This window comes from Salvelinus alpinus, chromosome 11 (genome assembly GCF_045679555.1).
Source record: "Salvelinus alpinus chromosome 11, SLU_Salpinus.1, whole genome shotgun sequence".
In the NCBI taxonomy this organism is placed as follows: domain Eukaryota; kingdom Metazoa; phylum Chordata; class Actinopteri; order Salmoniformes; family Salmonidae; genus Salvelinus; species Salvelinus alpinus.
Genome location: NC_092096.1, coordinates 37,912,322 through 37,984,410, shown reverse-complemented (window position 1 = coordinate 37,984,410; position 72,089 = coordinate 37,912,322). Strand labels below are relative to the sequence as shown.

At 42.2% G+C, this 72,089-nt stretch overlaps 1 pseudogene; it reads right to left on the bottom strand.

Moving 5' to 3' along the window:
* Positions 1-28,818: 28,818 nt before the first annotated feature.
* LOC139534112 (bromodomain-containing protein 1-like) lies at positions 28,819-62,782 on the bottom strand (annotated as a pseudogene).
* Between the last annotated feature and the right edge of the window lie 9,307 nt (positions 62,783-72,089).

Genomic DNA, 72,089 nt, shown 5'->3' with positions numbered 1-72,089 from the left:
AGATATGACTGACACACACACACAAGCATTAAGTCTAGTATTGAGATGAAATTCTGATAAAGTATGTCAAACTCCATCTATGGGGGGGAGCAATTCCCAGGGAAAGTAAAACCATAAGTTTAATTGAGAGAAAATCTGATGAAATCAATCCCCAACTCCACATGTTCAGCGACATTTGTTTTTGCATATTTCATTAACGTTTTCATACCTACATTTCCTCATTCTCTTTCAGAAGGGTTAAGTCAGAAAGATAGTGTTTCTGTGAGTTATATATATTTTTTTATCTGCTGAATGAAGAAGCAGAGAAGAGTGATGTAAGGAGGAGACACCAGCAGGGGTTAGTTATCAACAGGAGCGCGAGAGAGGCAGAGAGATAGACAGATAGAAGAGAGAGACAGGAACCTTCCCCAGTTTCTTTCCTGCATAATGATGATGATGGAGTAGCATTACTATTTCAGGATCTCAGATGGTATTTTGGGGGGGCTGGTGTGTAAAATGTGATGTTGCTGTGTTTCGCATAGTACCGCCCTAGCAACATGACCATATCAGTTGGCGGGGTAAAATGTCCATAGGGGGAGCAGAGGGAGGTAGGGATAGGAAGTACGGGGGGCAGGAGGGAGACAGGGGGAGCAGGTAGCTGACTAGTTGTGGCTATTCAGCAGCCTGGTGGTCTGGGGGTAGAAGCTATTCGCCAGTCTGTCAGTTTTTGCCATGAGGCCCCTATACTGCCAGCGTCTGAGTGATGAAAGCGCAGAGAACAGGCCGTGGCTCGGGTGGCAGAGGTCCCTGATGATGTTTTTGGCCTTCCTGCGACACCTGGTGTCGTAGGTGTCCTGGAGGGCAGGTAGTGTGCACCCGGTGGTGCGTTCTGTAGAGCCTTGTGGTGGAGTTGCCGTACCAGGCTGTGATGCCCAACAGTATGCTCTCGACGGTGCTCCTGTAGAACACTGTGAGAGCCCTTGGGGACAGAACAAATTTATTCAGCCCCCTGAGAATGATGAGGATGGTGCATGGTTCCTCCTGAAGTCCACAATGAGCTCCTTTGTTTTGTTGATGTTGAGGGAGTGGCTGTTTACGTGGCATCATGCCATCAGAGTGCCTATCTCCTCTCTGTAGGTCGTCTTGTCGTTGTTGGTAATCAGGCTTACTACTGTCATGTTGTCAGCAAACCTGATGATGGAGTTGGAACTGTGTGAGGCCGCGGAGTCGTAGGTATACAGGGAGTACAGGAGGGGACTGAGGATGCACCCTTGTGGGGCCCCTGTGTTGAGGATAAGTGTGGAAGAGGTGATGTTGCCTACCTTCACCACCAGGGGGAGGCTCATCAGAAAGTCCAGGACCCAGTTGCATAGGGAGCAGTTCAGTCCCAGGGCCAAGAGATTTGTGGTGAGCTTAGACGGCACTATGATATTGAAGGGCGACCTGTTGTCGATGAACAGAATTCTCACATATGCATTCCTTTTGACCAGGTACTCACAGTCCACCCGACCTTCCCAAATTGCCCAACTGAAGCTGGTTAGCTTTAGAAAACCCTGAGAAGATCTAGCTTGCTTCGTAGAATACCCCTCAGCAGGTGTCAACAGGAGAGAGAGAGAGCGACAGAGAGAGACAGAGAGAAGATCGAGAGAAAGGAACTTTCCCCCCTTTCTTTCCTGCATAATGATGGAGTGCTATTTCAGGAACCTTAGGTGTGTTAAATGTGATATTGCTATTCACAGTTATGTGTTTTGAATCATAATGCCCCAGCAACAAGAGCACTGAGAATACAACATGAATATGATACAAGTCTAATTCAAAGTTACAAAGCAGAGCTTGTTTGTGATATGACAGTCTTTTCAACTGCATTGCAGACACACACATTGCAAACACACATTGCAAACACACTATAATAGCGAGGATCCACAGCTGCATAAGATTTGTTGAAGGAGAAAAGTCAAAGTCAAAACAAATGCCTTTTCTATCACTTTAGGTTACTGCCAGACTGCCAATAAAGCAAGTGAAATAGCTTTGTGCCCGGGGACATTTTAACTCTAAAAGAATACGGAGGCAATATCCTCAGGAGGTTCTAAAACAGAGGAATGGAGGGGAGGAAGGTCTTGTTATAGGGCTCTACTGTGATTCAGTGTGTTTCAGACACTACCTCTTCTGTCTCTTTTCTCTCTCTTTCTCAGCACATGCTGGCAAACCCAAGATCTCCCCAAATAAATAACATAATTGTAACTCGTTTTAGGAAACTAGGCGTATGTCGCGCGTCACTACTTCACAAAAGCTCTATTTGATTTTTTTTTTATCAAAATGCGTTTTTTTGTCAGAAATACCTTCTGGAACATGTGAACTTTCATATGCCTTAATAACAAATGTTTATGCTGTCTGTAAATAAAAATTAAATTGTAAAAGTAGGAGCCTAGTTGGTTTAGCCACAGATGAAGTAGCAACCATCCCGCCAGCCATGATTGGCTGAGATAATGAGTGGGCTGGACATGCCAGGAGATGAGTTCGGATTGGTCTGCCATGTAGCAATCTTCTGTCTATAACATGAGCTGGTCAGCAGCTTTTTTGAAAGCTATCATATAGTAGAACTGCATAAGTGTGGCTCTCCACTTTCTGGAGGACCGAGTTTTGAAATCAGTGGAATTAGATAGATAGTGGAATTAGATATGATAGTTAAGGAGATGGAGAAAATTCTGGCGTTTGATTGCAAATATGCAGATAGAATCGAAAAGAGAACACACAGAAATGTGTTGTATAAAACACCTGTCTCCGGATTACATCTTCAAACTAAGGGCAACCATGGCATCCGTGACAGAGAGGGAGAAGGTTCCATCCATGTATACGGGTAATATAGTGTAGCTAGCTACACTTTCAAATATCACACGTTTCTAATTTGGTCAGAATGTCATTTTCATTTCAAGTTAAAGTGTACTGTCAGCTAGCTAGCTAATGTTAGCTGGCTGGCTAGCTAGCTAACGTTACGTCTATGATCTGTGTAGTAATATTATTCATATCTCAGAGCCATTTCCATTGCTAGTTAAAGCCTAATGTTAGCTAGCTAACATTGAACCTGATTGGTTTGCTACCTGCAGATTCATGCAGGGTAGTACCGTTATGAGTTGGGATTATGGTTCATTGTTTTGCTAGCTAGCTAGCTAGCTACATGTCTAAACAAATGACCCCATTATGCAAGTAACTATTTCAATAGAATGTTTATGATGTACAGTATGTCACTGTGACAACTGTCGACAGACTTAGCTGGTAAATTTAGCTCTGGCTATCTACTCCGGTTTCAGAGCACTCTCGTTTGAGTGTGCCAGAGCGCAGAATAACTGACGAATTTACGAACGCTCAACACCCGTTGAATATGGCCAGTGTCAGTAAACGTTGTCAAAAAAGCGTAATTAAATTGTTGCCAGCAGCACAATTGCAGTCACCAATGCTCTGGATAACATAAAATCAGCCTAACCAGCTCTGCTAGGGCGAGTAAAATGGTCAGTGTGCTTTGCCCTCAGTGTCCAGTGTGCTCTCTGAACGCTCCGAGAGCCAAGCTCTCTAAATTTACGAATGGACAATCTCACAACGCTCTGAGTTTACAAACGCCCAGAGCATACTCTGGCACTCCAGATTAAATTTACGAACACACCCGTAGTATAAACCAGCGTTTAGTCTTGAAATCTTTGGTTGTTTAGTACATAGCCTCACATGTGAATCCTTAAAGAGATGAGTGGGCCTAAAGCTTAAGACGGTGTGAACGATGCTGAATGGGTGTAGACAAAGAATAACTCTCCAGTAGATACCAAAAAATTCAAGGGCCATTTTCTCAAAAGTGAGGTTTATAAGTTTATCAACTTTCAAAGCATAATTACTTTCCCTTTGTTCCTCAACTGTAGTGTATGATATACTATTTTGTAGCTCTGAATCTCTATTTTTATCCAATGTAAAAACAAGATTTAAAAGTTTGCTACATAAGACCGAATCAAGCCGGTCGGTCACAATTGTGCTGCTCTCTTGTTTGTATGGATTTGGATAATAATTTTTTTAAGCACCATTCAAATACATTCAACCAACAATACTGAATATGATGATGGTATTTATTTGGAGAGACCTTGGGTTTGAATGAATGACATTTATGAAATATTTAATTACATGATTTGTGCTCAAGTTTTTGTATGCACAAATGTTTTGGAAGAACTGTCTACTTCAGTCTCAGCTGACCTTCCTCAAAGCTCCCACAATGAACTGCATTCCTTCCTATATGACAAACAGTCAATTGAAAACCACAGGGACACAACTCTTCATCTCTCTTTACAAATCTTTAAAATCCTTAAATATCCTCTGAGGTATCACAGACGGTACATTTCAAAACGTGATCATATGTGACCCGATTCAGTAAACTAGGTATTTGTCACAAGTCACGACTTCACAGGAGAGCCGTTTGAACGTAAAAAAAATATTTTTATCAAAATGCGTTTTTTGGATTGGTCTGCCATTAACAAGGCTTTTGTCTATTTGAGCTCGTCAGTCTGTGTTCATAATCCTGCTGAATGCAAAAAAAAAATTATGTGTTGTGTAGTGGAGCTGCATACGTGTTGCTCTCCACCTTCTGGAGGATCAAGTTTTGAAATCAGTGGAATTACAATATGATAGCTAAAGCGATGGAGAAAACACCTGTCTCCAAATTACATCTTCAAACTAAGAGCAACCGTGGGATGGCATTCCTGACAGGGAGACGCGTCCATCACGCATGATGATGTATACAGGTAAGATAGTCTAGCATTAGCTAGCTACAATTTCAGATATTACACGTTTCTATTATTGACAAATTGATTTCATTTCAAGCTAAAGTATACTGTTAGCTAGCTGGCTCCCTAGCTGACGTTATTATTCATTTCCCAGAGCCGTTTGCTTTTCTAGTTAGTGTCACGTATGTTTCCATCCTATATTTTGGAATAGAAAACTTCAAAGACCAAATCAACAAAACGAACAAACAAAACGTGAAGCTATAATAATGCTCACAGGCAACTATACATAGACAAGATCCCACAAAGCACAATGGGAAAATGGCTACCTAAATATGATCCCCAATCAGAGACTCTGACTCTGATTGGGAACCATACTAGGCCAACATAGAAATATAATTCACCTAGATAACACACCCTTAATCACACCCCGACCTAAACAACAGAGAGAATAAAAGCTCTCTATGGTCAGGGCGCGACAGTTAGAGCCTAATGTTAACAGCTTCTACCCCCAATCCATAAGAATGCTGAACAATTAATTAAATGGCTATCCGGACTATTTACATTGCCCCCCCCCCCTTGTTTTTACACTGCTGCTACTCGCTGTTTATTATTTATGCATAGTCACTTTACAAATTACCTCAACTAACCTCTACCCCCGCACATTGACTCGGTACCGTTACCCCCTGTATATAGCCTCGTTATTGTTATGTAATTTTTTTGTTACTTATTTTATTCTTTTACTTTAGTTTATTTTGTAAATATTTTCTTAACTCTATTTATTGAACTGCATTGTTGGTTAAGAGCTTGTAAGTAAGCATTTCATGATATGGTCTACACCTGTTGTATTCGGCGCATGTGACAAATAACATTTGATTTCATTTAACTTCTTATGGCTGCAGGGCGGTGCCGGTACACTTATGACAACAGCCCGTCCAAGTGCAGGGTGCGAAATTCAAAATATATTTTTTACACATATTTAACTTTCACACATTAACAAGTCCAATACAGAAAATGAAAGATACACATCTTGTGAATCCAGCCAACATGTCCGATTTTTAAAAAGTTTTACAGCGAAAACACCACATATATTTATGTTAGCTCACCACCAAATACAAAAAAGCACAGACATTTTTCACAGCACAGGTAGCTTGCACAAAACCAACCTAACTAACCAAGAACCAACCAAACTAACCAAGAAACAACTTCATCAGATGACAGTCTTATAACAAGTTATACAATAAATCTATGTTTTGTTCGAAAAATGTGCATATTTGAGGTATAAATCATAGTTTTACATTGCAGCTACAATCGGAAATAGCACCGAAGCAGCTAGAACAATTACAGAGACAAAATTGAAATACCTAAATACTCATCATAAAACATTTATGAAAAATACATGGTGTACAGCAAATTAAAGACAAACATCTTGTGAATCCAGCCAATATTTCCGATTCTTTAAGTGTTTTACAGCGAAAACACAATATAGCATTATATTAGCTTACCACAATAGCCAAAAACACAACAGCATTGATTCAAGCCAACAGTAGCGATAACGAATAAACCAGCAAAATATATTAATTTTTTCACTAACCTTCTCAAAATTCATCAGATGACAGTCCTGTAACATCATATTACACAATACATATATTGTTTGTTCGAAAATGTGCATATTTAGCGGCACAAATCGTGGTTATACAATGTGAATACTAGGCAAAATGCAATAACAATGTCCGGAGAAATCTTGGAGAGGCACCTAATCTAATCAAATAACTACTCATAAACGTTACTAAAAAATACATGTTGGAAAGCAAATTAAAGATAGCTTAGTTCTTAATGCAATCGCCGTGTTAGAATTCTAAAAATAACTTCATTACGACATGCAGCTTACGTTATGGCGAGAGAGCGCCCAAGATCTGGGCGCAAACTAATAGTACACATGTTTGACAGATATATGAAATAACATCATAAATGGGTCCTACTTTTGATGATCTTCCATCAGAATGTTGTAGAAGGGGTCCTTTGTCGGGAACAATCGTTGTTTGGTTTTAGAATGGCATTTTTCCCTCTTGAATTAGCAAGCACACTAGCCAAGTGGCGCGAAGCTCTCCTTCCTGAACAAACGCAGAGAACGCAACACGCCTAACCTCCCGAAAAAAATTCAATAATATGATAAAACTATATTGAAAAAACATACTTTACGATGATATTGTCACATTTATCAAATAAAATCAAAGCCGGAGATAGTAGCCGTCTATAACGACAGCTTTTCAGAAGGCAATACCCGGTTCCTTCTCGCGCCTTCCAGAAAACAGGAAATTGGTGTCACGTCATGCCAAGAGCTCTTATTCGACCTCAGATCAAGATATACACACCATTTCTTCTCTCACTGCCTGTTGACATCTAGTGGAAGGCGTATGAAGTGCATGAATACTAATACATATCAAGCAAATTAATAGGGATGCCCTGGAACAGAGTATCGATTTCAGATTTTCCACTTCCTGTCAGGAAGTTTGCTGCAAAATGAGTTCTGTTTTACTCACAGATATAATTCAAACGGTTTTAGAAACTAGAGAGTGTTTTCTATCCAATAGTAATAATAATATGCATATTGTACGAGCAAGAATTGAGTACGAGGCCGTTTGAAATGGGCACCTTTCATCCAAGCTACTCAATACTGCCCCTGCAGCCCAAAGAAGTTAAATGAGTTTGATACCTATGGTGTAGGCAATGATTTATCTGCCATTTATACTGCTGAGAACTGAGGCACTGGGCTCTACTCTCATGTCTTCTCCTCCCCTCCCTTCCTCTCCACCATCATCCTCTCCTATCCTCCTCTCCTTAGACCAACCACTCCTGTCCTCCTTCCACCCCTTTCCTCTCCTTAGACAGACCCACCACTCCCCTCTCTTCATGTGAGAATGTGTGACACATTCTCTCACCCTCTCCAGTAATCGGTCTGGTAAACGGGTTGGATCCCAGCCAATGTCGACAGCCCAGAGATTGATGTATGCTGGCCGTCTGCAGGGAGCTGATAGGAGAAGCCAGGAGAGCCAAGCAGGTCGTGACAAAACCACTCCTAGGCAGGAAGGGTCCTGGACCGAACCCCAGTGTGGGTGGGTGGGTGGGGGCATGTGTGCGTGCGTTTGTGTGGATAGGACCACAGACAGGGGTAGAATACAAAATGGTTGGCCTGGAGAATCTGATCTAACTCTCTCACCCGATCGCTCCCTCCCTACCATTCAAAGGACTCCGATATCTTCGCCTCCCATTGGAATCCATTCTAGGCACTCTCTCCCCCACCTATGCTGCTGGCCATTTCGCCAAGGCCACAGGTTCAGAGTCCAGAATCTGTTGTAGGCGTTGTCATGCCTTTGGCATCATTAAACTGAAGATTAATTATTGTCAATAGGGGGGCGCTGTTTTCACTTTGGAAAAAATCGTGCCCAAATTAAACTGCCTCGTACTCTATTCTAGATCATACAATATGCATATTATTATTACTATTGGATAGAAAACACTCTCAAGTTTCTAAAACTGTTTGAATTATATCTGTGAGTAAAACAGAACTCATTTTGCAGAAAACTTCCATACAGGAAGTGAAAAATCTGAAAACGATGCTCTGTTCCAGGGCCTGCCTATTCTATTGCCTTATATTTATCGATATGCATGCACTTCATACGCCTTCCACTAGATGTCAACAGGCAGTGAAAGGTGGAATGGGGTGTCTAGCTTGATCTGAGGCCGAACAAGAGCTTTTGGAGTGACAGGTCTGGAAATTTATTTGTCTTCTCTGGCGCGCGAAGTACGTCGACATTGTCTTCTGATAAGCGTTCGGTATACACGGCGGATATCTCCGGCTCTGATTTTATTTGATACATGTAATAATAACATCATAAAGTAGTTTTTTTCAACCGAGTTTTATCAGTTTATTCAACTTTTCTTGGGACTTTTGGAATTTTCCGTTCTTTGCGTCAACAGAAGATGAGCATGTTCGCGCCACATGGCTAGCTAAGGTTGCTAATTCGACAGGAGAAAAGGACATTCTAAAACCAAACAACGATTTATTCTGGACCAAGGACTCCTTGTACAAGATTCTGATGGAAGCTCAGCAAAATTAAGAACAATTTATGATGTTATTTCGTATTTCTGTGGAAAATGTTGAGTCTTATTCTCCACCGTTTTGGCGGGCGCTGTCTCGCAATAACGCAAGCTGTTTGTTATGGTAAAGTTCTTTTAAAAAATCTAACATGGCGGTTGCATTAAGAACCAGTGTATCTTTCATTTGCTGTACAACATGTATTTTTTAGTAAAGTTTATGATGAGTTCTTTGGTCAGATTAGGTGAGTGTCCAAAATAGCTCCTGACATTCTGGGGAAATGTTGCTACATTTTCACAATGTATAAGCACGGTTTGCAGCTCTAAATATGCACATTTTCGAACAAAACATAAGTGTATTGTATAACCTGATGTTATAAGACTGTCATCTGATGAAGTTGTTCAAGGTTAGTAATTAATTTTATATCTTTTGCTGGTTTTTGCGAATGCTATCTATGCGGTGAATAAATGCGTTTGTGTGTTTGGCTATTGTGGTAAGCTAATATAATTCTACATTGTGTTTTCGCTGTAAAACACTTAAAAAAATCGGAAATATTGGCTGGATTCACAAGATGTTTATCTTTCATTTGCTGTATACCATGTATTTTTCATAAATGTTTTATGATGAGTATTTAGGTATTTCACATTGCTCTCTGTAATTATTCTGGCTGCTTTGGTGATATTTTTGATGGTAGCTGCAATGTAAAACTATGATTTATACCTCAAATATGCACATTTTCGAACAAAACATAAATTTATTGTATAACATGTTATAAGACTGTCATCTGATGAAGTTGTTTCTTGGTTTCTTGACTAATTATATCTCTATTTGGTCGGTTTTGTGATAGCTACCTATGCGGTAGAAACATGGTGAAAATATAGTCTTTGGCTATTGTGGTTAGCTAACAGAAATACATATTGTGTTTTCGCTGTAAAACATTTTAAAAATCGGAAATTATGGCTGGATTCACAAGATGTTTATCTTTCATTTGCTGTATTGGACTTGTGATTTCATGAAAATTATATTATATGATATCCCTGTCCCGTTAGGCTAGGCTATGCTAGTCAGCTTTTTTGATGAGGAGGATCCCGGATGGATATTAAGTAAAGGTTCATCTTTATCAACAATTCTCTGTAATTATTATTACGTGATTAAACTACTTAATCATGTAACTGTAATTAACAAGGAAGTCGGGGCACCAAGGAAAATATTCAGATTACAAAGTTAAACATTTCCTAATATAACTTTCAGATATTAATATCTGATCACTTCGTCTTCTGATTAATGAATTCTTCTTTACCTCACGTTAGTCTCATTCCAAACGTCGTAAATTGTTGGTTATCTGCACGAACCCAGTCTTCACTATGAGTCATCCATACATCAATTGTCTTAAATCATTTATTTACAGTAATTCACAGAAATGCATTAACAAACAGTAGATAGTTACAAGGAAATGATAACGGAGTTTCCCTAGTGGGATAAACCGGTATCACGGCTTGGTGGACAAAAAGGGAAGTGGGGGTCAACTGAGCTGAGACACTACAAAGTTGATAATTATAACAATTGAAATGCTAATCCTTTGCACATGAACGCTCACTCATTCAGGAATAATTGCAATCAATATATATATTTACGCTCAGTGTGTCGTCGGGATCTCTGTTGAAAAGTTTGTTTCTGTTTCTGTCTGTCCGTCCTCTCTCTCTTTCTGTCGTGGTTAGAATGGATAGTTCAGAATGACATTCATTCATGTTGTTATAGATAGATGTTTCGGCGGTTGTCGGTCTTCGCGTTCAATGATACCGAATTCCTAAGTGCAGACTAGTAATTAAGAAATCCAATTGAGTTATGAATGATGTTGTACTGCCTAGGGGTTCCACTGGATGTCAACCATCAATAGAAATTCCAATGAGACTTCTATGATGTTGTGGGAGAGAATGAGAGCAGAGTCAGTCAGGTTTTCATCAAGCAGCCATTTCCTGAACATGCGTTTTCTTCATGCAAGACACTGACGTTCCATTGCTCACGCAGACAAGAAAGAATACTCCGGTTGGAACTTTATTGAAGCTATATGTTAAAAACATCCCAATGATTGATTCAGTACTTAGTTTGAAATGTTTCTTCGACCGGTAATATCACATTTTGAAGTTTTTGTCCGATATAACGCTGACCAGAATTAGCGTTTGGATATGTAAACCAGACGCGCTAACAAAAGAAGGTATTTGGACATAAATAACAGATTTTTTCGAACAAAACAAACATTTATTGTGGACCTGGGATTCCTGGTGTGCTTTCTGATCTACATCATCAAAGGTAATGGAATATTTATCATGTATTTTATTGTTTATAGTGACGCCATCTTTGCACCTGTGGTATGCTACTATTGAGCGCCTTCTCAGATTATAGTGTGCAATTGTTTTTCCGTAAGTTTTTTTTTAAATCTGACATAGCGGTTGCATTAAGGAGAGGTATATCTATAATTCAATGTGTATAACTTGTATTATCATCAATATTTATGATGAGTATTCATGTTGAAACGATGGGCTATGCAAAGTCACTTGATGTCTTTGCATTTAGTGAATCTTGTAGCCTCAATGTAAACTCAGATTTTTTTATATAAATATGAATTTAATCAAACAAAACATGCATGTATTGTGTAACATGAAGTCCTATGAGTGTCATCTGATGAAAATAATCGAAGGTTAGTGATTCATTTTATCTCTATTCTGGTTTTTGTGAAGCTATCTTTAGCTGGGAAAATAGGCTGTGATTATTTTTGGTTTTGTGGTGACCTAACATAATCGTTTGTAGTGCTTTCGCTGAAAAGCCTATTTGAAATCGGACACTGTGGTGGGACTAACAACAAGATTACCTTTAAAATGGTATAAAATACTTGTATGTTTGAGGAATTTTAATTATTAGATTTCTGTTGTTTTGGCGCCCTGCACTTTCACTGGCTGTTGTCATATCCCGTTAACGGGATTTCAGCCCTAAGAAGTTTTAAGAATGTAGAATAAGGGTAGAGTGATTTATTTCAGCTTGTATTTCTTTCATCACATTCCCAGTGGGTCAGAAGTTAACATACACTCAATTAGTATTTTGTAGCATTGCCTTTCAATTGTTTAACTTGGGTCAAACATGTCGGGTAGCCTTCCACAAGCTTCTCACAATAAGTTGGGTGAATTTTGGCCCATTCCTCCTGACAGAGCTGGTGTAACTGAGTCAGGTTTGTAGGCCTCCTTGCTCGCACACACCTTTTCAGTTCTGCCCACAAATGTTCTATAGGATTGAGGTCAGGGCTTTGTGATGGCCACTCCAATACCTTCACTTTGTTGTCCTTAAGCCATTTTGCCACAACTTTGGAAGTATGCTTGGGGTCATTGTCAATTTGGAAGACTCATTAGTAAACCAAACTTTAACTTCCTGACTGATGTCTTGAGATGTTGCTTCAATATATCCACATAATTTTCCTCCCTCATTATGCACTTTTATGTTTACATACCCTACATTACTCATCTCATATGTATATAATGTACTCGATACCATCTACTGCATCTTGCCGTTCTGAACCATCACTCATTCATATATGTCAATTATTTTTCTGAGGTCTTGACTCAAATGATGTCAATTAGCCTTTCAGAAGCTTCTAAACCATGACATAATTTTCTGGAATTTCCCAAGCTTTTGAAAGGCGCAGTTAACTTAGTGTATGTAAACTTCTGACCCACTGGAATTGTGATACAGTGAATTATAAGTGAAATAATCTGTCTGCAAACAATTGTTGGGAAAAAAAAGTTCTGTCATGCACAAAGTAGCTGTCCTAACCGACTTGCCAAAACTATAGTTTGTTATCAAGAAATTTGTGGAGTGGTTGAAAAAAAGAGTTTTAATGACTCCAACCTAAGTATATGTAAACTTCCGACTTCAACTGTACCTGGGTGATGCCACGGCTGCTGAAATGCGCACAAAAAAGAACAGTCCCTGAGCCACCTCTGGAGAGCATCTCTGGACAGCATGCAGTACTTGTGATTCTTCGACAGAAGAAACAATAAAATGGCGTTGCAATATTTGAATCCAAAACAGGCCTATTAGGCCTATTCCAGAGCAACAAAAAACACAATTATAAAATTATGTTCAATAATAACATTATGTACAATATTCCCTGATTGGAGACAAGAATACAATCTTTGACATGCTCTTCTATACAGAGCATACTGCTGCTTGGTATTCTGCCGTATTCAGGCACTTTGACCATGCCAGAAAGAGAGGAATTACTAATGGTCGACAGATCTTGGTATTTGATGAACAGGAGCCTGATAATGGACCCTTAACACCTACAACAATGGCACCATAATGATTCATGGCCTATAAGATGCACGTATCCTCTATATACATGAGTTTACGTCACTGAAAGAGCTAGCAGACACCTTGAAAGAGAATGAAGTGTAACAGAGTGCCAATCAGAAGACTGACCTGATAAGAAATCAGTTAATTTCAAAAGTCCCCCCCACCCTCATATCCAACCAAGCCACCATAGCAGACATGGAGAGTGACAACCTGCACCAGCTGTCCCAGGCCTTTGGCATCATCTCCCTACTGGAGGTAAAGGTGAATGAGCTTCGTGGTGAGGTGACTGTTCTGAGGCAGGATAAGGAGGAGCTCAGAGAGGATCATCATTAGTAGAGAGATAGCTGACACCAGGGAGGAGCTACAAAGAGCGTTACCTACAACAACCCTCACTACCACACCCTCACATCCCCTCATCGGCAGGACCACTGCCGGCGGAGCCATGCTGGGACCCTCACGAGAGAGGAAGACAACAAAAAGCCACCTGTGGTCCCCAGCCCACTCCATCCAAAGAACATAACTTATGACACCACAACCCACAACTGCAGCACACAGGCAAAGCACACCATGTTCTTTCATATGACTCCAATGGGACATTTCTCAGAGAGAAACTGCTAATCCATGACATGTCAGTCAGAAAGCTATTATGCCCAACAGCAAGTGCCTTGAATTCTGTGAAGCAAAAAATGTAATGGGGCCAACCATATTATAATTCACAAATCTGGCATACATCCTCCAAGATCACAACCACTAGCCCCCAACCAGAGTGACCAGCACCATCGGGCCCCATCCAGAACAGCCAACACCACCCTGCACCATCGGGCCCCTTCCAGAGAGGCCAGTACTTGGCGGTCCCATTCTGTTAGCTTGTGTGGCCTACCACTTTGCGGCTGAGACGTTTCCACTTCACAATAACAACACTTACAATTGACTGGGGAAGCTCTACTAGGGAAGAAATTTGACAAACTGACTTGTTGGAAAGGTGCAATTCTATGACGGTGCCATGTTGAAAGTCACTGAGCTCTTCAGTAAGGCCATTCTACTGCCAATGTTTGTCTATGAAGATTGCATGGCTATGTGCTCGATTTTATACACCTGTGGCTGAAAAAGTCCAATCCCCTAATTTGAAGGGGTGTCCAGAAATTATTTTTGATGTATAGTGTATATTGGTGACCTGAACATTGACTGATTATAATTTAGTTGTCCTATCAAGAGGAAGGTTTTTACTGTGACTAATTCCTGCAACATGACCCAGGTTATCACTCAACCAACTAGAGTGTATACCAATAGTGTTGGATCTGTGATATCCACTTGTGTTGATCATATCTTCACTAATGCTGCAGAGCTTTGCTCCTACGCAATATCAGTTCCCATTGGCTGTAGTGACCATAACATTATGGCAATAACAAGGAAATCCAAAGTACCACAGTACTACAGTTGTTTATAAGAGATCATACGAAATGCTCTCATATTAATCTTTTGTTGAAGACGTACAGTTTTTAATGTTGGTCGGTGAAGGAGGAGGAGAATCCAGATGCAGCAGTTGGAGTATTTGTATAATAAGTATTGCCAATTGTTGACAAACATGCACCTGTTTAGCTAATTTTAATTTTAAATTTTAATTTTAATGTTTAACTAATTGTGAGAACTGCTAGAGCCCCCTGGATCGATGATGAATTGAAAAATTGTATGGTTCAAAGAAATGATTGGCTGAGATACTGTTAATTGAGAAATTGTGAATAAACATAACAAAATAAAATAAGAAATTGCATTACGAAAACAAGATAAATGACAAACTATGGAAAAAGACTTGAGCCCTTTAAATGATATTATGGGCAGAAAACCCAATTAATCTCCTTCGTTCATTGAAGTTGATGGGTAATTTATAACAAAACCTTTTGATATATCCATTAATTTCAATCACAGCTAAAGTAAACAAATTGACAAGTGAAATGACAACATTTGTTTATTGAAGATCTAATAACGAAAGAGAAGGCTGTTTTGAATTTTTTTGTTTGTGTGGAAGAAGTGGAAAAACAATTGTTATCCATCAATAATGATAAGCCACCTGGTATAAGCCTAGACGGGAAACTATTGAGAATGGTAGCAGACTGTATTGCCACCCCTATTTGCCATGTCTTTAACCAAAGCCTAAAGGATTGTTTGGGTCCACAGGCATAGAAGGAAGCTTAAGTAATTCCACTACCTAAAAATAATAAAGCACCCTTTGCTGGCTCCAACAGCTGCCCAAACAGTTTGCTGCCAGTTCTTAGTAAACTAATTGTTTGAACAAATACAATGCTATTTTTAAAAGAACAAGTTAACTACTGACTTTCAGCATGCGTATAGGGAAGGGCACTCAACTTGTACTGCACTGACTCAGATGACTGATGATTGTCTAAAATAAATGGATAATAATATGATAATTGCAGCTGTATTGTTAGATTTCAGTGCAGCCTTTGATGGTATTGATAATGCTCTGTTATTGAAAAAACTTCACATCACCTGCTATCACATGGTTGGAGAGTTACTTATCCAATAGCACTCAGAAAGTATTCTTCAATGGAAGCTTCTCTAAAATCAGATATGTACAGTGCGGTACCCCTTACGGCAGTTGCCTTGGGCCATTACTCTTCTCTATTTTTACAAGAAGCTAAAATAACTATGTATGCTGATGATTGCACACTGTACGCATCATCAACTACAGTCAGTGAGCTCTCGAAGACTCTAAACAAGGAGTTAGTCAGTGTCAGAATGGGTAATTAACAATAAAATGTCCTTAAAAACATCTAAAACCAAAATAATTGTTTTTGGTTCAAAGAACTATCTTAGACCTAAACCTTAAAGGGTGTGATCATTGAACAAGTTGAAGAAGCTGAACTCCTAGGAGTAACATTGGATGGTCAGTGCCTTCAGAAAGTATTCATACCCCTTGACTTATTCCAAATTTTTTTGTTACAGCCGGAATTCCAAATTGATTAAATATATTTTCTTCTCTCACCCAATTACAAACAATGACAAGAGTGAAAACATGTTTTTAGATTTTTTTTCAAATTGACAAAATGAAGTGCAGATGTCGGAAGTTTACATACACCTTAGTCAAATACATTTAAACTCAGTTTTTCACAATTCCTGACATTTAATCCTAGTAAAAATTCCCTGTTTTAGGTGTTAGGATCACCAATTGTGAATACTTATGTAAATTAGATACAGTTGAAGTCGGAAGTTTACATACACTTAGGTTGGAGTCATTAAAACCACTCCACAAATTTCTTGTAAACAAACTATAGTTTTGGCAAGTCGGTTAGGACATCTACTTTGTGCATGACACAAGTCATTTTTCCAACAATTGTTTACAGACAGAATATTTCACTTATAATTCACTGTATCACAATTCCAGTGGGTCAGAAGTTTACATACACTAAGTTGACTGTGCCTTTAAACAGCTTGGAAAATTCCAGAAAATGATGTAATGGGTTCAGAAGCTTCTGACAGGCTAATTGACATCATTTGAGTCAATTGGAGATGTACCTGTGGATGTATTTCAAGGCCTACCTTCAAACTCAGTGCCTCTTTGCTTGACATCATGGGAAAATGAAATGAAATCAGCCAAGACCTCAGAAAAAAATTGTAGATCTCCACAAGTTTGGTTCATCCTTGGGGGCAATTTCCAAATGCCTGAAGGTACCACTTTCATCTGTACAAACAATAGTACGCAAGTATAAACACCATGGGACCACACAGCCGTCATACCGCTCAGGAAGGAGACGCGTTCTGTCTCCTAGAGATGAATGTACTTGTGTGAAAAGTGCAAATCAATCCCAGAACAACAGCAAAGGACCTTGTGAAGGTGCTGGAGGAAACAGGTACATAAGTATCTATATCCATGGTAAAACGAGTCCAATATCGACATATCCTGAAAGGCTACTGCTCCAAAGAAGCCACTGCTCCAAACTGCCATAAAAAAGCCAGACTACGGTTTGCAACTGCACATGGGGACAAAGATCATACTTTTTGGAGAAATGTCCTCTGGTCTGATGAAACAAAAATAGAACTGTTTGGCCATAATGACCATCATTATGTTTGGAGGAAAAAGGAGGAGTCTTGCAAGCCGAAGAACACCATCCCAACCGTGAAGAACGGGGGTGGCAGCATCATGTTGTGGGGGTGCTTTGCTGCAGGAGGGACTTGTGCACTTCACAAAATAGATGGCATCATGAGGGAGGAAAATTATGTGGATATATTGAAGAAACATCTCAAGACATCAGTCAGGAAGTTAAAGCTTGGTCGCAAATGGGTCTTCCAAATGGACAATGACCCCAAGCATACTTCCAAAGTTGTGGCAAAATGGCTTATGGACAACAAAGTCAAGGTATTGGAGTGGCCATCACAAAGCCCTGACCTCAATCCCATAGAAAATGTGTGGGAAGAACTGAAAAAGCGTGTGCGAGCAAGGAGGCCTACAAACCTGACTCAGTTACACCAGCTTTGTCAGGAGGAATGTGCCAAAATTCACCCAACTTATTGTGGGAAGCTTGTGGAAGGCTACCCAAAACGTTTGATCCAAGTTAAACAATTTAAAGGCAATGCTACCAAATACTATTTGAGTGTATGTAAACTTCTGACCCACTGGGAACGTGATGAAAGAAATAAAAGCTGAAATAAATAATTCTCTCTACTATTATAATGACATTTCACATTTCATTCTTAAAATAAAAGGGTGATCCTAACTGACCTAAAACAGGGAATTTTTACTAGGATTAAAATGTCAAGAATTGTGAAAAACTGAGTTTAAATGTATTTGGCTAAGGTCTATGTAAACTTCCGACTTCAACTGTATTTGAAAATATCTACATTGGTCAGTCCAACATTGCTTTTTAATTGTGTCATGGAAATAAATGTATTTCCTAATTACCAAGTCATTTACGGTTTGTATGCCTTTATTTTTTCCATGTAGAACAATTTAAAAATTGGTGAATTCTGAAAAGCTATCCAAAAGATTTGATCCATAGGGTTGTGTTTTTAGGGAGTGATATTGGTTATTGTAGAATAAGTTTAATTTTGTTCCATATTGTTATAGTGTTCTTAACTATTAAGTTGTTCATGGTCTTAGCTTTATCATTTGAAAATAGACATGTGAAAAGATTCTGGGGATGAGCATTGCTTCAGGGTTGTTGAGTGTAAGAAGGCTGTAGGATCAGTCCAACTATTGTTTAATTCTGATATATATGATTTTCAGAGAAGTTTTTAAGGAATAACATTTGGCAGCAATTACAGTGTGAGTCTTTCTGGGTACGTCTCTAAGAGCTTTGCATACCTGGATTGTACAATATTTGCCCATTATTATTTTCAAAATTCTTTAAGCTCTGTCAAATTGGTTGTTGATCATTGCAAGACAACCATTTTCAGGTAGATTTAAGTCAAAACTATAAAATCGGCCACTCAGGAATAAACACTGTCTTCTTGGTAAGCAACTCCAGTGTAGATTTGGCCTTGTGTTTTAAGATATTGTCCTGCTGAAAGGTCAATTCATCTCCCAGTGTCTGGTGGAAAGCAGACTGAACCAGGATTTCCCCTAGGATTTTGCATTTTTCATACTGAAAAACTCACCAGTCCTTGGTGATTGCAAGCATACCCATAACATGATGCAGCCCCCACTATGCTTGAAAATATGGAGACTGGTACTCAGTCATGTGTTTTATTGGATTTTCCCCAAAAATAACACTGTATTCAGGACAAAAAGGTTGTTTGTTATGCCACATTTTTTGCAGTATTATTTTAGTGCATTGTTGCAAACAGGATGCATGTTTTGGAATATTATTCTGTACAGGAGTATTTGTACGTTTTATGTGGACCCCAGGAAGAGTAGCTGCTGCATGAGCAGTAGCTAATGGGGACCCTAATAAACTAAACTCTCTCGCTCGCCACCTCCCTCGTTCCCTTTCTCCTGTCCTCCCTCCTCGTCTCTCCCTCCCTCCTTCCTTCCCCACTCTCTCACCCCCCCCCCCTTTCTGTTAAAATTGGGTGCAGTGTGTGTTTTAGTGCCACTGCAGCAATGAGTGATGGGGATACAAAAGCACAGGGTGGCAATAGTGACCAGCCTTGCAGTATAAACCTGGAAAGAGGCTCAGTGTATATACAGTGCATTCGGAAAATGCCAGACATGACGCTTGGCATTCAGGCCAAAGAGGTCAATCTTGGTTTCATCAGACCAGAGAATCTTGTTTCTCATGTTCTGAGAGTCCTTTAGGTGCCTTTTGGCAAACTCCAAGCGGGCTGTCATGTGCCTTTCACTGAGGAGTGGCTTCCGTCTGGCCACTCTCCAATAAAGGCCTGAATGATGGAGTGATGCAGTAATGGGAGAACCTTCCAGAAGGACAACCATCTACACAGAGGAACTCTAGAGCTCTGTCAGAGTGACCAAGAACCTCCCTGACCAAGGCCCTTCTCCCCCGATTGCTCAGTTTGGCTGGGCAGCCAGCACTCCCCCAATCAGGCCTTTATGGTAGAGTGGCCAGACGGAAGCAACTCCTCAGTAAAAGGCACGACAACTTGCTTGCAGTTTGCCAAAAGACACCTAAAGGACTCTCAGACCATGAGAAACAAAATTATCTGGTCTGATGAAACCAAGATTGAACTCTTTGGTCTGAATCCCAAACGTCACGTCTGGAGAAAACCTGCCACCATCCCTACGGTGAAGCATAGTGGTGGCAGCATCATACTGTGGGGATGTTTTTCAGCGGCAGGCACTGGGAGACTAGTCAGGATCGAGGGAAAGATGAACAGAGCAAAGTACCGAGCGATCCTTGATGAAAACCTCCTCCAGAGCGCTCAGGACCTCAGACTGGGTCCAAGGTTCACCTTCCAACAGAACAACAACCCTAAGCACACAGCTAAGACAATGCAGGAGTGACTTCGGGACAAGTCTCTGAATGTCGTTGAGTGGCCCAGCCAGAGCCCGGACTTGAACCCGATCGAACATCTCTGGTAAGACCTGAAAATAGCTGTGCAGCGACGCTCTCCATCCAACCTGATAGGGCTTGAGCGGATCTGCAGAGAAGAATGGGAGAAACTCCCCAAATACAGGTGTGCCAAGCTTGTAGCGTCATACCCAAGAAGACTCAAGGCTTTAAATCGCTGGCAAAGGTGCTGCAACAAAGTACTGAGTAAAGGGTCTGAATATTGATGTAAATGTAATAGTTACGTTTTTTATTTTTTTAAATGTGCCGAAATTTCCAAAAATCTGTTTTGCTTTTTCATTATGGGGTATTGTGTGTAGATTGATGATCCATTTTAGAATAAGACTGATGTAACAAAATGTGAAAAAAGTCAAGGGGTCTAAATACTTTCCGAATGCACTGTATATTGACATGATCCCATATAAAAAGGTGATTGTAGAGATGGTTAGTGCCCTCATATTGGACTTCAGTCAAACCCACCATAGCAATGCTTATGCAGTGTCTTTGTTTACAAACTTCCCCCTGCACTTCAGAGTATGATTGAATAGATAGAATTGAGCTCTTAGAAAAGTTTTGAATAAACTCATGCTGTAGTTTACCACCAGGGAACAGAGTGTGATTGGGTTCCGTGACAAGCCTGCCACATATCAACGTTTCATTTCATATGTTCAGTTCTTTGAAGGAAGAAACATTAGTGGAGAAACCAGACTACTCTGGAAAAACCAAGCGGTGATGATGAAAATGATGATGGCTCAGTGACTGCAGGTGCATCACTGTCTATAATCGCCTCTGCTCTGCATCCACGGGTATAAACAGGCAAGCAATGCCACACACACACACGGATACACGCAGGTATAGACACACACGGCAACCGGTAGTGCACACAAAACACACACATGGCATATATTATGTATTATTTTCACACAGGAATGCACATAAGCACATGAATACACACCCTTACTCATAATCCCCATAATTTCCCCTACACTCCCTGTCCATCCACACATGCAAAGACTTACGCAGCTTTCCACACCTCACACTATGACACAGATCCAGAGAGAGACGTCCTACACTATTCATGCTCTCAGATAGGTAATTATGTTTCTGTTTGTTAGAAAGAGAAGAGGGGGGGTGGAAAAGAAAAAAAGTGTAAATCTGATCATTCTTACAGAACAGGGCCTATGGCGAAGCCCTATAGCATCAAATCCAATTGTGGCTAGATGCACATTAAGCCCTGTCACTCAGTAGCAGCACTACACTGCCTGCCCTTCGAACAGAGAGAGGAATGTTGATGAGACTACTGGTGGTGGTGGAGGGGGAGTTTCTCTCTTAGGAGCAAGAGAAGAGTGTAAACTCACGCATGCACACATGTGCATGTAAGGACAAACACGCACACACATGAAAACAAATATGTACACACGCAAGGGATGAAGCATGTAGAAACGAAAGTACACACACACATCTGACCCATCATCCGACCCATCATCCACGCCCCGACACCAGGCACCGTACCACAGCCAATCAAACACTGAAAACAAGATTACGCCACACAGAGAACACTACTTTGTGCCAAATCCAACACATATGTGGACACACACTACAAATACACAGATACATGACACAGCAATGACGAGTCACTATTTGATTAGGTTACCTTTCAGAGCGAAAAGCTCATATAGTAACATACAGTCAAAAAGCATTAACGAGTCTATTTACTTTAGTGCTGGACTTTAGCTAACTGCAGAAGTAATTATCCTTCACTTCAAAAGGCTCTGTCTGCGTCCCTTCAAAAAGGCTTCAAAAGGCTCTTGGCTTTAGGGATGATCAGTGAGATACACCTGCTGGAGCGCGTGCTACGGGTGGGTGTAGCCATCGTGACCAGTGAACTGAGATAAGGCGGCACTTTACCTAGCATAGCCTTGTAGATGACCTGGAGCCAGTGGGTCTGACGACGAACATGTAGCGAGGGCCAGCCGACTAGGGCATACAGGTCGCAGTGGTGGGTCGTATAAGGTGCTTTAGTAACAAAACGGATGGCACTGTGATAAACTGCATCCAGTTTGCTGAGTAGAGTATTGGAAGCTATTTTGTAGATGACATCGCCGAAGTCGAGGATCGGTAGGATAGTCAGTTTTACTAGGGTAAGTTTGGCGGCGTGAGTGAAGGAGGCTTTTTTGCGAAATAGAAAGCCGACTCTAGATTTGATTTTGGATTGGAGATGTTTGACATGAGTCTGGAAGGAGAGTTTGCAGTCTAGCCAGACACCTAGGTACTTATAGATGTCCACATATTCTAGGTCGGAACCGTCCAGGGTGGTGATGCTAGTCGGGCGTGCGGGTGCAGGCAGCGAACGGTTGAAAAGCATGCATTTGGTTTTACTAGCGTTTAAGAGCAGTTGGAGGCCACGGAAGGAGTGTTGTATGGCATTGAAGCTCGTTTGGAGGTTAGATAGCACAGTGTCCAAGGAAGGGCCAGAAGTATACAGAATGGTGTCGTCTGCGTAGAGGTGGATCAGGGAATCGCCCGCAGCAAGAGCAACATCATTGATATATACAGAGAAAAGAGTCGGCCCGAGAATTGAACCCTGTGGTACCCCCATAGAGACTGCCAGAGGACCGGACAACATGCCCTCCGATTTGACACACTGAACTCTGTCTGCAAAGTAGTTAGTGAACCAGGCAAGGCAGTCATTAGAAAAACCGAGGCTACTGAGTCTGCCGATAAGAATATGGTGATTGACAGAGTCGAAAGCCTTGGCCATGTCGATGAAGACGGCTGCACAGTACTGTCTTTTATCGATGCCGGTTATGATATCGTTTAGTACCTTGAGCGTGGCTGAGGTGCACCCGTGACCGGCTCGGAAACCGGATTGCACAGCGGAGAAGGTACGGTGGGATTCGAGATGGTCAGTGATCTGTTTGTTGACTTGGCTTTCGAAGACCTTAGATAGGCAGGGCAGGATGGATATAGGATGTCCAGATAGACAGATATGTCTATAGCATCTTTATTAACAGTCATTCAGTGGTTGAATGACTGTTAATATAGGCATTAACACCTTCAACCACTGAATGACTGTTAATAAAGATGCTATAGACATATCTGTCTATCTGGGCAAAGCCCTGCAGAAAGCGAGTAAAATCAACTTCACCCCGAATTCCATCCTCTGGCCGCAGGTACAGCCAGCCAAAAGTAAAAACCAACAGCGCCAGAATTTTTTTTCTTCCCAAGTGCAATACTTCAGATGTACAAGATGTTAGCCTAATATACACTTTAAGCACTTTGACATGCAAATATAGGCCCAGCCTTACTCAGACATGTTTAGACCCTGGCACTACCCTACTGACTTGTTTTGTAAATATTCAGTTTTTTTCTGTTGTTGTGTTTTACATTTTAATATGTGATCTTGTCTGTATGTACTTTGACTGCTGCAAAATGAATTGATTCGAGGACATTAACATATATTCTGAACAACCACACAGTTTGTCAGGGCAACATCCAAGCCGTTACACCAGAGGTCCAAACCTCTCAACGAAGTATCTTCTGTTCAGATGCAGACTATGGATCGCTACAATATGACGAAAAGAGAGTGTAATGGAATAATGCCCATTGGATCAATATATTAAATGTATGGGAAGTCCATAACACCATGATCTGCCTTGATTCAAGACAGTTTACTCCTTTCACCTCATGACATTAGTAGAATAATATCTAATCACAGGTGACTCAAATGGATACATAATGCAGTTGTTTGACTGAAGCATGTGGATCCATAGTGGGCATGATATCATGCCAACAGCATTGTGTTTGAATTTATTTACTCACCTACCAATAATTCTCTGCTGTTCTCTGACATTCAGAGATTGAGGCAGCATTCCAAATGGCACTCTATTCCCTATATAGTGCACTACTACCCTATGGGTACCGGTCAAAAGTAGCACACTATAAAGGATAATAGGATTCCATTTGGAACACACTCAGAGACAGACTATAAACTCAGCAAAAAAAGAAACGTCCCTTTTTCAGGACCCTGTCGTTCAAAGATAATTCGTAAAAATCCAAATAACTTCACAGACCTTCATTGTATAGGGTTTAAACACTCTTTCCCATGCTTGTTCAATGAACCATAAACAATTAATGAACATGCACCTGTGGAACGGTCATTAAGACACTAACAGCTTGCAGACGGTAGGCAATTAAGGTCACAGTTATGAAAACTTAAGACACTAAAAAGGTCTTTCTACTGACTATGAAAAACACAAAAAGAAAACTGCCCAGGGTCCCTGCTCATCTGCGTGAACGTGCCTTAGGCATGCTGCAAGGAGGCATGAGGACTGCGGATGTGACCAGGGCAATAAATTGCAATGTCCTTACTGTGAGACAGGACGGACAGCTGATCATCCTCGCAGTGACAGACCACGTGTAACAACACCTGCACAGGATCGGTACATCCGAACATCACACCTGCGGAACAGGTACAGGATGGCAACAACAACTGTCTGATTTACACCAGGAACGCACAATCCCTCCATCAGTGCTCAGACTGTCCGCAATAGGCTGAGGGAGGCTGGACTGAGGGCTTGCAGGCCAGTTGTAAGGCAGGTCCTCACCAGACATCACCGGCAGCAACGTCGCCTATGAGCACAAATCAACCGTCGCTGGACCAAACAGGACTGGCAAAAAGTGCTCTTCACTGATGACTCGCGGTTTTGTCTCACCAGGGGTGATGGTCGGATTCGTGTTTATCGTCGAAGGAATGAGCGTTACACCGAGGCCTGTACTCTGGAGCAGGATCGATTTGGAGGTGGAGGGTCGTCATGGTCTGGGGTGGTGTGTCTCAGCATCATCGGACTGAGCTTGTTGTCATTGCAAGCAATCTCAACACTGTGCGTTACAGGGAAGACACCCTCCTCCCTCATATGGTACCCTTCCTGCAGGCTCATCCTGACATGACCCTCCAGCATGACAATGCCACCAGCCATGCTGCTCGTTCTGTGCGTGATTTCCTGCAAGACAGGAATGCCATTGAGCACATCTGGGACCTGTTGGATCGGAGGGTGAGGGCTAGGGCCATTCCCCCCAGAAATGTCCGGGAACTTGCAGGTGCCTTGGTGGACGAGTGGGGTTACATCTCACGGCAAGAACTGGCAAATCTGGTGCAGTCAATGAGGAGGAGATGCACCGCTGTACTTAATGCAGCTGGTGGCAATACCAGATACTGACTGTTACTTTTGATTTTAACCCCCCTCCCTGTTCAGGGACACATTATTCCATTTCTGTTAGTCACATGTCTGTGGAACTTGTTCAGTTTATGTCTCAGTTGTTGAATCTTGTTATGTTCATACAAATATTTACACATGTTAAGTTTGCTGAAAATAAACGCAGTTGACAGTGAGAGGACGTTTCTTTTTTTGCTGAGTTTAGTAATCAGGTTATCAAGTACAGTTATTAAATGTTAATTCCAACATGCATGGCTGCATAGAAATGTAATGTACGAGCGAATGAAATTATAACACTTGCATTTATATTCTTTTGAAGTTGATTGTTTGGCTTACCTTGGAAACACTCAATTCCTATTTCCTCTCTGTGTGATGTTTTTGCGGTTTGCATTAATATTTATATAAATGTACATCGGGCCCCTATCCAGCATAGCTAGTGTTTTCACCATAGCTACTGGAAAGCGGGACTATTTGGGGGATAATGCTGAATATTTGCCAGTTTGCATGTTTCTCAGTTGAAAGTTAGACTGTTTATGTGTTGTTTATGGAAGACATGCAGTTTTTAAATATACATTAATTTAAATGTGCTACAATACACCTCATGCCCTTTTCTTCTGGTCACAAATGTCCCTAAAGAGAGATTCCTCTCATCAATTTGAATGTCTTACGGCTGCAGAATTTTGACATAACCCAAAAAGTGTGTGTGTGTGTGTGTGTTTCATATGCGTGCATCAATGTGAAATGCATTAAACCACTGACATTTTCTATTCCTCCCTAAGCCAGGTTGGTGACACATCTGTATGTTGGTGAGATTATGCATTCATCCCCTCCCCTCCTCTTTCTCTCTAGTTGTCACTATGGTTTCACCTGCTGGCTGCCTCCATGCCATCCTATCAACGTATCAGGCAGGGTGATGTCACGCACGTCGAGCCTCAGGCCCTGCCATGCTCTGCAGCCTGCGGCATGGTGTGTGTGTGTATGTGAAAAAGAAAGCTTCTCTCGCTGTGTGTGTGTGTATGCGGCGCCACATGCCACTAGGCTAATTAGAGAGCTCTTAATTCTGTCAAAGTCATTTGATGACACTGATGTGACAGATTGATATTCACGCTTAACTCTCCCGTCTTCTCTCTACCTGAGTGCTTGCTGTTGTGTTGTTTACTTCCCTACACAATTAGTATCGGATTGTTGATGGTTGGGGACTGAGTGAAGAGGTCTCACTGTGCAACCTGATGATTAGGAGATTGGAGGAATATGCCTATGTCACCGGCAACATTTTTCAAAACGCATAAAAATCGCATAAAACTATAGGTTAACCCTTTGTGGTATGGGTCAGATTGACCCGCACAGTTTAAACACACTCAAGACAGTCTAAGAATCAAGTAAAAACAGCCAAAACATTATTTTGTCTCGTCAGACCTTTCGAAAAGAAGAATTACAAGAACATTTTATTTCAAAAACTATATATTTAAAAACTATTTGTTAAACATATTTATTTTCTCACAAACAAGCATTTTCTATCTGGAGCTCATTTTTGAGTGTGTGTCAGAGATATGCTGCTATCGCACTGAGAAGGACAAGCTTGGGAAAGCTCCTTTTCACCCAAACATAATTATAAAAGTGCAACCAGAACCAGTCAAAACAAAATACATCAAAGACACTTGTTAATTTTGGACCTGTGCAAATATCTGTACAGATGAAAGCCTCCGGGTCAAAATGATCCACATCATGTTTGTATACAAAATCTACACAGATATTCCACAACACATCAGTCTGTCCACATTTTGAAGTTAGGTTCATGACCCTAAATGAGGAAAAGTAATTTAATTTCATGGAGAAAAAGAGAGGTTAACTAGTATTTTAGACAACAAGTGGAAATGGATCAAATTGACCCGCAACATAATAGGAGGTTTGCTCTTTCATTCAGTGGTAAAAAAAAACAAGTATATTTTCTCTGAACATGTGGTCCTCAGTTGGTAGAGCATAGTTCTTGTAACGTCAGGGTAGTGGGTTTAATTCCCGGTACCAACCATAAGTAAAATGTATGCACGCATATATGTCGCTTTGGATAAAAGCATCTGCTAAATGGCATATATTGTATTTTGTGAAATCCATGCAAGCTATTGGAGTGTCTTCATGAAAATATACATATCATAAAGCTATATAATGGTTTCTATATAATACTCTATGATTACACCTGGCTTCATCTGTGTAGTATGATGTGAGAGTAGAGTAAGCCTCAGTCTGCATTCTAAATGGCATCCTATAGCCTATGTCGTCCTGTTGTATCCTGTACACGTGACAAATACATTTTGACTTGATGTAGCGAATAGGGTGCCATTTGGGACGAAACCTCAGACATAGTTGTGTTTTGATTAATTGATTTGCACCAAAGACAACAAGTGAGACAACAATACAGATAAAAACAAATTAAAATAGGGATCATTAATAAATAAGTTTTGTAATGGGTGTTTTTACCATATGTTGACATGATACCTGGTATGTATACAAGCTGCACGTTAACCAAGCTGATTCTCTAGCACACCTAATATAGCTGATTGAGGAATCTGTTTATGCCAGGGATCATGCCTTCTCATTTTCTATAGAGCCACAGCGCCCCTATGTGAACAGCCGTATAATGACACCCCATATGAATCAAATGATCAACCATTAAATGTCCAATATCCCATGCCACCACAAATCCAATGCTTTTAGACTTGTGGAAGTATTGAACGAGTGCACACTTCAGGAGAAAGGAGATGCAGGTGCTTCTACACCTGCATTGCTTGCTGTTTGGGGTTTTAGGCTTGGTTTCTGTACAGAATTTTGTTTCATCAGCTGATGTAAGGGCTTCATAAATAAATTTGAATGATATTATTGGGACGGACCGTCTGTTTAAATGAGCCTCTTGCCTCCCTTCAAGTTAGCACTGATCTCAAAATAATTGGATCTGTGAAAGCTAGTATAGCCATTGCCTCCACCTACTATATGTACTTTCCTGCATGCACTCACCTGACAGACTTCTTTGAAGTCGAAACAATGTTGATTTGGCTGCAGGAATAAAGCACTAGGGAGCTGCAATATTCTGCATAAGGGCCGCTCATTCCTTTTACTCCCCCTACTGTATTAGATTGAGGGAATCACTGATCCAGCACTATGAAGGTAGAAATTAGGGAATTTTAACAGTATTCAAACGAGGCATTAATGAATTATTCTAACCTTGCATAATTGTCAGGTACGCAAGCATTGTCTGGTCATCTGCGGTTGATGGGATGGAAAGTGGGTCTTCCAAAGCTGGCTGTCCTCCATTTCAGATGCAATCTCATCCTTCTTCAGTTTGATGTCGCTCCTGAGCTGTTCCATATGTGATCTCTGGCGTCAATACTGCTGAAAGAGGCATGGCATGAGAAGTGTGTACAGTACTGTTGAAATATAGATTGTATCATAATAAGAGATGACATTGCTCATAGTGATTTTATATCCTTGTCTTTTTATTATCTGTGTTTTGATAATTTAAAAAAGGAAACAGTCCCAGCAATAGACACGATAAAAAAATTCTACTAAGTATAAAAGTATCAAAAACTACCCAATGCTACCCAGAAAAAGAACATACAAAAAAATAATGTTGTGAAGTCTACAGCTAAACCATCAAAATTACCCAGAAGTAACAAAGAAAAAAAACAACCCAAGGATTCACCACAAAATTTGCCAATAACCACAATAAACTCTTACATGTTTCTCCAAATATAAAGTAACGCAAATACTTTACAATAAATAACAGGCACATCTTCCTACGTCTACAATAAAAGTTCTTAGAAGTACAGTCAAATTACAGTCAAATTCAAATAAACTTTTCACAATTGTTTGCAATAAACTTTCACACCACAGGCACAAACAAATCAAAGTATAAAAATGTTTTGGTTTCTTGAGAACGCACTTTTGGTTTCCATAACAACGAAACACTTCCCAACATGTGAGCATCTGAATTATACAGATATACAGTTGAAGCCGGAAGTTTACATACACCTTAGCAAAATACATTTAAACTCAGTTTTTCACAATTCGTGACATTCAATCGCAGTAACAATTCCCTGTCTTAGGTCAGTTAGGATCACCACTTTATTTGAATAATGTGAAATGTCAGAATAATAGTAGAGAGAATGACTTATTTCAGCTTGTATTTCTTTCATCACATTCCCAGTGGGTCAGAAGTTTACATGCACTCAATTAGTATTTGGTAGCATTGCCTTTAAATTGTTTAACTTGGGTAAAACGTTTTGTGTAGCCTTCCACAAGCTTCCCACAATAAGTTGGGTGAATTTTGGCCCATTCCTCCTGACAGAGCTGGTGTAACTGAGTCAGGTTTGTAGACCTCCTTGCTCACACACGCTTTTTCAGTTTTGCCCACACATTTTCTATGGGATTGAGGTCAGGGCTTTGTGATGGCCACTCCAATACCTTGACTTTGTTGTCCTTAAGCCATTTTGCCACAACTTTGGAAGTATGCTTGGGGTCATTGTCCATTTGGATTACCCATTTGCGACCAAGCTTTAACTTCCTGACTGATGTCTTGAGATGTTGCTTCAATATATCCACATACTTTTCCTGCCTCATGATGCCATCTCTTCTGTGAAGTGCACCAATCTCTCCTGCAGCAAAGCACCCAACAACATGATGCTGCCACCCCCGTGCTTCACGGTTGGGATGGTGTTCTTCGGCTTTGAAGCCTCCCCTTTTTTACTCCACACATAATGATGGTCATTATGGCCAAACAGTTATATTTTTGCTGCATCAGACCAGAAGACATTTCTACAAAAAGTACAATCTTTGTCCCCATGTGCAGTTGCACTGGCTTCTTCCTTGCTGAGCGGCCTTTCAGGTTATGTCGATATAGGATTAGTTTTACTGTGGATATAGATACTTTTGTACCCGTTTCCTCCAGCATCTTCACAGGGTCCTTTGCTGTTGTTCTGGGATTGATTTGCACTTTTTGCACCAAAGTACGTTCATCTCTAGGAGACAGAATGCGTCTCCATCCTGAGCGGTATGACGGCTGCGTGGTCCCATGGTGTTTATACTTGCGTACTATTGTTTGTACAGATGAACGTGGTACCTTCAGTCGTTTGGAAATTGCTCCCAAGGATGAACCAGACTTGTGGAGGTCTACAATTTTTTTTCTGAGGTCTTGGCTGATTTCTTTTGATTTTCCCATGATGTCAAGCAAAGAGGCACTGAGTTTGAAGGTAGGCCTTGAAAAACATCCACAGGTACACCTCCAATTGACTCAAATGATGTCAATTAGCCTATCAGATGCTTCTAAAGCCATGACATAATTTTCTGGAATTTTCCAAGCTGTTGCGCCAGGAGTGGCATGAAGTCACCCAACATCTATGTGAAAGACTGGTGGAGAGTATGCCAAGACGCATGAAAGTTGCGATTGAAAATCAGGGTTATTCCGCCAAAACATTAATATTGTGTTGTTTAAAAATGTATATTAACTTACTTTCTTTGCATTTTACGAGGTCTGACAACAACACTGCATCGATTTTGTTATTTTGACCAGTTGTCATTTTCTGCAAATAAATGCTCTAAATGACAATATTTTTATTTGGAATTTTGGAGAAATGTTGTCAGTAGTTTATAGAATAAAACAAAAATGTTCATTTTACCCAAACACATACCTATAAATAGTAAAACTGATCATTTTGAAATGGTCTCTTCAGTTTTTCCAGAGCTGTATACATACAAAGTGCCTTCGCAAAGTATTCAGACCCCTTGACGTTTTTCACACTTTGTTACGTTACAGCCTTATTTCTAAAATGGATTAAATTAAAACAAATCCTCAGCAATCTACACACAATATCCCATAATGGCCAAATGAAAAAAGGTTTTTAGAATTTTTTAAAATGTATTAAAATAACACAGGAATACCTTATTTACATAAGTATTCAGAATTTTGCTTGCTTGATTGGATCTACCTGTGTTAAATTCAATAGATTGGACATGATTTGGAAAGGCACACACCTGTCTATATAAGGTCACACAGTTGACAATGCATGTCAGAGCAAAAACCAAGCCATGACGTGGAAGGAATTGTCCGTAGAGCGCCGAGACAGGGTTGTGTTGAGGCACAGATCTGGGGAAAGGTACCAAAAAATGTCTGCAGCATTGAAGGTCCCCAAGAACACAGTGGCCTCTATTGTTCTTAAATGGAAGAAGTTTGGAACCACTAGGCTCTTAGAGCTGGCCGCCCAGCCAAACTGACAAATAGGGGGAGAAGGGACTTGGTCAGGGAGGCTACAAAGAACCCAATGGTCACTCTGACAGAGCTCTGGAGTTCCTCTGTTAAAATGGAAGAACCTTCCAGAAGGACAACCATCTCTGCAGCACTCCACCAATCAGGCCTTTATGGTAGAGTGACCAGACGGAAGCCACTCCTCTGTAAAATGCACATGAAAGCACGCTTGGAATTTGCCAAATGGCACCTAAAGACTCTCAGACCATGAGAAACAAGATTCTCTGGTCTGATGAAACCAAGATTGAACTCTTTGGCCTGAATGCCAAGCGTCATGTCTGGAGGAAACCTGGCACCATCTTTATGGTGAAGCATGCTGTGGTGATGTTTTTCAGCGGCAGGGACTGGGAGACTAGTCAGGATCGATGGAAAGATGAGAGAGATCCTTGATGAAAACCTCCTCCAGAGCCCCCAGGACCTCAGACTGGGGCCAAGGTTCAGCTTCCAACAGAACAACGACCCTAAGCACACAGCCAAGACAACGCAGGAGTTGCTTCGGGACAAGTCTCTGAATGTCGTTGAGTGGCCCAGCCAGAGCCCGGACTTGATCCTGAGCAGGAGAAACTCCAAATACAGGTGTGCCAAGCTTGTAGCGTCATACCCAAGAAGACTAAAAGGCTGTAATTGCTGCCAAAGGGGCTTCAACAAAGTACTGGATACAGGGTCTGAATACTTGTGTAAATGTGATATTACAAAAAAATAAAAATAAACTGTTTCTGTCTTGTCATTACGGGGTAATGTGTGAAGATTGAGGGGGGAAACTATTTAATCAATTTTAGAATAAGGCTGTAACCTAACAAAATGTGGAAAAAGTCAGGGGTCTGAATACTATGGACAAACAAAAATATTGTAAAACTATTGTAAAAAAAAAAGTTAAAACATTTGATTACAGAAGGACTAATGCCAAAGGTAAGTTTATATTTCATTAACTTAAAATAAAATACAAAAAATGTTTAAGGATATACTTCCCCATTCCCCAAAATCCCCATTATTTTATACTGCTAAGGTTTTTTACACTTGTCTTATTTTTATAGCACTTCGAAATACCACACCGTAGTGCTTACATACTTCACCAAAAAGTATAAATACTAGTAAGAAAATCCATAGTACAGTACAAATTTCATTCAATCTACAAAATAAGTTAGTGTGTCAGACAAATATTGCAGTTATTTACAGAGTTAACATAAAAATGTAGTAGGTAGTTTTTAGTGGAAATAAAAGGCATAAGGTGCAGTGGATTAAAGCACTTAAGTAGTACTTTCAAGTACTTTTACTTAAGTCGTTTTTTGGGGTATCTGTACTTTACTATTTATACTACTACTGCCTCTGATCTGGGGGACTCTCTAAACACACATGCTTCATTTGTAAATTATGTCTGAATGTTGGAGTGTGCCCTTTTCCGTTAAAAAAGATGGTGCCATTTGGTTTGCTTAATATAAGGAATTTGATACTTAAGTATATTTTAAACCAAATACTTTTACTCAGGTAGAATTTTACTGGGTGACTTGAGTAATTTTCTATTGTCTTTACTTTTCCTCAAGAATGATAGTTGGGTACTTTTTCCACCACTGATAAGGCGAGATGAGTGAGTTGTTTTCTTCCATTTGGTGCATCATGAACACGACCATGGAGAAAAGTAGATAGGAGGGGAACTGGGGCACATTCTTTAAAGCAGCAGTCGTCAGACCAGCGGGCGAGGGCTGTTTTGGAAACGGGGCACCATACCAAGCCAGGGGGGTAGCCAGGCACCTGGTAAACACAGCCAGCATAGACTTTTGGAAAGACTGACAAAGACGAGAAGGAAGAAGTGTAGGCCAGGCTCAGGTCCGGGACAAGACCATGAGCAGTAATTCAAGGGTTGGGTGTGTTTGTCTGTGTGTGTGTTAGTCCACGTCGCTCATGTCGCTGACAGGTTCGTCCTGGACGATGCTAAGATGGTTCATGGCACGTTTGAAGGCAGTCTGAACAGCCTTACGGATGCTGGATGATCTGCCCTCCATCATCTTGATCTTGTCGATGGTCTTGTCGATCCCCAGAGGGACCATCTTAGACTTAGGAAGCCATTGCCTGAGAAGAGAGAATAATGAAATCAAATTCAGCTCTGACACAAATCTGCAAAAATGTAGAACTTATAATACAAATTTGAGTTTTGTGTTGTTGTCTGTTTGTTGTGTATGAAAATTCACAGCATGTATTGAAATAACACTTAATATTGCAAATAGATTGCAAAATGGTGTATCCATGGTGTATCCAAAAATCCCTTTCATAGCATTTAGTATTGGAGAACAGAGAAGATGTCTCACCAGCTGCGTTTGTTGTCGAAGAATAGGACGAGGAACAGTTTTTCTTCGTTCTTGTACTGCATCCGTTCTCCGACCCGGAGGACGTCGAGGGGAGGCATAGGGATAGACACCCCGTTGTGCTGGCATGCCATCCGGGGCATGTGGGGGTCAACGATCTAACGTGGTGGAAGAGGTGCACCAGGTTCACTAGGGAGTGGTGTCTGGAGTGTTATGGCACAGTATACTTGCATAAACACACACACATGCTCAAACACACACATTCTCAAACACACACAGCTGGTGCTTGTGTTGAAAAGAGGTGCATCCACTTAGTCCTCTTAAACTAAGGTCAAATCAGATCTGTTTATTTGACAATGGCGCCATCTAGAGGACTTGGAAGATATGGACCTAGGATTTATTCTACCATGAAAGGCAAAGACAAAACTTGTAGGATGTGTGGGTGTGTAACCTTTCAAACAGATAGAGAGTGTTTGAACACATGAAGGGGGTAGCAAGCAGGGCCTTAAATTAACACCCACCAAATGCGGGTAGATTTTGATATTGGCGGGTACGAATTTCTAATTCACCAGCCACATTGGTCAAAAGTCAAGTATTGGCACGTGCAAGTAGTGATTTATAGAAAAATAAATGGGGCTGTAGCTGTTCAAAGTACTTATTCCTTTTTGTTTCATATCTGGCAATGCACAAAGAAATAGGAATCGTAACGTTATAGCTATCTCACCTCGCGAAGCAACACTGCCTGGCTGGAGGGCTGTGTGCACTGCGAGTGAAGAGCTGAAAGGTTTGTTTTAAAAGCAATGGGAACAGGCATAAACGTTGGTCTAACTACTACAGTGAGACTTTATCTTCTTGTTTCTTGTACATTTATATTGTTTTGTTCACAAATTAGGTTGTTTTTCAATGTGAGTTTGCTTCCACTGTGGAAGAGGAAGAGGCGTTGTCAGCCTCAACTAGTCAGATTCTCACAGGCACACTAGAATCAATTCCTCAACTCCTTGCCCATCGATTCCCGGTGTCGACTCACATTTCTGGGTGTCAAGCATCGACTCGTCGACTCCTAAGATTCAGTATTTTTGCAAGGGAGGAAACTAGTTGCCGTGGCTACCTCCGGGAACAAAAACTCTTGCATTTATCACAGCAAAGAAAGAGCGAGCTAACGATGGAGGGAGTGAGAGGGGATGGGCATAATCAGGCATGTCGGCCACCAGGCAGAGTCTGAACCGTGCATCGGTAATCAAAAGATGTACAGGCTATCGCAATCAGTGATGACCCGTCAATCAGGGTATGTTATTCTGGCATTAATACAGGCCCCATATCAGTTTGCAAACAATGAAAAAAAATATATATATATATAAAATTGAGTTAATAAGGCCGCATACAAGCGGACTCTTTTTTGCTTTCTTGAGTAATGCAGCTCCAAAATGCAGGTGTTTCAGCCTAGCTCAGTGCTTTCTGTGGTGGTGGGGCAGCCAGCAGAAAATACGGAGCATAGGGGTTGGAAATGTTCTCTAGTTGCACCGTGATTGGCTCAGTGTTCTGTCACTCATTGGGACACCACGTCACCGCAAAATCTACAGGGAGAGTTTGATTTTTTTTTGCCCCTTGCGTGTTGCTGTAGAGTTACATTAGAAGTGCCCATCCAAGAAGGATCAAGGTCATTGGCTACAGATAAAATGACGTCAAATCACGTTATATCTACAGTAGCTTTGATTTGATTGATCATGTCAACGTCATACTTTCAAAATCTTACCTAGCAGTCATCATGAATCACGTCAACAATCTACTGTCAAATCCTTTTCAAATAAAGAGAAATTATAGATAAAAACTATCGGTGCTCATCGGCAATAAACATTACACAACCAGTTGGAAATCGCAAATTCAACAATGAGTGGTTTGGAAGGAATAAGTGGCTAACTGGCAAAGCAATCACTAGCCTGCTGTTCAGTGGAGTGGATGTGTGGTCCAAGTCTGGGTTTAAGGGTCTCTTTCTAAGCTTTCTTGCCCACAAGAAAGACCGCCACACCACCTTCCTGTTCAAGTGAGCACAGCACACCAAAGTGAGTCCAAAATGTATTGTATGCTGCTGCATAAATAATGCAATATGTCAGGGAGATATGTATACTGTAGCTAAGAAAGTAATACTAAGTGTATGTTGTGTAGTAAGCTGTTAGTAGCCCAGGTGCCTCACCCTAATAATTTGGCTCCCTTTTCCCCTCATAACTTAGCCTACTGTTCTGACTTGGTGGTGCACATAGCTTATAGCCTGTTTATACGAAATGTCATAATCAAATATTGTAAGAGCTTTCATTATCTGCCCCCTTTATTTATCCTACGGTTATGACTTGGTGTACAGGGAGAACACTGTAAGAACGGCCCATGTTCTGAATTCTGTTGCTGTACATTTCAAAAGTGCTGAACAAAGTTATATTGACTAAGTCCGTCCTAGCTCGCTCATTAATTGCCTCTTATCCGCTCGTCGTCCCCTGATGCAATAGTTTATACATCTCAATTGTCAGAAACCACATTTGTTTAAGCAAGTCAACCATATCAGCTATGTTTTTTAAAAGGCAGTAAATGAGGCTGAATGAACAGTTTTGCTGCCAGACAAGGTTCGTCTGATAGCCGGGTGTAACAGTGGTAAGGTGTTGGGACTGCAATTGGTACAGCTTAATGTAGGCCCAAACAGTGTGTGGGCACCATTTGTCACCATTATAGTCGAATTAATGTATTGTTTAGTGTTGTGTTGTGGCATGCATCAAAAAAATAAAAATAGTTTGCCCCACCAAGATTTACATCCTAAAATGGCCACTGATCGCAATGCGGTGTACTGCAATGTCTCGCGCAAATTCACTAGTAGGGGCTATAAAAAGGAGGAGACTGAGCTATTCTACACGAAACAGACCAAAGACTAAAACACACACTTGCATTTTTCCTAGCAAAGAGAAAGACCAGGCGAGCCAGCAAGGGAGAGAGCGGATAGAGTCAGGTAGACAAATGTGCACATAGGCTATATCTTGGTAATCTGTATCTCGCAATGTCTTGTCTTTCAAAGCCTCGCAAATTCACCAAAAGTACATTAAAGTATATAATAGGCTCTCAATGGCTGAGCTATTATTCATGGTGCCAGTGAATTGAAGTTAAACATCACCAAATGCATATTTAATGAAACCCTGGCTGGCTGTTGATGTCCTAAGTCAGGGCTCTCCAACCCTGTTCCTGGAGAGCTACCTTCCTGTAAGTTTTCACGCCAACCTCAGTTGTAAACTAACCTGAATCAGCTTATCAAACAGCTAATTATTGAATCAGATGCAATAGATTAGTGTTGGAGTGAACACCTACAGGACAGTACCTCGCCAGGAACACAGTTGGAGAACTCTGTTCTAGGCAATCGATCGCAAAGCAGGGCATCCCCACTAAACTTGTTGGAAATGGCAAGTTCACTTTCTCATCCATAAATGCAAATACGGTTCAGCAGCTTAAATCATCAGAATGGGGGGCATTGTTATTATAAAGGACGCCTACCATGGATCGCTAAAATAATGATTATGATCACACTTAATCAATTTAAATATTATGGGAACACCTACAGTGCCTTCAGAAAGTATTCATACCCATTGACTTATTCCACATTTTGTTGTGTTACAGCCTGAATTCAAAATGGATTAAATAGATTTCTCCTCACCCATCAACACTCCATAATGACAAAGCCAAAACATGTTTTTAGAAATGTTAGCAAATTTATTGAAAATGAAATACATAAAATCACATTTACATAATTATTCACACCCCTGAGTCAACACTTTGTAGAAGCACCTTTGACAGTGATTACAGCTGAGTCTTTCTGGGTAAGTATCAAAAGAGCTTTCCACTCCTGGATTGAACAACATTTGCTCGTTAAGCTCTGTCAAATTGGTTGTTGATCATTGCTGGACAACCATTTTCAGGCCTTTCCATAGATTTCAAGTAGATTTAAGTCAGAACTGTAACTCGGCCACTCCGGAACATTCACTGTCTTCTTGGTAAGGAGCTCCAGTGTAAAATTGGCCTTTTGATTTAGGTTATAGTCCTGCTGAAAGGTGAATTCATCTCCCAGTGTCTGGTGGAAAGCAGACTGAAAAAGGTTTTCCTGTGCTTAGCTCCATCCAATTTATTTTTTATCCTGAAAAACTCCCCAGTTCTTAATGAATACAGGCATAGCCATAACATGATGCAGCAACCACCATGCTTGAAAATATGGAAAGTGGTACTCAGTCATGTGTTGTATTGGATTTGCCCCAAACATAACACTTTGTACTCAGGACAAAAAGTGAATTGCTTTGCCACATGTTTTGCAGTATTACTTCAGTGCCTTGTTGTAAACAGGATGCATGTTTTGGAATATTATTCTGTACAGGCTTCCTTCTTTCACTCTGTCAATTAGGTCAATATTGTGGAGTAACTACAATGTTGATCAATCCACCATTTTCTCCTATCACAGCCATTAACTCTAACTGTTTTAAAAAGTTTACTTCCTCTTCGGAAAATGAGTTAGGAAGGATGCCTCTGTCTTTGTAGTGACTGGGTGTATTGATACCCTATCCAAAGTGTAATGAATAATTTCACTAAGCACAAAGGGGTATTCAATGTCAGCTTTTGTATTTGTACCCATCTACCAATAAGTGCCATTCTTTGCAAGGCATTGGAAAACCTCCCTGGTCTTTGTGGTTGAATCTGTGTTTAGAATGCACTGCACGACCTTACAGATAATTGTATGTGTGGGCTAAAGCGATTAGGTAGTCATTAAAAAAATTATGTTAAACACACCATGCAACTTTTGTGACTTGTTCAGCAATTTTTTACTCCTGAACCTTTTTAGGCTTGCAATATCAAAGGGGTTGAATACTTTTTGACTCAAGACATTTCAGCTTTTCATTTGTATTAATATGTAAAAAAAAATAATAATAATAATAATAATAATTCCATTTTGACATTATGGGCCAGTGACCAACAATTCACAATTTAAATCAATTTTAAATTCAAGCTGTAACACAACAACGTGAAAAAAGTCAAGGGGTGTGAATACTTTCTGAAGGTACTGCATACATTTGACAGCCAAGCCTGAGTTATCAGTGTAGCCTATTATAGTCTAGACATGACTAAGAAATAACTTCACGCCTAGAATAAAAACCTCCAGGCTTCCGTCAAGAGTCAATTAAATTTGAGGGGAAAAAAAGAATTACAAGGGGCAGTTTGGAGTAATCCTGTGTGAATCGTCTTCTGGAATAACGCACATGCTTGGCTAATAATTACATAACCAACGTCTCTAGTAATACCCGTCCGAATAGCGCTATAACATGGCAAAGAATGGGCTTATCAACGTAGAACGTGCAGCATCATCACATGGGATCGTCAAGGCTGCGTACAGCAGAAATATCACCAAAATATTGTATTTCCAACACATCACCTATATAATTTTTATTTATTTAAATGGGACTTTTATAGGCTAAGTTAATGAACAAATGGGCATCATCATGTTCATATCAGTCCTCTAGAATGCAAATGTAGTCTTCCTAGTAGGACGCAGCAATAATGAGGTACGTACGTGTGTTTTGGGAGTTGAGCAAGAGTCGACTCTTTTGACTCTAACCACAGCAGTCGGAGTCGACTCCAAAAATCCTGGAGTCATGCACCACTAAAGGCATCTGCATGTTTCCCAGCCAGAACAACGTGTGCATATATTATGCCGACATTGTGTCATTTTTGTAAAAGTTTTTATGAGGCAAGCCGAAGTCGGTAGCCGAAGTATAGTTTTTCAAGCAAATGTCTTTTAAGGGAGTATGCGAGTACACTCGTTCGGTTCGCCTAGCTGAGCATGCTGATGCCTTACGGCACATGTGACAACTTGAATGGCCCCATTACCACGGTAAGCTTAAAAGGGGCAGCTGAACATTTGTCTCATCTGTGATATTTTGATGAGAAGACTCAGGTCACAAAATAGTAAATTGAGCAATACAACACATTACTTCTTATTAGTAATACACATCCCTTGATTTAGAAACACAACTAAGCATACTCATCCATTTTGATTTGTGTTTGTTGTAAGGCAAAAAATATATATTTTGGATCCTAAAAAATATGAGTGGCAGGTAAACAAAAAGTTAGTTGTAGGCCCTGGTAGCAAGGACTGAGAAGTGAGAATGAGATAGTCAGGTGTCATACATACGCTCACTGTCACTCACCAAGGCAGGATAGGACGGGTATCCGCTACATTTTGCCCAAACTAGGTTTAGAGGTTCCAGAACAACTGTTGCAGCACTAGCAGGCATCCAAATATTGTTATTGCCAACCTCTATGGATGCAGGAATAACAACAATCAAGTTAGGAGGGGTTCACTGTAAATATAGCAAAACACTTCCAGAGCCATGCTAATAGTGACAGCATCAACACATACAGGTTAAATACATCACAACTCACTGAAAAATGTGATATTACAAAAATACAATTTGGACTGTAAATCATGAATAGAATGGCTTTAATGTATGTTTATCTCGCTTGCATCGTAGTATACTACTGAGAAAAAAACTCTAGGATCTGGTTATATCCTAAAGCTAGAGCCAAGAGTTTTGGGGCACATTTTTAGGTACTGTGCTTTTACTGGTATTTCCAGCATTGTCCACTAGTGTTGCTGCAGGTAGGAAATCCTTGGAAATGTTCTGTAATTGACACAAGCTGTCTCCAATCAATCAAACAATGTCTGGATGTGCATGTGTTTGGCAGGAGGGATTACTTAGGCCAGGGGAGGTGTAGCTCTGCGAATCATAAATCACACAAAACCTATTATTTTGCAGAGAATACTATTTGTAGATCAGTGATTCTACATCTCACATTTACATTACATTTAAGTCATTTAGCAGACGCTCTTATCCAGAGCGACTTACAAATTGGACTCTCTCACTTTGCTCAATCTGATCCTCTCCAACAGACTTGGAAGTAGTAGCTAAAAATAGGTAAATTAGGGGCCGTAAAAGGGAGAGTCAATTAAACCAACCATGGAAGTATATTGTAGAAAATTTGGGGGGTAGCCCAGACTGGGATTCGAACCTGGATCCAGTGACTGTCAATGGCTTCCCATGGCTTAGGCGATCCCCCCACCAAACACACACGCACAACAAAACATTGATTGAGTGGTGACAGTTTGTGTCAATTAAATAACATTTCCTAGGATTTTCTACCTGCAGCAAACCTAGTGGATCATGCTGGAAATGACAGTAAAGGAACAGTGCCTCAAAAGCTACCCCAAAACTTCTGGCCCTATAGCAATACATCTACTTCTCTGACTCTTAGCAGGACCTCATCTGATACAATACACACAAACACACTTGCCTCCACAGTCTCCATTGTCCTGTATGATTAACATCAAGACCGACAACTTACCGGCAGCAATCCTAGCAGCTCTGGCAAAGTTCCCGGTTTCTATACAGGCAATGAGCTCGTTCTTATCATCCACAGTGCTTCTTTGGACCAGGGTCGGTTTGCCCTTACCACATGTTGGAAGACTGAGGGTGCTGCTGAAATCAGGAAAAGGCATCCACACTGAGTCAGACTGCCTTCTACATGACATACTATAGAGAAATTACCAGACTACATAGTTTAACTACCAAGTACCACCATGTTCAGCAGTGAAAAGTGTACGAGCTAGAGATGCCGTGCCTACATTGCTTAGAGCGTTTGATTGAGCCTGCCTGTGTTTCCACAGTTGGGTCTATTCTAGTGGTTCCATTGTGCCAGGCGGGCTCAATTAAGCTCAGTTTAAGTAATTGAAAGACAAATTCTATTTGAACCCAGGTCTGTTTTGAGGTATATGCATGTACCTACCTGGTGCTGCCCAGCAGACTACCACTAGTTGAGATGCTGGACTCAGAGGCACACCGTCTCCTGGTTTCTAGAGGCCTGCTGGCACTTAGCTCCTTCTCTTCATCAATAACCTCCTCCATCACAAAACCATTAGACAGGCCTGGGGCGAGTAACACAGAGCAGTACAGTAGAGTCAGTATACTACACATATACCAACTACAGCATAGACCTACAACATTTGAACCTTTATTCATAAAGCGTCTCAGTAGGGGTGCTGATCTCGGATCAGTTTAGTCTTTTAGATTATAATTAATAAGATTACATAGACAAGGGGAACCTGATCTCTTAATTCACAAGTCTGTGAAGATAGTTTTCTACCTTATTCATGCTCTATTTAAGAGTCCCATTAAGATAAGTACTTTATTTTCTGACAAGTGAGAAGAACCCTATTTACCTGTGTCAATGTGTTTGACAGGGGACTCGTCCTCCCCGTCTCCACCCCCCTCGCTGATCCCCACGCTGGGACTGTGGCTCCTCTTCCTGGTCCTGGGGTGGAGGAGGGTCTCCAGCCTGGGGATCATCACCGACAGGAAGGTCTTGGTGCCCAGCTGAGGGCACCCTGTCTGGGCCTTGCCTCCTCCTCTCCCCCCCTGGTTCTTCCTAGGGCTAGAGGTCTTGGACTTTCTGAAGAGCACGGCAGTGCGGCGGCTGACAGTCATCCCCGAGGGTTGGGCCAGGGTGGAGGTGGCCACCACACTCACGCCCCCCTCTAAGAGAAGCAGGGGGTTCTGGGACTCCGAGTGGCCATTGAGAAGGGTCTTGGTAGTGGTTGAGAATGTGTTGTTGGGTTTCTCCCGGTCAAATTTGACCTGTCCGTGGGTCTTGCTGTCCGGAGTGGGGTTGGGGTGGATGGGTTTAAGGGTAGGGGGTTCTGGGTTACTCTCGAAGTGCAGGAAAGTAGGAAGGGAGTCAGAGGGTTCCAATTTGGGAGGTAATGATTTGTCCCCTGTTGAAGAATACGAGAGAATACAGTGAGGAAACACAGAAAGCATAACATTATATAGATCACAATGTAATATGAAAAGAGGGAATTGAATAAAAACACCAGAACCATTCCTAAAGCACATCATCCTTATCCTTGCAGAATTACAAGACCTCAATACAAATGATCTTGCCTTCTATAATACATAGCTAAATAACCAATGAGACAGCAAAATATTTTAAAATCACATCATGCAAAGTATTCTGCATTCTAGAAGGCAATCTAATAGTTACTGAGTCAGTGTAGGTTTACTGTGAATCAATTCAGGCTCCTAGCATATCAACTCCACTGTACCAAGACCATGTTAAAGAGAAAGCCATGCTACCATGCAGGTATACTGTATAACTACAATAGTATCCCACTTCAACACTCATCAACCAGGCAATGGGATGTCCTGAGACAAGGGATATCATGTGACCCAGCATGACTACGTCATAGCAGGTTAGCATGGCTAAGCACACGATATGGTATGATGGCGTGACTAACTAGGGGTTTGAGGTTACGGTTAATTCCTGATCTAGCTATAGTTTATATCTAGTTTCCGCCAATAAAACAAAGAACTGAGAAGCACATGACATCCTGACACCAGGTCACTGGCAATATCTGAGTGCTTGGCTAAAGCCAGGTCCTCCCTCTCCTGACGCTGAAACCCTCATACATGCATTCATCTCCTTCAGTCTTGACTACTGCAACTCACTACTCTCCGGCATCAACTAAATGTCCTTCCATAAGCTCCAAATGGTTAAAATCTCAGCAGCTTGCCTTCTCACCAACACTAAGCCCCGGCAGCACATCACTAATGTTCTCCGTGAACTCTACTGGCTACCAACAAATTAATTACAAGATCCTCTTTCTGACCTACAAAGCCATTCACCACCCTGCTTTACCTCTTAACCCTTCTTCTCCCCTACCAAACCACACACGCAATCCATTCCGCCACAGAAGGCCACCTTGACATCCCAGGTCAAAACTCCAGAGCTTCAGAGAGAACGCCTTCTCCAGGGTTGCTCCTAGGCTCTGGAACTCTCCCCAGCCATCCGTGACTGAGTTCATCACCATCTTTCAGTCCCTCCTAAAGCCCCACCTCTTCGACAGGGCCTACCCCCCTCCTGTATGGGCAAATATGTACAGTACAAGTCAAAAGTTTGGACACACCAACTCATTCTAGGGTTTTTCTTTAGTTTTATTATTTTCTAAATTGTAGAATAATAGTTGAAGACATCCAAACTATGAAATAACACATATGGAATAATGTAGTAAACAAAAAAGTGTTGAACAAATCAAGTAGTCACCCTTTGCCTTGATGACAGCTTTGCACAATCTTGGCATTCTCTCAACCAGCTTCATGAGGTAGTCACCTGGAATGCATTTCAATTAATAGGTGTGCCTTGTTAAAAGTGAATTTGTGAAATGTCTTTCTTTCTTAATACGTTTGAGCCAATCAGTTGTGTTGTGACAAGGTGGGGGGGGGTATACAGAAGATAGCCCTATTTGGCAAAATACCAAGTCTATATTATGGCAAGAACAGCTCAAATAAGCAACGAGAAACGACAGTCCATCATTACTTTAAGACATTTAAAGTGCTCAGCCAACAAGTGGTCAGTCAATACAGAAAATGTCAAGAACTTTGAAAGATCTTCAAGTGCAGCCGTAAAAACCCATCAAGCGCTATGATGAAAATGGCTCTCATGAGGACTGCCACAGGAAAGGGAGACCCAGAGTTACCTCTGCTGCAGAGGATGAGTTCATTAGAGAGTTACCAGCCTCAGAAATTACAGCCCAAATAAATGCTTCACAGAGTTCAGACATCTCAACATCAACTGTTCAGAGGAGACTGTGAATCAGGCCTTCGTGGTCAAATTGCTCAAAGAAATCACTACTAAAGGACACCAATAAGAGGAAGAGAGACTTGCTTGTGCCAAGAAACACAAGCAATGGACATTAGACCGGTGGAAATCTTTCCTTTGGTCTGAGGAGTCCAAATTTGGGATTTTTGGTTCCAACCGCCGTGTCTTTGTGAGACGCAGAGTAGGTAAACAGATGATCTCCGCATGTGTGGTTCCCACCGTGAAGGTGGTGGTTTGATGGTGCTTTTTTGGTGACACGGTCAGTTAATTTTTTAGAATTCAAGGCACTCTTAACCAGCATTGCTACCGCAGAATTCTGCAGCGATACACCCTCCCATCTGGTTTGCGCTTAGTGGGACCATCATTGTTTTTTCAACAGGACAATGACACAACACACCTCCAGGATGTGTAAAGGCTATTTGACCAAGAAGGAGAGTGATGGATTGCTGCATCAGATGACTTGGCCTCCACAATCACACGACCTCAACCCAATTGAGACGATTTGGGATGAGTTGGACTTCAGAGTGAAGGAAAAGCAGCCAACAAGTGCTCAGCATATGTGGGAATCTTTCAAGACTGTTGGAAAAGCATTCCAGGTGAAGCTGGTTGAGAGAATGCCAAGAGTGAGCAAAGCTGCCATCAAGGCAAAGGGTTGCTACTTTGAAGAATCTTAAATATAAAATAGTTTGATTTGTTTAACACTTTTAATTACTACATTCCATGTGTTATTTTTAAGTCAGCTTTCACTATTATTCTATCAAATGTAGAAAAACCTTGGAATGAGTAGGTGTTCAAACTTTTGACCGGTACTGTATATAAAGAACCATTATGTCGAAGTAAACTTTGAGTCATGCGATGATATGCTACATTGAACTTCCATTACGACGTGGAAAAGCATAGGCAGATGATGGATGCTGATGAGCTTGATGTAAATTTCCAACAAAAAGAGGGATTTATTTGAATGATGGTGACATGATGATCGATACTTTGGCTGTTAATTATTAAATACAAATTATATTGGCATTATCCATATCTCATTATATAATCTAACTGGTACACTATCAGTGAACTGCTTTTTTAGAGAACATGCAACAAAATCAGATTGGGCAAGTTTGCTATATATCGCAACAGTTTTAGTGACAAAACCATCAGTAGACTTTAAAATACAATGGAAACACATTGAACTTAAAATGTTTATTCGGTACATGAAAAGTGCTGATTTTCTTTATGCAAACTTAAGAATATTTGCATGAAAATCTGTCACAAATTGGATGGAAACCTAGCTACTGTCGGACTTGGTCATACTGAAGAGAGAGCTACCCTGCCGTAAGCCAAGTTCCCGGACATTTCTGGGGGAAAAGGCCCTAGCCCTCACCCTCTGATCCAAAAGGTCCCAGACGTGCTCAATGGGATTGAGATCCGGGCTCTTCGCTGGCCATGACAGAACACTGACGTTCCTGTCTTGCAGGAAATCACGCACAGAACGAGCAGCATGGCTGGTGGCATTGTCATGCTGGAGGGTCATGTCAGAACGAGCCTGCAGGAAGGGTACCACATGAGGGAGGAGGATGTCTTCCCTGTAACGCACAGCGTTGAGATTGCCTGCAATGACAACAAGCTCAGTCAGATGATGCTGTGACACACTGCACCAGACCATGACGGACCCTCCACCTCCAAATCGATCCCGCTTGAGTACAGGCCTCGGTGTAACGCTCATTCCTTCGACGATAAACGCAAATCCGACCATCACCCCTGGTGAGACAAAACCGCGACTCGTGAAGAGCACTTTTTGCAAGCCCCGTCTGGTCCAGTGACGGTGGGTTTGTGCCCATTGGCGACGTTGTTGCCGGTGATGTCTGGTGAGGACCTGCCTTACAACAGGCCTACAAGCCCTCAGTCCAGCCTCAGCCTATTGCGGACAGTCTGAGCACTGATGGAGGGATTGTGCGTTCCTGGTGTAACTCGGGAGTTGTTGCCATCCTGTACCTGTCCCGCAGGTGTGATGTTCGGATGTACCGATCCTGTGCAGGTGTTGTTACACGTGGTCTGCCACTGCGAGGACGATCAGCTGTCCGAACTGTGAGACGCCTAAGACAACGCTACAGGACGGACAGCTGATCGTCCTCGCAGTGGCAGACCACGTGTTTGCAATTTATTGCCCTGGCCACACCCGCAGTCCTCATGCCTCCTTGCAGCATGTCTAAGGAACGTTCACGCAGATGAGCAAGGACCCTGGGCATCTTTCTTTTGGTGTTTTTCCAGAGTCAGTAGAAAGGCCGCTTTAGTGACCTAAGTTGTCATAAATGTGACCTTAATTGCCTACCGTCTGTAAGCTGTTAGTGTCTTAAAAACTTGGCCAGGTGGGATGGTAGCGTCCCACCTGGCCAACATCCAGTGAAATTGCAGAGCGCCAAATTCAAAATACAGAAATACTCATAATAAACATTCATAAAATATCCAATTGTTATACATCGGTTTAAAGATTAACTTCTTGTTAATCCAGCCGCTGTGTCAGATTTTTCAAAAAGGCTTTACGGCGAAAGCACACCATGCGATTATCTGAGGACAGCGCCCCGCTTACAAAAGCATACAAACATGTGATGGCCAAGTAGAGGAGTCACAAAGTCAGAAATAGCGATAAAATTAATCACTTACCTTTAATGATCTTCATATGGTTGCACTAACAAGACTCCCTGGTTCACAAAAGTTTGTTTTGTTCGATAAATTCCCTCTTTATGTCCCAAAAACTCAGTTTTGTTGGCGTGTTTTGTACAGTAATCCACTGGCTCCAGGGCGGTCAAAACATGCAGACGAATACATCCTAATAGTACCGGTAAAGTTCGTCGAAACATGTCAAACGATGTTTATAATTAATCCTCAGGTTGTCTATTGTCTAAATAATCAATAATATTTCAACCGGACAATAGCGTTTTCAATAGAAAGGAAAAACAACGAACGGTGCGCTCACGATCATGCGCCCAATCCAGCTCTTGCATACTTCCCCTGTCCACTGACAAAAAGGTATTTTTACTCGTCGTTTTTCAAAATACAAGCCTGAAAGCATGTCTAAAGACTGTTGACATCTAGTGGAAGCCATAGGAACTGCAATCTGGACCCTAACCCATAACATAGTCAATAGGCATTCAATGGAAAACAACTCACATCAAAAAAATCCCACTTCCTGGGTGGATTTTCCTCGGGTTTTTGCCTGCCTTATCAGTTATGTTATACTCACAGACATTATTTTAACAGTTTTAGAAACTACAGAGTGTTTTCTATCCAATACTACAATGCATATCCTAGCTTCTGGGCCTGAGTAACAGGCAGTTTACTTTGGGCACGTTTGTCATCCAAACTTCAAAATACTGCCCCCTACCCAAGAGATGTTAACGACCGTTCCACAGGTGCAAGTTCATTAATTGTTTATGGTTCATTGAAGAAGTATGAAAAAGGGATGTTTCTTTTTTTGCAGATAGATAAGATAGGATCAGATAGGACACACACCGGTTCAAAAGTTTGGGGTCACTTTTTGAAAGAAAAGCAACAAAAAAAAGGGTCCATTAAAATAACATAAAATTGATCAGAAATACAGTGTAGACATTGTTAATGTTGTAAATGACTATTGTAGCTGGAAACTGCAGATTTTGTTATGGAATATCTACATAGGCGTACAGAGGCCCATTATCAGCAACCATCACTCCTGTGTTCCAATGGCACATTGTGTTAGCTAATCCATGTTTATCATTTTAAAAAGCTAATTGATCATTAGAAAACCCTTTTGCAATTATGTTAGCACAGCTGAAAACTGTTGTTCTGATTAAATAAGCAATACAACTGGCCTTCTATACACTAGTTGAGTCTCAACGTCAACATTTAAAGTGGCGACTCCGGGATGCTGGCCTAGACTGACGACGAGTTTCAGAAGAAAGTCCTTTGTGTCGGGCCATTTTGACCCTGTAATCGAACCCACAAATGCTGATGCTCCAGATACTCAACTAGTCTAAAGAAGGACAGTTTTATTGCTTCTTTAAATCAGAACAACAGTTTTCAACTGTGCTAACAATTTCAAAAGGTATTTCTAATGATCAATTAGCCTTTCAAAATCATAAACTTGGATTAGCTAACACAACATGCTATGGGAACACAGGAGTGATGGTTGCTGATAAATGGGCCTCTGTACACCTATGTAGATATTCCATTAAAAAAAATATTCAGTTTCCAGCTACAATAGTAATTTACATACATTGTCTTTCTGATCAATTTGATGTTATTTTAAAATGGGAAAAAAAAGTTATTTTCTTAAAAAAACAAGGACATATATACAGTTGAAGTCGGAAGTTTACATACACCTTAGCCAAATACATTTAAACTCAGTTTTTCACAATTCTTGACATTTATACCTAGTAAGAATTCCCTGCCTTAGGTCAGTTAGGATCACCACTTTATTTGAATAATGTGAAATGTCAGAATAATAGTAGAGAGAATGATTAATTTCAACTTTATTTCTTTCATCACATTCCCAGTGGGTCAGAAGTTTACATACACTCAATTAGTATTTGGTAGCATTGCCTTAAAATTGTTTAACTTGGGTCAAACGTTTTGAGTAGCCTTCCACAAGCTTCCCACAATAAGTTGGGTGCATTTTGGCCCATTCCTCCTGACAGAGCTGGTGTAACTGAGTCAGGTTTGTAGGCCTCCTTTCTCGCCCAAGCTTTTTCAGTTCCGCCCACACATTTTCTATGGGATTGAGGTCAGGGCTTTGTGATGGCCACTCTAATACCTTCACTTTGTTGTCCTTAAGCCATTTTGCCACAACTTTGGAAGTATGCTTGGGGTCATTGTCCATTTGGAAGACCCAAGCTTTAAATTCATGACTGACGTCTTGAGATGTTTCTTCCAATATATCCACACAATTTTCCTCCCTCATGATGCCACCTATTTTGTGAAGTGCTGCAGTTCCTCCTGCAGCAAAGCACCCCCACAACATGATGTTGCCACCCCCGCGCTTCAAGGTTGGGATGGTGTTCTTCGGCTTGCAAGCATCCCCCTTTTTCCTCCAAATATAACAATGGTCATTATGGCCAAACAGTTCTATTTTTGTTTCATCAGACCAGAGGACATTTCTCCAAAAAGTGCAATCTTTGTCCCCATGTGCAGTTGCAAACCATAGTCTGGCTTTTTTATGGCAGTTTGGAGCAGTGGCTTCTTCCTTGCTGAGCGGCCTTTCAGGTTATGTCGACATAGGACTCATTTTACTGTGGACATAGATACTTTTGTACCCGTTTCCTCCAGCATCTTCACAAGGTCCTCTGCTGTTGTTCTGGGATATATTTGCACTTTTCGCCCCAAAGTACGCTTATCTCTAGGAGACAGAACGCGTCTCCATCCTGAGCTGTATGACGGCTACGTGGTCCCATGGTGTTTATCCTTGGGTACTATTGTTTGTACAGATGAACATGGCACCTTCAGTCGTTTGGAAATTGCTCCCAAGGATGAACCAGACTTGTGGAGGTCTACAATTATATTTTTGAGGTCTTGGCTGATTTCATTTCATTTTCCCATGATGTCAAGCAAAGAGGCACTGAGTTGGAAGGTAGGCCTTGAAATACATCCACAGGTACACCTCCAATTGACTCAAATGATGTCAATTAGCCAATCAGAAGCTTCTAAAGCCATGACATCGTTTGATGGAATTTTAAAAGCTGTTTAAAGGCACAGTCAACTTAGTGTATGTAAACTTCTGACCCACTGGAATTGTGATACAGTGAATTATAAGTGAAATAATCTGTCTGTAAACAATTGTTGGAAAAGTTACTTGTGCCATGCACAAAGTAGATTCCTAACCGACTTGCCAAAACTATAGTTTGTTAACAAGAAATTTGTGGAGTGGTTGAAAAAAGTTTTAATGACTCAAACCTAAGTGTATGTAAACTTCTGACTTCAACTGTATATACACACACATATATACACAGTTCCCCAATACAGATAACGTAACAACTTGAAAAAAACCTACCCTCGTTATCAGGGCTCTGTCCATTGGTCTTCACCCCCTCTGCCTCCCCAGCTTTACTCCTTTCTGGATCGGATGACCAGTGGGAGGAAGACAAGTACGAATGTGAGTGGTGGGAGGCCCTCCTAAGGCTGAGGCTCATCTCACTGCGCACGTTGTTGATGGTCTTCTTGAGCAGCTTGAGGCGTTTGGAGCGCGACGGACTAGACTTCATGCAGTACGTCATGTCCAGTTTTTCCAGCAGCACTTTCAGCTGCTCCTCCAGAGGCATGTGCTGCCGGTTGGCTGGGACCAATAACTGGTCCACTGGGAAAGGACAACAAGATAATACTGTCATTGGGAGAGATTTGCTTGATGTTAACTAAACAATGAGTAGTCTAGGTAAGTAGAACTATATTGAGGATCCAGATGAAGCAAACTCCTAGACAAAAATGCTCAAAGGAGCGTCTCAATTAATTTGGATCTGTGCAAACACTGCTGTCTGTTCCAGTATTCTACATTGACTGATTTATCCATTATATTTCTACAAACACTTCTTCTCGCTACGTCTTTACCATCCTCCCAGGAAAACCGCGGAGGCGCTTCGATCTTGGGCGGTTCGGAAAGGTGCATCCCACCGTCCTTCTCGAAGCCGATTCGTTCCACATCCCTCTGCGTCTTCCTGATCAAAGCCCCACCCTGGTCTCGGAGACGGGCGGCCGCCCGGTGGAAGAAGGTATCCTTACAGTTGTACTTCATGCAGTTGAAGATGATGAGGTTGAAGTCGGACTCAAAGTCATTCAGGTTGCTGTAGGCCTGGTCGTCAATGCGTTTCCTCATAGTGGCAAAGTCCATGGGGTTCCTGATGTGGTCAAGGTAGTCAGGCACCTAAAGGTTTAATGATAGACAGAGATATAGAAACATCTGATAGTTGGCACATACAGAGCATTGAGATGTAAATGTAAAATCCACAGTCTGATATTTTTGGAAATACTTTTTGAAAATGTTATCATCAGTCCAAATGAGATGGGCCAGATGCTATGCTAGGAGGAGAATGAAGAATTTAGATATAAATCTAGTATAAAAAAAGTAAAAATCATGAAAGTAAAAAAAAAAAACACGAAAGGACAAAAGCAGCATCTCAACTCTAGTCTGGCTGACACCAAACTCCTGACTTCACAGTCTGGAGAGGCTGTTTGATGTTAGGGTTAATGAAGTTGATAAAGAAGGGGGCTGTGCCTCGGTGTCTTTCTTCCTAGAACACCCACATGTACAGCCAGTTGAGCAGGATACTGAAGGGAGTCAGCTGGACCTCCAACAGGCTCTGCTGCAGCTTCATCTGAGGACACACAGGGGACCATTAGCATCATGATGTACTGTATATGGAACCATGGAGGGAGAGAGACAGGCAGAGACAGAGAGGGGGGGTGCAGCTCCAATTGATACTATACTACTAATTGTCTTATAGTTGGCTTGTGAGCTATATTTATGTATTGTTGGCTTGCAGGGACAGCTACAGTTATCTAACCTACCTCTTCTCTCTTGAGTTTCTCCCTCTTGCGTATGAGCTCCAGCAATAGCCTGGCTCTCTCCAGGTCAAGTCTTAGACGATGCCACTCCTTGAGCTGCTCCTTCAGAGCCCGGCTCTCCTCCTCACTCTCCTTCTGTGGTGGGAATCACACAAATCAGATTTAGAAAAGATTACAGACAAGTACAGTTAAAAAACAATATCACCAACATTAGGGTTAGAAAACAGAGGAATTGTAATCCAACAAGGAGAGCAGTGGACCTCTCATATATACAAACAATCATATGCCTCTGGGTAGTTTTGGCCTGTTCTCTTTGACATTGCTACGGTAATAAGGAGAGGGGTATGTTATAATGATAGGAGTGTGAGAAGAAATGTAGTGTACCAGCCAGGGGTCGTGAATTGTGTCAGAAACATGGGGACAGGAGTGCATGACCATCTGACTGACCGGCTGTGCAGCATGGGTCTTCTGGTGGGACTGTTGGCTGGACTGTAGTCGTCTGATGAGGGGTACGCCGTTCCTCGCCTGTCTCTTTAGAGTCCAGTAGTTTAGAGCCAGCTCCACAAACGCCTTCTTCTTCTGCATAGACACCCGGTTGAGGATGGTGTTTAACCTAGGAACAGATGGAGAAGATTTGAAAATTGTTACTATGTGGCTTATTGAAGGAAAATATCCATGTCTGAAATTGAAAAACATGTTATTTCACTTTAAGTCTTGACCTCTGTTTCTACATAGTGCTGTGAACTGTCAGTTAAGAACAAATTCTTATTTACAGTGACGGCCTACACCGGCCAAACCCGGACGATGCTGGACCAATTGTGTGCCACCCTATGGTGACTCACAATCACTGCCAGTTGTGATACAGCCTGGATTCTAACCAGGGTGTCTGTAGTGACGCCTCAAGCAGCGAGATGCAGTGCCTTTCACCATGCCCAAACCAGGCGTGCGCCATCGTGCGCAAATTTATTTTGTCCCCTCACACCAAACGCAATCATGACACGCTCTGAACAACAACAAACTCTGAACCACTTATATTAATTTGGGGACATATTTAGCTAGCTAGTTAGCTTGCAGTTGTTAGCTAATTTGTCCTATTTAGCCAGCTTGCTATTGCTAGCTAATTTGTACCGGGATATAAACGTTGAGTTTTTATTTTACCTGAAATGCACAAGGTCCTCTACTCTGACAATTAATCCACACATAAAACGGTCAACCGAATTGATTCTAGTCATCTCTCCTCATTCCAGGCTTTTTCTTCTTTGGACTTTGTATGGTGATTGGCATCTAACTTTCATAATAAGGTGTATTACCACGACTGACCGACCTCAGTTCATCTTTCAGTCACCCACGTGGGTATAACCAATGAGGAGATGGCACGTGGTGCATGCTTCTATAAACCAATGAGGAGATGGGAGAGGCAGGACTTGCACCACGTTCAGTGTCACAAATAGAACTGACTCCTATTTTAGCGCTTGGCAACGCAGACGCTCGTTGGTGCGTGCGAGCAGTGTGGGTGCAATGATTGAAAAACATGTATGTGTAAATATATTTTGCGATGCGAGCGGTGTAGTCAACATGTTAGACCGCTGCGCCACTCGGGTGCCCAGATGAGCATGCTTTGTAATGTTTCTAAAACAATAAATGTCTTACTAGTAAGAAGTGATGTGGTATATTGCTCTATGTTATTTCATTATTTGTGACCTGAGTCTTTTAACCAAAATATCCCAGATAAGACAAACATTTTCAGCTGTCCCTTTAAGGGTAGGATGTTACCATGGCAACAAAGACAAGGCTTGAGTCCAGTGTGCCTGTGAGATAGAGAATCTGACTAGTAGACAATGTGTCTTCGCTAGCAGTTGAAACAAACTCAAACATTGAAAAACAACCTAACTTGTGGACAAAACAATGTAAATAGCCAAGACACACAAGTTTCACTTTATTAGAAATTACACCAATTTTTATGCCTGTGCGTAGCGCATCTAAAAATGTATCTTACTGCCGCACTTCAATCACAGTGCGCACAGCTCCCCAGTCAGGCAGTGTTGCTGCACATGAGGTTGGATATTATAGGATTTATAGTTCTTTGTGTAATTAGCATTCAGCTATGATACAAAACAACAGAAATGCTTTGAAAACAGCTACTGCAGCATTTATTTTACTTCTAACAAAATGTTTATTCACAAACGCAAGTGAAATGCAGAGGGGGGGGGGTCGAGGTGAGGAGGAGGATTATATAAAAGATACTGTTTGAAGAGGTAGGGTTTCAGATGTTTTCAGAAGATGGGCAGGGACTCTGCTGTCCTAGCTTCAGGGGGAAGCTGGTTCCACCATTGGGGTACCAGGACGAAGAAGAGCTTGGACTGGGCTGAGCGGGAGCTGCCCTCCCGTAGGGGTGACATGAAAGAACTTGAAAAGGTTGAAAACCAGGCGGGCTGCTGTGTTCTGGATAAGTTGCATGGGTTTGATGGCAGAAGCGAGTTTGCCCCATTTCGGATTCTCTATTTTGCATATTTTTTTACACTGAAAGTTATCAGATCTTCAACCAAAACCTAATATTAAATTTCAACAGCTACATGAAGCGTTTGGTTGCAGTCATTGCAGCTGAAGGTGGCACAACCAGTTATTGAGTGTAAGATGGCAACAACAAAAAATCACACAGGGACATTGGGTATTGCATAATTATGTTAAATAAATGAAATAATTATCAACATTTTGTGTTATATTAATATTAATGTTTTGGTTGAAAAACTGAAAATAGATTAAATCAGAAAGGGGCAAATACTTTTTCACGGCATTGTATGTTGTGTATTGTCACATTTACTGATACGTCTGGTCATCTGCAAATTATGAAAATGATTCTTAGATGAATGGTGAGTGAATCTACCTTTGGGGAGGAAAGCTAGGCACAGCCACGGGTGGGACCTCTTTTTCTGTCTCCACCTTCTTGCTCTTCATCTTCCTGCCTTTCATCAGTGCATTGGCGCCCCTCGACTTCTCCCCTTTCAGAGGGGAACACAATCCATTTTGGGGTTTGGTGTCCTCGTAGATGGTGAGGGGTCTCTTGACCGAGCTGTTGGGGGTGTGAGACCCGCAGTAAGCAGTCTTGTTCACCGAAAATGTTGGTTCGCCGGTCTCCGTAACCTCCTTGATAGGTTCCATCTTCATAAAGAGTCCGGCTTTCTGAGCACAGCTGACGTGGAAGGCGGTGTAGCAGTTAGCCTTGTGACACTGGATACAGGCCCCCACCCCCTTCTCCTTACAGAGGTAGCAGGTGAGCTTCCAGCGGGCGGACGGAATGTTGCTGACTCCGTCGATGGGCTCGATGAAGACCGTGTTGGAAAACCCTACCTCCGGCACCCACAGGGCGCACACCACATGACCCCAGCGGTCATCGTCAGTCTTTTTCACTGCTCCGCCTTTATTAGGACACAGTATGCAGCCTGCGGGCTGGGTGGGCAACTGGAGGCAGTGCCGGCACAGCCACTGTCCCTCTGGGATGTAAGGGACACCGTAACACTCTTGGTGCACGGCCAGGTTGCACATGTCACAGAAGAGGATGACGTTGCTATCCTGGCCATCTCCATCCATGCAGATGCAGCAGACAGCGTCCTCGTCTATGGTCAGCTTGTCCTGGCCCTCCTTCTCCATCTGGGTCTCCTTCTCAAAGCGGTCCACCAGGAACTCAAACACATTGTGGGACACCTGGTGGTGGGAGGGAGAACAGTAAACAGTTGCACATTAATTGTAGTATTAATTATACATTGTTGACTATTGTTGTGTTGTACTCTTTTCTTAGCCTGTGATTAATTTGTTTTTGTTTCTTTAGGAGGGGGAGCTAGCCTGACTGCCAGTCTGTTTCTGCTCTCTTGTCTAGTTGACAAAAGAGCAGAAACAGATTGAAATCAAATCCAAGTTTATTAGTCGCGTACACAGTTTAGGAGATGTTATGGCGGCTGCAGCGAAACGCTTATGTTTTTAGCTCCTAACAATGCAGTATAATGTCAAAGTTCACAATCAAAAATATATAAAGAAAATAAGAAATCAAGAAATGCCCAAATGAATCCAATAAACAACCCAAATACCACTGTAACAACAATCCAAATGCAATCTATGCGTATATACAGTCGTGGCCAAAAGTTGAGAATGACACAAATATTAATTTTCTGCTGCCTCAGTTTGTTATAGGCAATTTGCCTATACTCCAGAATGTTATGAAGAGTGATCAGATCAATTGCAATTAATTGCAAAGTCCCTCTTTGCCATGCAAATGAACTGAATCCCCAAAAAACATTTCCACTGCATTTCAGGCCTGCCACAAAAGGACCAGCTGACATCATGTCAGTGATTCGTTAACACAGGTGTGAGTGTTGACGAGGACAAGGCTGGATATCACTCTGTCATGCTGATTGAGTTCGAATAACAGACTGGAAGCTTCAAAAGGAGGGTGGTGCATGGAATCATTGTTCTTCCTCTGTCAACCATGGTTACCTGCAAGGAAACACGTGCAGTCATCAGCTTCACAGGCAAGGATATTGCTACCAGTAAGATTGCACCTAAATCAACCATTTATCGGATCATCAAGAACTTCAATGAGAGCGCTTCAATTGTTGTGAAGAAGGCTTCAGGGCGCCCAAGAAAGTCCAGCAAGCGCCAGGACCGTCTCCTAAAGTTGATTCAGCTGCGGAATCGGGGCACCACCAGTACAGAGCTTGCTCAGGAATGGCAGCAGGCAGGTGTGAGTGCATCTGCACGCACAGTGAGGTAAATACTTTTGGAGGATGGCCGGTGTCAAGAAGAGCAGCAAAGAAGCCACTTCTCTCCAGGACAAACATCAGGGACAGACTGATATTCTGCAAAAGGTACAGGGATTGGACTGCTGAGGACTGGGGTAAAGTAATTTTCTCTGATGAATCCCTTTTCCGATTGTTTGGGGCATCCGGAAAAAAAGCTTGTCCGGGAAAGACAAGGTGAGCACTACCATCAGTCCTGTGTCATGCCAACAGTAAAGCATCCTGAGACCTTTCATGTGTGGGGTTGCTTCTCAGCCAAGGGAGTGGGCTCACTCACAATTTTGCCTAAGAACACAGCAATGAATAAAGAACGTTACCAACACATCCTCCGAGAGCAACTTCTCCCAACCATCCAGGAACAGTTTGGTGACAAACAATGCCTTTTACAGCATGATGGAGCACCTTGCCATAAGGCAAAAGTGATAACTAAGTGGGTCGGGGAACAAAACATCGATATTTTGGGTCCATGGCCAGGAAACTCCCCAGACCTTAATCCCATTGAGAACTTGTGGTCAATCCTCAAGAGGCGGGTGGACAAACAAAAACCCGCAAATTCTGACAAAGTCCAAGCATTGATTATGCAAGAATGGGCTGCCATCAGTCAGGATGTGGCCCAGAAGTTAATTGACATCATGCCAGGGCGGATTGCAGAGGTCTTGAAAAAGAAGGGTCAACACTGCAAATATTGACTCTTTGCATCAACTTCATGTAATTGTCAATACAAGCCTTTGACACTTATGAAATGCTTGTAATTATACTTCAGTATTCCATAGTAACATCTGACACAAATATTTAAAGAAACTGAAGCAGCAAACTAGTGGAAATTAATATTTGTGTCTTTCTCAAAACTTTTGGCCACGACTGTACACCAGATGAAATTTACACAAGATAGTCTTCTTAGTACATGTACAGCAGTAGCTATACACTGTGTACAAAACATTAGGAACACATTTCTAATATTGAGTTGCACCTCCTTTTGCCCTTAGAACATCCTCAATTTGTTGGGGCATGGACTTTACAAGGTGTTGAAAGCGTTCCACAGGGATGCTGGCCTCCAATAGTCTGTTGACTCCAATGCTTCCCATAGTTGTGTCAAGTTGGCTGGATGTCCTTTGGGTGGTGGACCATTCTTGATACACACGGGAAACTGTTGATCGTAAAAATAACAGCAGCGTTGCACTTCTTGTCACACTCAAACCGGTACATCTGGCACTTACTACCATACCCCAATCAAAGGCACTTAAATCTTGTCTTGCCCATTCACCCTCTGAATGGCACATATACACAATGTCTCAATTGACTTAAGGCTTAAAAATCCTTATTTAACCTGTCTCCTCCCCTTCATCTACACTGATTTGAAGTGGATTTAAAAGGTGACATCAATAAGGAATCATAGCTTCCACCTGGATTTACGTGGTCATTCTATGTCATGGAAAGAGCAGGTGTTCCTAATGTTTTGTACACCGAGTGTATCAGAGCGAGTTCCAGTTGAAGTCGGAAGTTTACATACACCTTAGCCAAATACATTCAAACTCAGTTTTTCACAATTCCTGACATTTCATCCTAGTAAAAATTCCGTCTTAGGTCAGTTAGGATCACCACTTTATTTGAATATTGTGAAATGTCAGAATAATAGTAGAGAATTATTTATTTCAGCTTGTATTTCTTTCATCACATTCCCAGTGGGTCAGACATTTACACACACTCAATTAGTATTTGGTAGCATTGCCTTTAAATTGTTTAACTTGGGTCAAACGTTTCAGGTAGCCTTCCACAAGCTTCCCACAATAAGTTGGGTGAATTTTGGCCCATTCCTCCTGACAGAGATGGTGTAACTGAGTCAGGTTTGTAGGCCTCCCTGCTCGCACACGCTTTTTCAGTTCTTCCCACACATTTTCTATAGGGTTGAGGTCAGGGCTTTGTGATGGACACTCCAATACCTTGACTTTGTTGTTCTTAAGCCATTTTGCCACAACTTTGGAAGTATGCTTGGGGTCATTGTCCATTTGGAAGACCCATTTGCGACCAAGCTTTAACTTCCTGACTGATGTCTTGAGATGTTGCTTCAATATATCCACATAATTTTCCTGCCTCATGATGCCATCTATTTTGTGAAGCGCACCAGTCCCTCATGCAGCAAAGCACCCCCACAACATGATGCTGCCACCCCCGTGCTTCACGGTTGGGATGATGTTCTTCGGCTTGCAAGTCTCCCCCTTTTTCCTCCAAACATAACGATGGTCATTATGACCAAACAGTTCTATTTTTGTTTCATCAGACAAGAGGATATTCATCCAAAAAGTACGATCTTTGTGCAGTGGCAAACTGTAGTCTGGATATTTTAAGGCGGTTTTAGAGCAGTGGCTTCTTCCTTGCGCAGTGGCCTTTCAGGCTATGTCGATAAAGGACTATTTTTACTGTGAATATAGATAGATACTTTTGTACTTGTTTCCTCCAGCATCTTCACAAGGTCCTTTGCTGTCGTTCTGGGATATATTTGCACTTTTCGCATCAAAGTACGTTCATCTCTAGGAGACAGAACGCGTCTCCTTCCTGAGCGGTATGACGGCTACGTGATCCCATGGTGTTTATACTTGTATACTATTGTTTGTACAGATGAACGTGGTACCTTCAGGCGTTTGGAAATTGCTCCCAAGGATGAACCAGACTTGTGGAGGTCTACAAATTTTTTCTGAGGTCTTGGCTGATTTCATTTCATTTTCCCATGATGTCAAGCAAAGATGCACTGAGTTTGAAGGTAGGCCTTGAAATACATCCACAGGTACACCTCCAATTAACTCAAATGATGTCAATTAGCCTATCAGATGCTTCTAAAGACTTGCCAAAACTATAGTTTGTTAACAAGAAATTTGTGGAGTGGTTGAAAAACGAGTTTTAATGACTCCAACCTAAGTGTATGTAAACTTCCGACTTCAACTGTATGTCAAGAATCTAGTATATAAATAAATATGCACTGTATAAAGAGTAACTAAACTGCAATGTACAGTAGTAGAAAGATAACAATAAGCTGTAGAGAATACAGTATTTAAATACACAGTACAAAACCCCATGGCAAAAAGGATTGACTGGCACCCAGGCTACGGGGGAGCAGCCTCACCATTAAGTTTTGTAATTTTGAAAAGGCGTAATTTAAAAAGAAAAAGCCTACCTGACTGACGCCCTCACTCCTCCTCTTATTGTTAACTACTTCCAGCCAGGCGTAGTCCTCCTCATCCATATCATACTCCACCTCCTCATCCAGCTCCTCTGACGTCTTCTCCACATACTTATAATACACTGGGGGTCTCCTGGGGACAGCTGGAAGGTTATACTCCACAGTCCGGAGCTTGGCCTCTGGAAGTGTCTGTGCTGGTGCTGCCTGTGCTGCTGTAGCTCCATGTGTTGTGTGGTTCTGTGCGACCGCAGCTGCACTCCTCTTCTCCTGGCTGTTTTTTAACCGGACAGGGCGCATCAGTGTTTGCTGAGGCTTCTCCATGTTCTCCTTGTTGCTGGTGCACTCCATAATCTCCTGCGCCATAGGGTCATCATCCGAGATCACATCCAGCTTGTCGTAGATGCTGATCCGGTGCACCCGGCCGTCAATCTCCATGTCCACCATGCGCTGGGCCTGGGCATAGGTCAGAGTCTGTTTGTTGGGGGACGGCCGGATTGGGGAGGGTGGCCGCTGGGGCACGGGGACCCTGTGGTGCCGAGCCTTCTTCCTCATCCTCGACACCTGAACAGCTGCAAGGAGAAGAGAAAGAGGTACATAGATGAGTCTATATTACAACACAAAGTAAACAAGCATGAGGAAGACAACAGAAGCAGACATAGATTACCATCACAATACAATGTCATTCGGGTTAAAAAAACAGTGTAAACAAAGATTATTTTGACTGGTTTTACCTCCTAAGGGTGTGGTAACCTGGAGACAAACACCAGGACAATCTAGACAAGCATCAACTGGTGAAGAAATTTGAATGGGCCAACTTCCAGCTATCTGTTGATGGACAATGTGTGATATCAGTTTGAGGATTTAAAATTCAACAATGCTATGGAAATGTATTTACATTAGAAACTATAATGTATAATAGCGAGTGGGACTGGGTGAGCATCTGCTGAGACATAAGAATAAAAAAGTGTGTCACTAAAATGCATGAGGGACAAGAGGATAGTAGTTATATTAGAGGGGAAAAGGCATGGCTTGTGTTCAAAAGAAACTCAGGTTTCCCATTACAGCAAAAGTATGAGATAACTGCTAACGTTATTACCACTGCTGCAGTAAAGACAGCTACTGACAAGATCAGAGTTGAATTCGAAGTTCCAACAAGATAAATTTCTGCATTGGTTTGTATGGAGAACGCGTTGCGCTTTGGAGTGGTTATAATATATATATATATATATATATATACTGTCTGGTTATTATTATTGATCTTTCAAGATTTGAAAGTGCGAGATCACGCAGTAAATAACAGAGCCTAAACATTACAACACAAGACACAGGAAATGTTTTGGGTTGCTAGAGACAAATCTAAATGTCGAATCAGTAACGTGTGCTATGAGAGGACATATTGTTCACACAGTCTGCGTAAAGCAAGGGGAGTGTTTACTTTAGCCTTTTAAAATTGTACCAACTTTGTTACACCTAGGAGTGGTAGCCAACTGAGCCAAGCACCCCACCCACCGAACTATACACTGCACCATGATAAATTGCACCATTTAATTTACCATTTGGTCCGTTCGGAGGATGTTATGGTTCTTTCTAGCAAACTAGCAGCTGGCTGAAGAAAGAAAACAGCGATACCAACAAATAGCACAAACAGAGGAAGCCAGTGTGGACTGATCGGCTATGAAAAGCCAACTGACATGTACTCCTGAGGTGCTGACCTGTTGCACCCTCGACAACTACTGTGATTATTATTATTTGACCATGCTGGTCATTTATGAACATTTGAACATCTTGGCCATGTTCTGTTATAATCTCCACCCGGCACAGCCAGAAGAGGACTGGCCACCCCTCATAGCCTGGTTACTCTCTAGGTGTCTTCCTAGGTTTTGGCCTTCATAGGGAGTTTTTCCTAGCCACCGTACTTCTACATCTGCATTGCTTGCTGTTTGGGGTTTTAGGCTGGGTTTCTGTACAGCACTTTGAGATATCAGCTGATGTAAGAAGGGATATATAAATACATTTGATTTGGTTTGATTAGTAGCTAACAATAACATTACTGTAGCTACTAATGCTAGTTAGTTAGCTAACAACCTAACGTTAGCAAATGGCGTCAAACAAAACAAGGCAACGGAGCCCTTTAAACGTGTATTGTGCTTCCTATAACACATGCAGAATTAAATCAGTTACTGACCGACTATGCTCTTCATAATCCATGACAAAATGCATCGAAAAAAAAAAAAAAAAAGCACACACACCTCAGAGCTAGAAAAAGCTTTGCTGGTTGTAACAGATAGAAAAGCTTGTCAAAAGCCTTTGTAAGCAATGGCGATGTGGCCTGCTCAGAGACTGTAATTCCGCGTAAACAATGTTCTCATTCAACGGGAGATGCTTAGGCTTTTTCAGTAATAAATGACAAGAATGCAGTTGGGAGCTCTCTGCGTCTTCCTAAATACTAGATTGGGTTCTATCATGCGTATAAAAGTATTTGCTCATTGATCTGAATTGGCTTCCTCCCTATAGCCTGGGACCGTTTAGAGGCAGCAACTGCATGCTCGAGCCCCCCCCACCACAACAATGCAGTGCACGACGCAACTACTGACGCAATAGGTAATGTTGTAGAGTGCGTACACAGAGTACACACACAAATAGAACAATGAGCCCGATATTTCACCGGATGTATAAATGTGACGCATCCGGTAGCGTTTAACACTCACTACAAAATATGGTGATGAGAGGAAGCCCAGTTTATGGCAGTGGGAGAAGATTGCGCTAGATGGATTTTGGGCGAAATTCTGCAAATTTGCTCACCGATTAAACATGTTCATCGGTGAGCAGTTTTCTGTTTACAAGAATCTGTAACAAACAGAGCGGACTGAGTTTTGTAGACTTTAGCCATTGCCAAAGTTTTTTATTTTTTAAATATTGTTGTTTAGGAGTGCAAGGACGAATTGAGTTATTGCACACGCGCGCTTCAGACTGGGCGTTCCCTAACGGAAATATGCAAATAAATGCTAGAACGAGCCAATAGGATTTCACTAGCTTGTGCCTGGCTCTGCTCAATTTCCTCCAATTGGCAACGACAGGCCCTGGTCTATCTTGGGTTAGTTATAAAATCCATGCCAGAAGAGGTCGTCACTAGTTACCACAGTCACGAAGTCAGAAGGCCTGCCTAGTCGACCAATCAAATGAGGGAGTGTGATTGGTCATTTTTTCTGATCGGGGCCACTCTGGTCTACTTATTGCTCCGCCCCATATTTAATACCACAAAAATTACAGGGTAGCCTATTCTGGAGGATAATGCCAATGTTCTCCGCGGATGCCAATAAAATAGGTTACTGTTCGCTCAATTAAGTTATAAATATTAAGACTATTGTCACCATTGCCTTTCCAAACAGTTTTTCCGAGATCGTATTTTTAAATATTGAAATATGCCTGGCTGGGTCTCTGCTTCACATGGCAGTTGCAACTCAATCATCTATTTGGTATTTGTAGCGCGTGCTGCCGCCCTTCCGACAGACAGGCTATAAATTGCGGGCCCTTCCGACAGACAGTAGGCTATGCAATTTAAAAACAATCCACAACAGTCTGTGGCCAAATCATGCTTTCTGGTGTAGTAGCCTATTTGTTATACTTGTATTTATTTCTCTATAGACAGGAGTAACTTAATTAGGCTAGGCCTATATAAGTTTGGCGATTTAATTATATTTACTTTAGTGAAGGCCTTTTAATGTGGCAGAAACACAACCAGTCATGATGTTTTCATCTAATTGTCAAACAATCACTTAACTAAGGCGTTTGCGAATATATTTGTTCACTCACAAAATAATTTCAGCATTGTAACCCCGACCCGCTATTTAATGAATGGAAATAGACAGTTACAAAACACCTAAGTGTATTGTAATTATATTCTGCGATTGTCATGAATGACTATCGACGTAACTTGTAACTCAGTTAAACGCAAAATGTGGTTTATCACAATAATAATTATTGCGAACTATGACATGACTTAAACGAATTTGAGTATGTCGCAAAGAGAAACAATCATTTGCATTTAATAAACTCGCCAGATCATTTTCCATCAATGATGTTGATTTAACTAGTTTGACTGCTATGATTAAGCAATAAGGCACGAGAGGGTATGGTGCTACGGGCTTTTCTTATGCATGATGCAAGGCGGAGTGCCTGTATACAGCTGTTAGTTGTGGTATATTGGCCATACACCACACACCCCCAGCGTGCCTTATTGCTATTTTAAACTGCTTACCAATGTAAAAGTATTTTGTCATACCCATTGTATACGGTATGATATTGCATACTAGAATCTGGGTTTATGATTGTAATTCAACTTTGCCATGGTTTTCTTAGATGCACTATGTGGCCAAAAGTATGTGGACAACTGCTCTCGAACATCTCATTCCAAAATCATGGGCATTAATATGGAGTTGGTCCCCCCCTTTGCTGCTATAACAGCCTCCACTCTTCTGGGAAGGCTTTCAACTAGATGTTGGAACATTACTGCAGGGACTTGCTTCCATTCAGCCACAAGCGCATTAGTGAGGTCGAGCACTGATGTTGGGCTATCAAGCCTGGCTCGCAGTCTGCGTTCCAAAGGTGCTCAAACAGGAAAGGTGCTCGATTGAGTTGAGGTCAGGGCTCTGTGAAGGCCAGTCAAGTTCTTCCCCACCGATCTCGACAAACCATTTCTGTATGGACCTCGCTTTGTGCACGGGGGCATTGTCATGCTCAAACAGGGAAGGGCTTTCTCCAAATGGTTGCCACAAAGTTGGAAGCACAGAATTGTCTAGAATGTCACGCATGCTGTAGAATTAAGATTTCCCTTCACTGGAACCAGTGGCGGTCAGTGTCGTTTAAGATGAGGTAGGACTTTTTTTTTTCAGAAGCATGGCCTTATTTCTATTACAGCATATTGGATGACTGTCATTCATATTCCATTCACCCAGTTCAATGTAACACATATCGGCTTAAGCCTACATGATACTCAAATTTTCCCTTTACCCATCGTGAGTTTGCGACAACCTAGCCTATGAATGAAAGTTTACAACATACTGTAGGTGCACTCAGGTCAGTGTAACATTCAATAGTGCCTTGCACACTCTTGCCTGCATCTAGCTGATTTAGGGTGTAATCATTAGTCCAACAGTTGCAAATTAGAGTTTCTGTTGGACAAATTCAGGTATAGTATGTTTATCCCTGTTTCGTTCTGTTTGCTTCCGTTGAAGAAACGTTTTTCAACAGAATCGGCGGAATGAATACACCCCTGATCACGAGTAAACACAGTTCGCTTTCATAGCAGCCAAGTTGTATTCCTTCTCACATCTATGCGCTCTCCTCATCTCACCTTTTACCTTAGCTTATGGATTTCAATGCACAACACTTCAGCTGTATGTGACCAGGTGAAAAAACCTTTCCAAGCCAAACCATATCATAACCACGACACACAGCCTACATCATTGTCACCATATTAAAGAAAGTAAGGTCAACATAGCTAATAGAATTAACGCGTTAGTAAACCTGCTATAATCATACAGTAACGTTACAGTGTACAGTCAGTAAGCAGTTTATCACTTACACTGGTGGGCCCCGGTGCCAATAAATTAGTCAAACTTAAAGCCGTGCTTCTACACCTGCATTGCTTGCTGTTTGGGGTTTTAAGCTGGGTTTCTGTACAGCACTTTGTGACATCAGCTGATGTAAGAAGGGCTTTATAAATAACTTTGATTGATTTGATTGATGTGCTGGGAATGTGATGAAAGAAATAAAAGCTGAAATAAATCATTCTCTCTACTATTATTATGACACTTCACATTCTTAAAATAAAGTGGTGATCCTAACTGACCTAAGACAGGGAATTTTTACTAGGATTAAATGTCAGCAATTGTGAAAAACTGAGTTTAAATATATTTGGCTAAGGTGTATGTAAACTTCCGACTTCAACTGTAGCTGTAACCATTAAAAACAGCCCCAGACCATTATTCCTCCTCCACCACACTTTACAGACTACCTCAGGAAGCTGGTTGAGAGAATGCCACGCGTGTGTAAAGCTGTCATCAAGGCAAAGGGTGGCTACTTTGAAGAATCTCAAATATAAAATATATTTTGATTTGTTCAACACTTTTTTTTGGTTACAATATGATTCCATATGGGCTATTTCGTAGTTGTGATGTCTTCAAAATTATTCGACAATGTAGACAATAGTAAAAATAAAGAAAAACCCTTGAATGAGTAGGTGTGTCCTAACTTTTGACTGGTACTGTATGTAAATAAAGTATCTGTTTTTCACTTCTAATAAATTAGCTAAAATGTCTAAACCTGTTTTCGCTTTGTCATTATGAGGTATTGTGTGTAGATTGATGAGAATTTTTGTCATTTTTTAAATCGATTTTAGAATAAGGCTGTAACGTAACAAAATGTGGAAAAAGGGAAGATGCCTGAATATTTTCAGAATGCACTGTATATAGTGTAGATGCAGGTAACCTATAGCCCCTGATAGGCCTACATCTTTTTTTCAGATAGTCAACAGTAACCTAGGCAAAATGTAGGCAAGATGTAAACTGAATGATTTAGCAGTTGCTTAGTTCAAATTAACAGACTCATTTATTCAACATGAATAGTTTGGTGATTTTGAGGTAAGAAGTGCTTGTGTTTCCCAATATCCTGCTGGAATAGGCTACTGAGGATGGGGTCGTAATTTCAATCACTGAATAAAATATAAATAATATGTATATGAACTGAATATGCTTGTCAAGAACAGCCAGTGTTTATTTTGTTTTATCTGTAGTCTAATCTGACTGACTGTTACCATCAATCTAATGAGTTCTAACAACTGATCGGCAATTGCCATAAAGCTTTGATAACTTCCAATTTAATTAACTAAACATGGCTATTAGCACAAGGCTACAACAACAATACACTGAAGTTATAGGCTATTTATTAAATCCGTTTGCCAGCTCCAGGTAGGCTACACAAGTGGCACAAATTGATTTGCAATGACTCCAATGATAGTCATTTCAACATCAACATATGTATTGTATCAAATGGTAGCCTAAAGTAGCCTACAATGGCATATAAATGAATAGGCTACTTGATGGCCAACAGATGCAAAGGTATTATTCTCCACATTTAATTGTCAGTTTCATTGAGTACTTTTCCCCATAACAGAAGCACATTAGGGAGTTCCATAACTTCCTTTTCAAATTTCCACTTGCTCATAATGATAAATTAATACAACCTGTAAAAAGCTCTCCCCTCTCACTCACTGACTCAACCAATTGTGGATGCATGCTGCAGTGCTCTGTCAACACAGTATGGAGGGGGGTGATAAAGGCCTAAATTCAGCCTAGGCAACGGTACCACCGTGTGGCTGTCGGTTATCATTAAATGTCTGACTGACATGAAATGATCACAACGCCTTACTAACTGTGTGACGCCTGCGTGTCAATAAACCTAGGCAACAGTATCACCGTGGTGCTGTTGCCTACCATTGAACGTATAACTCACATTTTCCGGTCACAACGTGTGGACTTGTTTATGTGATGCTGTGGGGTTTGTTGCTAACGTTACTTTGCTACCTGCCAACTTTACGTTTTTTAATTAATTACCGTTTATATATATTTTTTAATTCCCCTCGCTCAACTTTTTTCATTGAACTTTTTCAACGCGGACGCTTTATCTGGACATGGTTCTACAGGACCTCCACCAGCCGAAGCGAAGTAGTAACATTAATATTATGCCTTCTAATTGCAGTCGCTGTACTCATAATATACAGGAGAACGATCGCCTTATGGTGAGGATAGCCGTGCTGCAAACCCAGCTTCAGACGCAATCGTTAGGCAAGGGTAATTTAAGTGTAGGAAAGGATGAAACAGTGTTTGTGCCACCAATAAGTACAGAAAGTAGTATAAATGCCCTTGCACACTCCCTGCAGCCGGAAAATTTTCTCATGGCTTCTGGAAAAAGCTGTAGGAATGCTTAACCTGTGTCGCTCATTCAGCCGACAGAAACTTTCAACCGGTTCTTCCCATACGGGGTCTGAGACGCCGAAGCTTCCCACCATTAGCTCTGACAAATGAAAAACCCTAGTCACTGGCGACTCCATTAACCGCAGTATTAGACTTAAAAATAATCATCCAGCGATCAAACACTGTTTACCAGGGGGCAGGACTACCGACATTAAGGCTAATCTGAAGATGGTGCTGGCTAAGGCTAAAACTGACGAGTGTAGAGAGTATAGGGATATTGTTATCTACGTCAGCACCAATGATGTCAGGATGAAACAGTCAAAGGTCACCAAGCACAAAATAGCTTTAGCGTGTAAATCAGCTAGAAAGATGTGTCAGCATCGATTAATTGTCTCTGGCCACCTCCCAGTTAGGGGGAGTGATGAGCTCTACAGCAGTCTCACAACTCAATTGCTGGTTGAAAACTGTTTTCTGCCCCTCACAAAATATAGAATTTGTAGATAATTGGCCCTCTTTCTGGGACTCACCCATAAACAGGAACAAGCCTTGCCTGTTGAGGAGTGACGGACTCCATCCTAGCTGGAGGGGTGCTCTCATCTTATCTACGAACATAGACAGGGTGTAACGATTGTTCTCCTCCTCATCTGAGGAGGAGCATGGATCGGACCAAAACGCAGCTTGTGGAGAACACATGTTTGATTTATTTTTAACGAAGACGAAACGAAGAACCCTGAAAAAAACTATATAAAACAACAAACGACGTCAACAGACCTGAACATGTGAACTTACATATAACGAAGAACGCACGAACAGGATCAGACTAAACAAACGAAACAGTCCCGTGTGGTACAAACAATGACACGGAAAACAAACACCCACAAAACACACGTGAAACCCCGGCTGCCTAAGTATGATTCCCAATCAGGGACAACGATTGACAGCTGCCTCTGATTGAGAATCATACCAGGCCGAACACACAAAATCCCAACATAAAAATCACACATCGACAACCCACCCAACTCACGCCCTGACCATACTAAATAAATACAAAAACAAGGGAAAACAGGTCAGGAACGTGACAGAACCCCCCCCCCCCCTTAAGGTGCGAACTCCGGGCGCACCACCTAAAACTCTAGGGGAGGGTCTGGGTGGGCGTCTGTCCGCGGTGGCGGCTCTGGCGCGGGACGTGGACCCCACTTAAACAATGTTTTTTCCCGCCTCCTTAATCGCCCCCGTGGCCTCCTAACCACAACCACCCTCCATATCAACCCCACTGAACCAAGGGGTAGCACCGGACTGAGGGGCAGATCCTGGCTGGCGGGCGGCTCTGGCAGATCCTGGCTGGCGGGCGGCTCTGGCAGATCCCGGCCTGGCGGCTCTGGCAGATCCTGGCTGGCGGGCGGCTCTTGCAGATCCTGGCTGGCGGGCGGCTCTGCCAGATCCTGGCTGGCGGGCGGCTCTGGCAGATCCTGGCTGGCGGGCGGCTCTGGCAGATCCTGGCTGGCGGGCGGCTCTGGCAGATCCCGGCCTGGCGGCTCTGGCAGATCCTGGCTGGCGGGCGGCTCTGGCAGATCCTGGCTGGCGGGCGGCTCTGGCAGATCCTGGCTGGCTGGCGGCTCTGGCAGCTCCTGGCTGGCTGACGGCTCTGGCTGGTCATGGCTGGCTGACGGCTCTGGCTGGGCATGGCTGGCTGACGGTTCTGGCTGGTCATGGCTGGCTGACGGCTCTGGCTGGTCATGGCTGGCTGACGGCTCTGGCTGGTCATGGCTGGCTGACGGCTCTGGCTGGTCATGGCTGGCTGACGGCTCTGGCTGGTCATGGCTGGCTGACGGCTCTGGCTGGTCATGGCTGGCTGACGGCTCTGGCTGGTCATGGCTGGCGGACGGCTCTGGCTGCTCCTGTCTGGCGGACGGCTCTGGCTGCTCCTGTCTGGCGGACGGCTCTGGCTGCTCCTGTCTGGCGGACGGCTCTGGCTGCTCCTGTCTGGCGGACGGCTCTGGCTGCTCCTGTCTGGCGGACGGCTCTGACGGCTCGGGACAGACGGGCAGCTCTGACGGCTCGGGACAGACGGGCAGCTCTGACGGCTCGGGACAGACGGGCAGCTCTGACGGCTCGGGACAGACGGGCAGCTCTGACGGCTCGGGACAGACGGGCAGCTCTGACGGCTCGGGACAGACGGGCAGCTCTGACGGCTCGGGACAGACGGGCAGCTCTGACGGCTCGGGACAGACGGGCAGCTCTGACGGCTCGGGACAGACGGGCAGCTCAGACGGCGCTGGGCAGGCAGGCAGCTCAAACTCTGGCTGCGCTGGAGAGGAGGAAGGCTCTGACAGCGCTGGACAGGTGGGAGCAACTGGAGAGCAAAGACGGAGAGACAGCCTGGTGCGGGGGGCTGCCACCGGAGGACTGGTACGTGGAGGTGGCACCGGATATACCGGACCGTGAAGGAGAACACGAGCTCTTGAGCACCGAGCCTGCCCAACCTTACCTGGTTGAATGGTCCCCGTAGCCCTGCCAGTGCGGCGAGGTGGAATAGCCCGCACTGGGCTATGCCGGCGAACCGGGGACACCATTTGTAAGGCTGGTGCCATGTACGCCGGCCCGAGGAGACGCACTGGAGACCAGATGCGTTGGGCCGGCTTCATGGCACCCGGCTCGATGCCCAACCTAGCCCGACCAGTGTGGCGAGGTGGAATAGCCCGCACTGGACTAAGCACGCGTACTGGGGACACCGTGCGCTCCACCGCATAACACGGTGTCTGACCAGTACGACGCCCTCTCACTCCACGATAAGCACGGGGAGTTGGCTCAGGTCTCCTACCCGGCTTTGCCACACTCCGCGTGTGTCCCCCCCAAGAAATGTTTGGGTCTGAATCTCGGGCTTCCAACCGCGTCGCCGCGCTGCCTCCTCATACCAGCGCCTCTCTGCCTTCGCTGCCTCCAAATCTGCCTTGGGACGGCGATATTCCCCTGGCTGAGCCCAGGGTCCTTTGCCGTCCAGGATCTCTTCCCAAGTCCACGAGTCCTGTGTCTTCTGCCGCTGCTGCCCTTTCCCACTCTGCTTGGTCCTTTGTAGGTGGGTGTTTCTGTAACGATTGTTCTCCTCCTCGCCTGAGGAGGAGCATGGATCGGACCAAAACGCATCTTGTGGAGAATACATGTTTGATTTATTTTTAACGAAGACGAAACGAAGAACCCTGAAAAAACTTTATAAAACAACAAACGACGTCAACAGACCTGAACATGTGAACTTACATATAACGAAGAACGCACGAACAGGATCAGACTAAACAAACGAAAACAAACACCCACAAAACACACGTGAAACCCCGGCTGCCTAAGTATGATTCTCAATCAGGGACAACGATTGACAGCTGCCTCTGATTGAGAATCATACCAGGCCGAACACACAAAATCCCAACATAAAAATCACACATCGACAACCCACCCAACTCACGCCCTGACCATACTAAATAAATACAAAAACAAGGGAAAACAGGTCAGGAACGTGACACAGGGCTCTAACTCCCCTAGCTCCACAATGAGATAGGGTGCAGGCCAGGCAGCAGGCTGTTAGCCAGCCTGCCAGCTTAGTGGAGTCTACCACTAGCACAGTCAGTGTAGTCAGCTCAGCTATCCCCATTGAGACCGTGTCTGTGCCTCAATCTAGGTTGGGCAAAGCTAAACATGGCGGTATTCGCTTTAGCAATCTCACTGGAATAAAGACCTCCTCCATTCCTGTCATTATTGAAAAAGATTGTGATATCTCACATCTCAAAATGGGGCTACTTAATGTTAGATCCCTCACTTCCAAGGCAGTTGTAGTCAATGAACTAATCACTGATCATAATCTTGATGTGATTGGCCTGACTGAAACATGGTTTAAGCCTGATGAATTTACTGTGTTAAATGAGGCCTCTCCTCCTGGTTACGCTAGTGACCATATCCCCTGCGCATCCCACAAA